General features: G+C 43.2%; 3 protein-coding genes across 6 annotated transcripts; 2 read left to right on the top strand and 1 right to left on the bottom strand.

Moving 5' to 3' along the window:
• The first annotated feature begins 13,540 nt into the window (after nucleotides 1-13,540).
• LOC124275835 (quinone oxidoreductase-like) lies at nucleotides 13,541-24,647 on the top strand. Of its 3 annotated transcripts, none has more exons than XM_046711516.1 (9): nucleotides 13,541-13,599; nucleotides 14,967-15,092; nucleotides 15,881-16,033; nucleotides 16,949-17,112; nucleotides 19,354-19,405; nucleotides 20,068-20,217; nucleotides 21,578-21,679; nucleotides 23,428-23,523; nucleotides 23,949-24,647. In XM_046711516.1, the coding sequence occupies exons 2-9, from the start codon at nucleotides 14,973-14,975 to the stop codon at nucleotides 24,108-24,110; spliced, it is 999 nt and encodes a 332-aa protein (XP_046567472.1). In that variant the 5' UTR covers nucleotides 13,541-13,599; nucleotides 14,967-14,972; the 3' UTR covers nucleotides 24,111-24,647. The 3 variants fall into 3 exon arrangements, with proteins under 3 accessions (XP_046567472.1, XP_046567471.1, XP_046567474.1); XM_046711515.1 differs by lacking the exon at nucleotides 13,541-13,599 and adding an exon at nucleotides 13,606-13,808; XM_046711518.1 differs by lacking the exon at nucleotides 13,541-13,599 and adding an exon at nucleotides 14,520-14,574.
• Nucleotides 24,648-33,691: 9,044 nt separating this feature from the next.
• Nucleotides 33,692-36,655, top strand: LOC124275834. Its single transcript, XM_046711514.1, has 2 exons — nucleotides 33,692-34,102; nucleotides 35,585-36,655. Exon 2 carries the CDS (start codon nucleotides 35,654-35,656, stop codon nucleotides 36,104-36,106), a length of 453 nt encoding a protein of 150 aa, XP_046567470.1. The 5' UTR covers nucleotides 33,692-34,102; nucleotides 35,585-35,653; the 3' UTR covers nucleotides 36,107-36,655.
• Nucleotides 36,656-49,875: 13,220 nt separating this feature from the next.
• Nucleotides 49,876-69,270, bottom strand: LOC124275832 (N(G),N(G)-dimethylarginine dimethylaminohydrolase 1-like). Of its 2 annotated transcripts, XM_046711513.1 has the most exons (6): nucleotides 68,709-69,270; nucleotides 65,203-65,305; nucleotides 61,705-61,904; nucleotides 60,985-61,116; nucleotides 56,881-57,062; nucleotides 54,155-54,213 (listed from the first exon to the last, which is right to left on the bottom strand). In XM_046711513.1, exons 1-5 carry the CDS (start codon nucleotides 68,982-68,984, stop codon nucleotides 56,928-56,930), a joined length of 846 nt encoding a protein of 281 aa, XP_046567469.1. In that variant the 5' UTR covers nucleotides 68,985-69,270; the 3' UTR covers nucleotides 54,155-54,213; nucleotides 56,881-56,927. The 2 variants fall into 2 exon arrangements, with proteins under 2 accessions (XP_046567468.1, XP_046567469.1); XM_046711512.1 differs by lacking the exon at nucleotides 56,881-57,062 and having other exon boundaries at nucleotides 49,876-54,213; nucleotides 68,709-69,262.
• Between the last annotated feature and the right edge of the window lie 358 nt (nucleotides 69,271-69,628).

Below are 69,628 nucleotides of genomic sequence, written 5' to 3'. Positions count from 1 at the left end.
CCACCTTTAGTCACATAATCAAGGCGTAATATGCATTACACTTGTCTCCATCTTTAGTCACATGATCAAGGCGTAATATGACCTTCACTTGTCGCCACCTTTAGTCACATGATCAAGGCGTAATATGCCCTACACTTGTCGCCACCTTTAGTCACATAATCAAGGCGTAATATGACCTTCACTTGTCGCCATCTTTAGTCACATGATCAAGGTGTAATGTGCCCTACACTTGTCACCACCTTTAGTCACATAATCAAGGCGTAATGTGCCCTACACTTGTCGCCACCTTTAGTCACATAATCAAGGCGTAATATGCCCTACACTTGTCTCCACCTTTAGTCACATAATGAAGGCGTAATATGCCCTACACTTGTCTGCATCTTTAGTCACATAATCAAGGCGTAATATGCCCTACACTTGTCTCCACCTTTAGTCACATAATCAAGGCATAATGTGCCCTACACTTGTCTCCACCTTTAGACACATAATCAAGGCGTAATATGCCCTACACTTGTCTCCATCTTTAGTCACATAATCAAGGCGTAATATGCCCTACACTTGTCTCCACCTTTAGTCACATAATCAAGGCGTAATATGCCCTACACTTGTCTCCACCTTTAGTCACATAATCAAGGCGTAATATGCCCTACACTTGTCGCCACCTTTAGTCACATAATCAAGGCGTAATATGCCCTACACTTGTCCCCACCTTTAGTCACATAATCAAGGCGTAATATGTCCTACACTTCTCGCCACCTTTAGTCACATAATGAAGGCGTAATATGCCCTACACTTGTCTGCATCTTTAGTCACATAATCAAGGCGTAATATGCCCTACACTTGTCTCCAACTTTAGTCACATAATCAAGGCGTAATATGTCCTACACTTGTCTGCATCTTTAGTCACATAATCAAGGCGTAATATGCACTACACGTGTCTCCACCTTTAGTCACATAATCAAGGTGTAATATGCCTTACACATGTCTCCACCTTTAGTCACATAATCAAGGCGTAATATGCCTTACACTTGTCTGCATCTTCAGTCACATAATCAAGGGGTAATATGCCTTACACATGTCTCCACCTTTAGTCACATAATCAAGGGGTAATATGCCCTACACTTCTCGCCACCTTTAGTCACATAATCAAGGCGTAATATGCCCTACACTTGTCGCCACCTTTAGTCACATAATCAAGGCGTAATATGCCTTACACTTGTCTGCATCTTCAGTCACATAATCAAGGCGTAATATGCCCTACACTTGTCTCCACCTTTAGTCACATAATCAAGGCGTAATATGCCCTACACTTGTCGCCACCTTTAGTCACATAATCAAGGCGTAATATGCCCTACACTTGTCGCCATCTATAGTCACATGATCAAGGTGTAATATGCCTTACACATGTCTCCACCTTTAGTCACATAATCAAGGTATAATATGCCTTACACTTGTCGCCACCTTTAGTCACATAATCAAGGCGTAATATGCCCTACACTTGTCGCCACCTTTAGTCACATAATCAAGGCGTAATATGCCCTACACTTGTCTGCATCTTCAGTCACATAATCAAGGCGTAATATGCCCTACACTTGTCTCCACCTTTAGTCACATGATTAAGGCGTAATATGACCTTCACTTGTCGCCACCTTTAGTCACATGATCAAGGCGTAATATGTCCTACTCTTGTCGCCATCTTTAGTCACATGATCAAGGCGTGATATGCCCTACACTTGTCACCACCTTTAGTCACATGATCAAGGCGTAATATGCCCTACACTTGTCTCCACCTTTAGTCACATGATCAAGGCGTAATATGCCCTACACTTGTCGCCATCTTTAGTCACATGATCAAGGCGTAATATGCCCTACACTTGTCGCCACCTTTAGTCACATGATCAAGGCGTACTATGCCCTACACTTGTCGCCATCTTTAGTCACATGATCAAGGCGCAATATGCCTTACACTTGTCGCCATCTTTAGTCACATGATCAAGGCGTAATGTGCCCTACACTTGTCGCCACCTTTAGTCACATGATCAAGGCGTAATATGCCCTACACTTGTCTCCATCTTTAGTCACGTAATCGAGGCGTAATATGCCCTGCACTTGTCGCCACCTTTAGTCACATAATCAAGGCGTAATATGCCCTACACTTGTCGCCATCTTTAGTCACATGATCAAGGCGTAATATGCCCTACACTTGTCGCCACTTTTAGTCACATGATCAAGGCGTACTATGCCCTACACTTGTCTCCATCTTTAGTCACATGATCAGGGCGTAATATGCCCTACACTTGTCGCCATCTTTAGTCACGTAATCGAGGCGTAATATGCCCTACACTAGTCGCCACCTTTAGTCACATAATCAAGGCGTAATATGCCCTACACTTGTCTTCATCTTTAGTCACATGATCAAGGCGTAATATGCCCTACACATGTCGCCACCTTTAGTCACATGATCAAGGCGTACTATGCCCTACACTTGTCTCCATCTTTAGTCACATAATCAAGGCGTAATATGCCCTACACTTGTCGCCATCTTTAGTCACGTAATCGAGGCGTAATATGCCCTACACTTGTCTCCACCTTTAGTCACATGATCAAGGCGTACTATGCCCTACACTTGTCACCATCTTTAGTCACATAATCAAGGCGTAATGTGCCCTACACTTGTCGCCACCTTTAGTCACATGATCAAGGCGTACTATGCCCTACACTTGTCACCATCTTTAGTCACATAATCAAGGCGTAATGTGCCCTACACTTGTCGCCACCTTTAGTCACATAATCAAGGCGTATTATGCCCTACACTTGTCTCGATCTTTAGTCACATAATCAAGGCATAATGTCCTACACTTGTCGCCACCTTTAGTCACATGATCAAGGCGTAATATGCCCTACACTTTTGTCGTCATCTTTAGTCACATAATCAAGGCGTAATATGCCTTACACTTGTCGCCACCTTTAGTCACATGATCAAGGCGTAATATGCCCTACACATGTCGCCACCTTTAGTCACATAATCAAGGCGTATTATGCCCTACACTTGTCTCCATCTTTAGTCACATAATCAAGGCGTAATATGCCCTACACTTGTCGCCACCTTTAGTCACATGATCAAGGCGTATTATGCCCTACACTTTTGTCGTCATCTTTAGTCACATAATCAAGGCGTACTATGCCCTACACTTGTCACCATCTTTAGTCACATAATCAAGGCGTAATGTGCCCTACACTTGTCACCATCTTTAGTCACATGATCAAGGCGTAATGTGCCCTACACTTGTCACCATCTTTAGTCACATAATCAAGGAGTAATGTGCCCTACACTTGTCGCCACCTTTAGTCACATGATCAAGGCGTACTATGCCCTACACTTGTCACCATCTTTAGTCACATAATCAAGGCGTAATGTGCCCTACACTTGTCGCCACCTTTAGTCACATAATCAAGGCGTATTATGCCCTACACTTGTCTCCATCTTTAGTCACATAATCAAGGCATAATGTCCTACACTTGTCGCCACCTTTAGTCACATAATCAAGGCGTAATATGCCCTACACTTGTCGCCATCTTTAGTCACGTAATCGAGGCGTAATATGCCCTACACTTGTCTCCACCTTTAGTCACGTAATCGAGGCGTACTATGCCCTACACTTGTCACCATCTTTAGTCACATAATCAAGGCGTAATGTGCCCTACACTTGTCGCCACCTTTAGTCACATGATCAAGGCGTACTATGCCCTACACTTTTGTCGTCATCTTTAGTCACGTAATCGAGGCGTAATATGCCCTACACTTGTCTCCACCTTTAGTCACATGATCAAGGCGTACTATGCCCTACACTTGTCACCATCTTTAGTCACATAATCAAGGCGTAATGTCCCCTACACTTGTCGCCACCTTTAGTCGCATGATCAAGACGTACTATGCCCTACACTTTTGTCGTCATCTTTAGTCACGTAATCGAGGCGTAATATGCCCTACACTTGTCTCCGCACCTTTAGTCACATGATCAAGGCGTACTATGCCCTACACTTGTCACCATCTTTAGTCACATAATCAAGGCGTAATGTGCCCTACACTTGTCGCCACCTTTAGTCACATGATCAAGGCGTACTATGCCCTACACTTTTGTCGTCATCTTTAGTCACGTAATCGAGGCGTAATATGCCCTACACTTGTCTCCACCTTTAGTCACATGATCAAGGCGTACTATGCCCTACACTTGTCACCATCTTTAGTCACATAATCAAGGCGTAATATGCCCTACACTTGTCGCCATCTTTAGTCACGTAATCGAGGCGTAACCTTTAGTCACATGATCAAGGCGTAATATGCCCTACACTTGTCTCCACCTTTAGTCACATGATCAAGGCGTAATATGCCTACACTTTGTCGCCACCTTTAGTCACATGATCAAGGCGTAATATTGCCTACACACTTGTCGCCATCTTTAGTCACATGATCAAGGCGTAATATGCCCTACACTTGTCGCCACCTTTAGTCACATGATCAAGGCGTAATATGCTCCTACGCTTGTCCTACACTTGTCGCCACCTTTAGTCACATGATCAAGGCGTAATATGTCCTACACTTGTCGCCACCTTTAGTCACATGATCAAGGCGTAATATGCCCTACACTTGTCGCCATCTTTAGTCACATGATCAAGGCGTAATATGCCCTACACTTGTCGCCACCTTTAGTCACATGATCAAGGCGTAATATGCCCTACACTTGTCGCCATCTTTAGTCACATGATCAAGGCGTATTATGCCCTAGACTTGTCGCCACCTTTAGTCACATGATCAAGGCGTAATATGCCCTACACTTGTCTCCACCTTTAGTCACATGATCAAGGCGTAATATGCCCTACACTTGTCGCCATCTTTAGTCACATAATCAAGGCGTAATATGCCCTACACTTGTCTCCACCTTTAGTCACATAATCAAGGCGTAATATGCCCTACACTTGTCTCCATCTTTAGTCACATAATCAAGGCGTAATATGCCCTACACTTGTCGCCATCTTTAGTCACATAATCAAGGCGTAATATGCCCTACACTTGTCTCCACCTTTAGTCACATAATCAAGGCGTAATATGCCCTACACATGTCGCCACCTTTAGTCACATGATCAAGGCGTAATATGCCCTACACTTGTCGCCATCTTTAGTCACATGATCAAGGCGTAATATGCCTTACACTTGTCTCCACCTTTAGTCACATAATCAAGGCGTAATATGCCCTACACTTGTCGCCACCTTTAGTCACATAATCAAGGCGTAATATGTCCTACACTTGTCGCCACCTTTAGTCCGCATAATCAAGGCGTAATATGCCCTACACTTGTCGCCACCTTTAGTCACATAATCAAGGCGTAATATGCCCTACACTTGTCGCCACCTTTAGTCACATAATCAAGGCGTAATATGCCCTACACTTGTCGCCACCTTTAGTCACATAATCAAGGCGTAATATGCCCTACTCTTGTCGCCATCTTTAGTCACATAATCAAGGCGTAATATGCCCTACACTTGTCGCCATCTTTAGTCACATAATCAAGGCGTAATATGCCCTACACTTGTCGCCATCTTTTTAGTCACATAATCAAGGTGTAATATGCCTTACACTTGTCGCCACCTTTAGTCACATAATCAAGGTGTAATATGCCCTACACTTGTCTCCACCTTTAGTCACATAATCAAGGTGTAATATGCCCTACACTTGTCTCCACCTTTAGTCACATAATCAAGGCGTAATATGCCTTACACTTGTCTCCATCTTTAGTCACATGATCAAGGCGTAATATGCCCTACACTTGTCGCCACCTTTAGTCACATGATCAAGGCGTAATATGCCCTACACTTGTCGCCACCTTTAGTCACATAATCAAGGCGTAATATGCCTTACACTTGTCTCCATCTTTAGTCACATGATCAAGGCGTAATATGACCTTCACTTGTCGCCACCTTTAGTCACATGATCAAGGCGTAATATGCCCTACACTTGTCGCCATCTTTAGTCACATGATCAAGGCGTAATATGCCCTACACTTGTCGCCACCTTTAGTCACATGATCAAGGCGTAATATGCCCTACACTTGTCGCCACCTTTAGTCACATGATCAAGGCGTAATATGCCCTACACTTGTCTCCATCTTTAGTCACATGATCAAGGCGTAATATGACCTACACTTGTCGCCACCTTTAGTCACATGATCAAGGCGTAATATGCCCTACACTTGTCGCCACCTTTAGTCACATGATCAAGGCGTAATATGCCCTACACTTGTCGCCATCTTTAGTCACATGATCAAGGCGTAATATGCCCTACACTTGTCGCCACCTTTAGTCACATGATCAAGGCGTACTATGCCCTACACTTGTCGCCATCTTTAGTCACATGATCAAGGCGTAATATGCCCTACACTTGTCGCCATCTTTAGTCACATGATCAAGGCGTAATATGCCCTACACTTGTCGCCATCTTTAGTCACATAATCGAGGGCGTAATATGCCCTACACTTGTCGCCCATCTTTAGTCACATAATCAAGGCGTAATATGCCCTACACTTTGTCGCCACCTTTAGTCACATAATCAAGGCGTAATATGCCCTACACTTGTCTCCACCTTTAGTCACATAATCAAGGCGTAATATGCCCTACACTTGTCGCCACCTTTAGTCACATAATCAAGGCGTAATATGCCCTACACTTGTCGCCATCTTTAGTCACATAATCAAGGCGTACTTATGCCCTACACTTGTCGCCCTACCATCTTTAGTCACATAATCAAGGCGTAATATGCCCTACACTTGTCTCCATCTTTAGTCACATGATCAAGGCGTAATATGCCCTACACTTGTCTCCATCTTTAGTCACATGATCAAGGCGTACTATGCCCTACACTTGTCGCCACCTTTAGTCACATGATCAAGGGCGTAATATGCCCTACACTTGTCGCCACCTTTAGTCACATAATCAAGGCGTAATATGCCCTACACTTGTCTCCATCTTTTAGTCACATGATCAAGGCGTAATATGTGTCCCTACACTTGTCGCCACCTTTAGTCACATGATCAAGGCGTAATATGCCCTACACTTGTCTCCATCTTTAGTCACATGATCAAGGCGTAATATGCCCTACACTTGTCGCCATCTTTAGTCACATGATCAAGGCGTAATATGCCCTACACTTGTCGCCATCTTTAGTCACATAATCAAGGCGTAATATGCCCTACACTTGTCGCCACCTTTAGTCACATGATCAAGGCGTACTATGCCCTACACTTGTCGCCATCTTTAGTCACATAATCAAGGCGTATACATATGCCCTACGCTTGTCGCCACCTTTAGTCACATGATCAAGGCGTAATATGCCCTCCTACACTTGTCATCGCCACATTTAGTCACATGATCAAGGCGTAATATGCCCTACACTTGTCGCCATCTTTAGTCACATGATCAAGGCGTAATATGCCCTACACTTGTCGCCATCTTTAGTCACATGATCAAGGCGTAATATGCCCTACACTTGTCGCCATCTTTAGTCACATGATCAAGGCGTAATATGCCCTACACTTGTCGCCATCTTTAGTCACATAATCAAGGCGTAATGTGCCCTACACTTGTCGCCATCTTTAGTCACATAATCAAGGCGTATTATGCCCTACACTTTTGTCGTCATCTTTAGTCACATGATCAAGGCGTAATATGCCCTACACTTGTCGCCACCTTTAGTCACATGATCAAGGCGTAATATGCCCTACACTTGTCGCCATCTTTAGTCACATAATCAAGGCGTAATGTGCCCTACACTTGTCGCCACCTTTAGTCACATAATCAAGGCGTAATATGCCCTACACTTGTCTCCATCTTTAGTCACATAATCAAGGCGTAATGTGCCCTACACTTGTCGCCACCTTTAGTCACATAATCAAGGCGTAATATGACCTTCACTTGTCGCCACCTTTAGTCACATGATCAAGGCGTAATGTCCTACACTTGTCTCCACCTTTAGTCACATGATCAAGGCATAATATGCCCTACACTTGTCGCCACCTTTAGTCACATAATCAAGGCGTATTATGCCCTACACTTGTCTCCATCTTTAGTCACATAATCAAGGCGTAATGTGCCCTACACTTGTCGCCACCTTTAGTCACATAATCAAGGCGTATTATGCCCTACACTTGTCTCCATCTTTAGTCACATAATCAAGGCATAATGTCCTACACTTGTCGCCACCTTTAGTCACATGATCAAGGCGTAATATGCCCTACACTGTTGTCGACATCTTTAGTCACATAATCAAGGCGTACTATGCCCTACACTTGTCTCCATCTTTAGTCACATAATCAAGGCGTAATATGCCCTACACTTGTCGCCATCTTTAGTCACGTAATCGAGGCGTAATATGCCCTACACTTGTCTCCACCTTTAGTCACATGATCAAGGCGTAATATGCCCTACACTTGTCACCATCTTTAGTCACATAATCAAGGCGTAATGTGCCCTACACTTGTCGCCACCTTTAGTCACATGATCAAGGCGTAATATGCCCTACACTTGTCGCCATCTTTAGTCACATAATCAAGGCGTAATGTGCCCTACACTTGTCTCCACCTTTAGTCACATGATCAAGGCGTACTATGCCCTACACTTGTCTCCATCTTTAGTCACATAATCAAGGCATAATGTCCTACACTTGTCGCCACCTTTAGTCACATGATCAAGGCGTAATATGCCCTACACTTGTCACCATCTTTAGTCACATAATCAAGGCGTAATGTGCCCTACACTTGTCTCCACCTTTAGTCCCATGATCAAGGCGTACTATGCCCTACACTTGTCACCATCTTTAGTCACATAATCAAGGCGTAATGTGCCCTACACTTGTCTCCACCTTTAGTCACATGATCAAGGCGAACTATGCCCTACACTTGTCTCCATCTTTAGTCACATAATCAAGGCATAATGTCCTACACTTGTCGCCACCTTTAGTCACATGATCAAGGCGTAATATGCCCTACACTTTTGTCGTCATCTTTAGTCACATAATCAAGGCGTAATATGCCCTACACTTGTCGCCACCTTTAGTCACATGTTCAAAGCGTAATATGTCCTACACTTGTCGCCATCTTGAGTCACATGATCAAGGCGTAATATGTCCTACACACGTCGTCATCTTAAGTCATGTATAGTCACGTCGTAAGACATCTGATACCCTTCTTACGTCGACATCTAGGATATGAGGACGCTTTGACCACTGCATGACTAAAGCGGGCGACGGATGGATGATATAGGACGCCTTTTCCGCGTGACTAACATGGTCAACGGTCACCCTGATATTCCGCCACACGTCGCCAGCTTTAGTCACGAGACCAACGGCCAAGTGTCCTATTTATCCACTTGAAAATGGAAATGTGAGTTAGCAAGCCCACATGGAAGAAGGGAAGTTGGGGGTAATAAGTTACGCAACTACAACAGATTTAAACTTTCTTATGAGGCAGAAGCATACATTTTATCCAAATATGCCTAGTCATTTTGGAAGTACACTTGCTAACTTCAGGCGCGGAGTGGCGCCACTGAAGATAGAAACCGGTCGATACACAAATATACTATTAGAGGAGAGAACTTGTTTTAATTGACAAGATCAAATAGAGGATGAAACCCACGTTTTACTGAAGTGTCCACTGTATACAGCTGACTGACTGACTGACTGGCTGAGTTTGTTTTTACGTCGCTTTTAGCAATATTCCAGCAACATCACGGCGGGGACACCAGAAATGGGCTTCACACATTGTACCCATGTGGGGATTCGAACCCGGGTCTTCGGCGTGACGAGCCAACGCTTTAACCATTAGGCTACCCCACCGCCCCTCACTGTATACAGATGAGCGATCACAGCTTCTATCGATGTGTGAGTGAGTTTAGTTTTACGCCGCTTTTAGCAATATTCCAGCAATATCACGGCGGGGGACACCATATCTGGCCTTCACTCAATGTACCCATGTGGGGAATCGAACCCAGGTCTTCGGCGTGACGAGCGGACGCTTTAACCACTGGGCTACCCCACTGCCCCCTATAGATGTGTGAAGATGCCGAATCCGATATTATTAGCTTCTGTAATACAAGCAAACTAGATTTTATCTTGTCCATCCCTTTTTTAAGGTTTGTAGCTGCCAAAACCTGCCATTTTATTCTCGTTGCGAGAAGGAATTGTTTATATGTGCATTAATTTATTTAAATGCATTTTTATGTGTATGTAAATTGATTTTCATTTTTATGTTTATTGTCACTATTATTTATTGTATAACATTTTATAATATTTGTATATTATTCATGTACATACATCTATAATATAATCATTTTATGTCTCTCGTGACTCTGTTAAGGGTGGCTCATTACGTATTTTATTTGAACATAACGACTTTTCTTAATTTTTCATCTTCTTTTATTATCCAGGAAAGTCTTTATGTTCATCAAATATCATCTTCTAAAATGCCAATCAAGCATCTAACGTATTTTATTGCCATTGTTTTGTGTGTAGCCTATATACTTTTAATTATGTGGTAATGAGGTGAGACTTTAATAAACTACTAGTATGTCTGTCCAAATATCGCAGGCATCAGCCACGTAGTCAAGACATCCTGTACACGTTGGCCTGTGCCCTCAGTTCAGTTCGTCTCCGGGTTTAGTCACTTGGTTTGGCAGCTGATATGCACTGCACCTCGCCAGTTTTGTCACGTAATCAAGGCGACCGACTTGACAACCTTTGTCATGTAATCAAGACGTCCACCTCCCAACATTCAGCGTATACAGCCACCTTAATCCATTGGGGCGGTCACTCCGAAGACCCGGATTCGAATCCCCACATGGGTACTATGTGTGAAGCCCATTTCTGGTGTCCCCCTTCGTGATATTGCTGCAATATTGCTAAAAGCGGCGTAAAACTATACTCACTCACTCCCTCATCCCCCTTCCCAGGATCAGTGTGCTTGTTTTGTTGTTGTTTACGCCGCACTCAGCAACATGCCAACTCTATGGCGGCGGCTGTAAATAATCGAGTCTGGACCAGACAATCAAGTGATCAACAGCATGAGCATCCGTCTAAACAAATGGGATACGATGACATGTGTCAACCAAGTCAGCGAGCCTGACCACGATCCCGTCAGTCTCCTCTTACGACAAGCATGGGATGCTGAGGACCAATTGTAACCTGGATCTTCACGGGTATACACAGGATCAGGGATTCCTGTCTAAGTTGTAGGGGTGACCGTATATATTCCTGCAATTTTTTAGTTTCACCCAGCTGCTTCGTGTACAAGTATCATTGACTTTCAAACCTCCCTTACTCGAGGTCAGTATCTCCATTTTGTGATAACTGAACTCCAAGTCCAGCTCGTGTCTTATATTAGCTGCTAGAAGGAAGCCATTTGAGTAAAAGAATTAACTGATAATCCCATGAGTTCATTAATCGGTGTGATATCGTCAAGCTCAAAGCAATTTAAAGAAACAGTCATATGACTAGTGACTTTTAATCCCATAATCCTTTAAGAACTCAATAACTAATAGCATGTTCATTTCTCCTGTTTTGATAAGATCCAGTTGCTTACAGCACCACACTGAAAGGAATAATTAAATTGAAAATGTTGCAAATAACTGGAGAACAGAATGTTTTTATTACTGACGATGAACGTGAATTTTAGAAAATACAGTATAAACAAAGTAAATAACTGGAGAACAGGATGTTTTTTATCAGTGATTTTTCCTATGATCTTTTTCCATAACTTTCTTCCATGACTTTTTCCGATCACCTTTTGCCGTACCTGTTTTATATACCCCGTTATGTCTGCCTGTTCTATCTACCCTTCTCTGTACACCTTTCTACCTGCTTTTGTCTACCTGAGTGGCGGTGGGTAGCCTAGTGGTTAAAGCGTTCGTCCGTCTCGCCGAAGACATGGGTTCGATTCCACACATGGGTACAGTGTGCGAAGCCCATTTCAGGTGGCCCGGCCATGATATTACTGGAATGTTGCAAAAAGCGGCGTAAAACGTTACTCACCCACTCTGTCCACCTGTCCTGTCCACCCTAATCTGCCTTCTTATTCACTATGATAGCTACCCTATTCTCTCTTCCCTTGGGGGAAAAGAGGGGCGGGGGGCGTTGGGGTAGCCTAATGGTTAAAGCGTTCGCTCGTCACGCCGAAGACCCGGGTTCGAATCTCCACATGGGTACAATGTGTGAAGCCCATGTCCGGTGTCCCCCGTCGTGATATTGCTGGAATATTGCTAAAAGCGGCGTAAAACTAAACTCACTATCTTCCCTGGGAGTTCTCGTTCACATTTTAACCGAATACATGACGTGAGGCATACAAATTCACTTACAGAAACAAAACCTAGACGAGCGCTTAATCTCCGAATGTATATAATTTTGACAGAAAAACAAATAATTAATTTTAAACTGACAAGCAGCCACAGTGGGTTTATATTCTGAACCTGGGGAAATCGTGACTTGCTTCTGTCAGGGCTTTAGCATTGCAGAAAGGGGTGGGTGGAAGGGAAAATAATGTGGTTTAGTGACTGTGAGACAGGCTAACACAAGCCGAACACTCCTGAAGTACGTAGTCAGGTCACTACTTTCCAGATTTGTCGATCCTTTCATCCTACTCATATTTGGGAGCCTATAAATAGACTCACTATCGGTACACTGCTTACTTGTGCAAACATTATTCTGAGACTGTTTTAAGTTGAGTTAAAAACAGGTATTTCTTGTTGGTTGATACATACACACGCACGCACGCACGCACGCACACACACACACACACACACACACACACACAGACATACATACTCACCATGTACCATGCACGCAGAGATTATCACTTTGTATATTCTGAGACATTTACTGTTTGCATACAATCGCATACATTTGAGAATAAGTTTGTATCTATTATTTATCTATTCATTCATTCATTCATTCATTCATTCATTCATTCATTTATTTATTTATTTATTTTACCATGCAAGGGTTTACATGGCCATAAATCAATATGTGACAACAAAAATAGCAGTGGTGGTTGTGATCTAGACAAAAGCTTATAATATATATACATATAAATATATATAATTTTGATAGAAACAAACAATTCCTTTAAAATTGAAAAGGAGCCCTAGTGAACCTGGGAAAATCTAGACTTGCTTCATTTATGGCTTTAGCATTGAAGAAAGGGTTATACAAGCAGAAAGGAAAATAATGCGGTTCACTACTCAAATGAGGGACTCTTAATACGGGCCTATGCTCAAATATAATCAGTTACTACAGTCCGCATTTGATTAAACGTAAACATAATCTTTCTTGCATTTAAATCAATGGATGATTTAATAGTGATGATTGATGACTGAAGTCATGGTTCAAGTACATTGTATGGGCAGTATTGTACATGAGCTTATGAGTTGGCGATATTATGACCCAGAGCCAGCATCAGCGTCATCAACAAGAGGTCGATTCGTCAACAAGGAGACAGGAGTTGTGTCCCCTTAAAATCACCCGGAAGTGCCTGACCGACGGACGTTTGCACGTGTAAAAGGTAGGGTTGATAGCGACGTAGACAGTTCCCGACACTTACCGATACATAAATGCTGCTAGGACATGACCTTATACTTGTCGTGCGCCAGTTGTCATGGTATCATTGTCAGTCTTCTAATACTGTTGGCGTGTTTGGTTCCGCGCACCTCCCAACTTGCACAAGAGGCTGCAGGTAGTGTCGGGGATGATCACTGTCACGCGTCCGACCAGGTACACGATTTATCATGTTTAGCCTGTCTGGGAAAAGTTTACTTGCCAGTGTTAGAAACAGGTTCATAATCTTAACAAACTCGTTAACAACCTAAAAAACTGACCATGTATGTTAGATTTTATGGGAGAAGGGAGTTGAAAAACTTAACCCGTATAACTAAATGTTAGAACATTACTATATAATCATAATGACTCAGCACAGCGTGTCCTTCTACATCACCAGCATTAAGTCCCAGTTAAATGAATATTTGTATTTTGCATTCTCAATTATTTGACAACTGAATTCCTGCAATGATAATATTGATATGTACTCCGGTCGAGGTTTTACGCACAGACTCTAGACAGACTAAACTACGTACACCAGTGCCGGGTCACCAGACAAGGCATGTGGACATTTGAATTTATAATTTTCGCATAGTCATGTTAGCTGTGGAGGTATCAGATATTCAGCTATGTGACTTCATTTAGTACAGATCAGGTGAGGGATGTAGGCGTACTTGTCTCTCTCTGTGTCTAGTGTCAGTATTCATGTTCATATTGTTTGCGACCCTTACCCTGTGTCATCTTAATACCCTGATCATCGCCAGGCTTTTTGAGCTTAAGGCCTAGATTTTCGAAATGATCATAGCCCTAAAATAATCATATTAATTGTAACAACATCGTTGACTGTCATCATAGCATATTTTCCCTTTCGTAGCCCAAAGATAGCGTAAGATTGTCGGAAATCTGAGATCGTAAGGAGGAAAACAAGGGCATCAAGCAAGAAGTAAATAATTCATTTTATTATCTTGTATTATCAATAACGAAATAGTTATGAACTGTATCATATTGTTGCATGAAAACACACGATGCACCAGGGTATCATTTCCACTTATCTATTGTTTGCCATAATATTCTGAACTGTTATATACCCACATGACGTGTTGTTAATTGACTATGTTGACTTGTCTATTGGGGGCTGTGGGGTAGCCTAGTGGTTAAAGCGTCCGCTCATCACGCTGAAGACCCGGGTTTGATTCCCCACATGGGTACAATGTGTGAAGCCCATTTGTGGTGTCCCCCACCGTGATATTGTTGGAATATTGCTAAAACTAAATGCGGCGTAAAACGATACTCACTCACTCACTCACTCTCTTGTCTATTGTTGCTCTCTACCAGGGTTGTATGTCCAGTAGAAGCTTTGCACGTGCAGTAATGAGGGCGATCAGAGTCACAGAGTTCGGGGGGCCGGAAGTGTTGAAAGTACACAATGATGTCCCAATACCTCAACCCAAGTCATCCGAGGTAAGTCCCAACTGACGTGGCCATAACTCACTATACTACACCACTTCCATTCCCTTGTATTCCACTTGTGCTCTTCTTCAAGTTCTTGTACAATATTTAATTACAGTCCGTTTGAGACAAGATGATACCGATGAATTGCAATCTAACACAAGATTTTCGCTGCTGTTCCTTTAGGTGCCAATGTGCCCTTGTGACAAACTGGGAAAATGCACAAATAAATGATGACAGTTTCTTAAACAACTTTTTCTTTTGTGACGCAAATTATGCAAAAAAAGTTCTGGAGTTGGTCTGTTGTTTTTATTGCTGTCCGCGTTGGTTTGATTCTTTTATGTTTATTTGTTTTTGTGTTAGATTGCAATTCATCGGTATCATTTTGTCTCAAACGGACTGTACACTTGTCTTCCACTTGTATCTAAATATTGTACATGTAATTAAAATTACACACCACTTGTATTCTGCTTGTTCTTCAGATCTGTTCTTGTATTCCTCTTGTATTACACTTGTCCTCTACTTGAATCAAAATATTGTACCTATCCTCAACTTAGCTTCTTTGATTGGCATTCTAGAAGTTGGGTAGATGAAGAACAAGGACTATTTTTATGGATATATAGAATCTATATCCATGGCAAATATAGAATAAAGAAGTATAACCATAAAAATAGTCCTCATTCTTCTATCTTCAACTTACACACCACTTGTATTCTACTCTAGTGCTGCTCTGTTCCTCTTGTACTCCACTTGTACATCTAATTCTACTCCTCTTGTATTCCTACTCGGCGTACCTGTAGGTGCTGATCAAAGTGAGTGCTGCAGGTGTCAACCCAGTAGACACGTATATCCGTAGCGGTGTGTATCCAGCCAAACCTGCCCTGCCGTACACCCCTGGGATGGATATCGCGGGGGTCGTCCATGACGTTGGGGCAGATGTGAAGAAATTCAAGGTAAACATTGATCATTAGATATCCTGAAACATCATCATCAGTCATGTGTGTCAGGAATGTGACACCACCTGGTCTCTGTTTTAATTGCTGGAAGACGTTCAAGGTTCACGAGTAGATTATTTGTGTTTCATTATGATTATGTTTAGTGCTGGAACAGTTGAACGAATAATCGTCAATTGATTGATCTCGCTTGCATCAGTGATTATTGATTGGCTTGGGAGACCGATTGATGTTCATGAAAACATTAAGATCAAATTCAACTTTAGAAAGTATGTGTCCTATTGTCATGTTTGTTAATGAAGACATAAACAACTGATGCAGGTTCCTGACTCGTGAAGGTCCGGGTTAGAATATTGATCTTCAGTAACCCATGCTTGTCGTAAGAGGCGACTAACGGGATCGGGTGGTCAGCCTCGCTGACTTGGTTGACACATGTCATGGTATCCCAACTGTGCAGATCGATGCTCAAGCTGTTGATCACTGGATTGTGTGGTCTGGACTCGATTATTTACAGACCGCCGCCATATAGCTGGAATATTGCGGAGTGCAGCGTAAAACTAAACTCACTCACTCCTGACTCATAAAACTGCCATGTGATTTGTTGTGTTTTTGCTTTATAAATCAAGCATTAACTCGACTCTAAGTAGTTTTTTGTTAAAAAATAACTTCTTGCAATATATTGCAATTCATATCGCAATACATGCTTTGGTATCGCAATATATCGCAATATGGAAATTCCCTGCAATACCCACCCCTAGCAATAACCAGCACTAGATATTTTTATGAGTTTTGAGTGATTCGCAACAATTCCAAGAGAGCAATGATTCAGCATGTGGAAAGCATTGGGGCACAATGGCTGCATGCCAGTTGTATGTTCAGTTTTACTGAAGAATTTACTTGTTACTATGGTTACAGAAGGGTGATCGCGTGTACTCCATGCGGACATCTTCAGGAGGTTATGCTGAGTTCACCACAGTCGAGGAGAAGTATATCGGTCGTCTTAGTGATGGCATCACATTCCAACAGGGTGCTGGAATTGGAGTTCCCTACTACACAGCTTACAGAGCACTCCTGCTGAGGTAAGCAGTTTACAGAGCACTCCTACTGAGGTAAGCAGCTTACAGACCACTCCTACTGAGGTAAGCAGTTTACAGAGCACTCCTACTGAGGTAAGCAGCTTACAGAGCACTCCTACCGAGGTAAGCAGCTTACAGAGCACTCCTACCGAGGTAAGCAAGCAGCTCCTACCAAGCAGCACAGAACACTCCTACCGAGGTAAGCAGCTTACAGAGCACTCCTACCGAGGTAAGCAGCTTACAGAGCACTCCTACCGAGGTAAGCAGCTTACACAGCACTCCTACTGAGGTAAGCAGCTTACACAGCACTCTTACTGAGGTAAGCAGCTTACACAGCACTCTTACTGAGGTAAGCAGCTTACACAGCACTCCTACTGAGGTAAGCAGCTTACACAGCACTACCGAGGTAAGCAGCTTACACAGCACTCCTACCGAGGTAAGCAGCTTACACAGCACTCCTACCGAGGTAAGCAGCTTACACAGCACTCCTACTGAGGTAAGCAGCTTACACAGCACTCCTGAGGTAAGCAGCTTACACAGCACTCCTACTGAGGTAAGCAGCTATCTTGTGGGCACACAGCACTCCTACTGAGGTAAGCAGCTTACAGAGCACTCCCTACTGAGGTAAGCAGCTTACACAGCACTATACTGAGGTAAGCAGCTTACACAGCACTCCTACTGAGGTAAGCAGCTTACACTGGAGGTAAGCAGCTTACACAGCACTCCTACTGAGGTAAGCAGCTTACACAGCACTCCTCAGAGGTAAGCAGCTTACACAGCACTCTTACTGAGGTAAGCAGCTTACACAGCACTCTTACTGAGGTAAGCAGCTTACACAGCACTCCTACTGAGGTAAGCAGCTTACAGGTAAGCAGCTTACACAGCACTCTGAGGTAAGCAGCTTACACAGCACTCCTACTGAGGTAAGCAGCTTACAGCACTCTTACTGAGGTAAGCAGCTTACACAGCACTCTTACTGAGGTAAGCAGCTTACACAGCACTCCTACCGAGGTAAGCAGCTTACACAGCACTCTTACTGAGGTAAGCAGCTTACAGAGCACTCCTACTGAGGTAAGCAGCTTACACAGCACTCCTACTGAGGTAAGCAGCTTACACAGCACTCTCTACTGGGAGGTAAGCAGCTTACACAGCACTCCTACTGAGGTAAGCAGCTTACAGAGCACTCCTACTGAGGTAAGCAGCTTACACAGCACTCCTACTGAGGTAAGCAGCTTACACAGCACTCCTTTACTGAGGTAAGCAGCCACACAGCACTCCCTACTGAGGTAAGCAGCTTACAGTGTAAGCACTCCTACTGAGGTAAAGCAGCTTACAAAGCAGCACACAGCACTCTTACTGAGGTAAGCAGCTTACACAGCACTCCTACTGAGGTAAGCAGCTTACACAGCACTCCTACTGAGGTAAGCAGCTTACACAGCACTCCTACTGAGGTAAGCAGCTTACACAGCACTCCTACTGAGGTAAGCAGCTTACACAGCACTCCTGAGGTAAGCAGCTCACACAGCACCTCCTGAGGTAAGCAGCTTAGACAGCACTCCTACTGAGGTAAGCAGCTTACACAGCACTCCTACTGAGGTAAGCAGCTTACACAGCACTCCCTGAGGTAAGCAGCTTACACAGCACTCCTACTGAGGTAAGCAGCTTACACAGCACTCTTACTGAGGTAAGCAGCTTACACAGCACTCTTACTGAGGTAAGCAGCTTACACAGCACTCCTACTGAGGTAAGCAGCTTACAGAGCACTACTGAGGTAAGCAGCTTACACAGCACTTACTGGAGGTAAGCAGCTTACACAGCACTCCTACTGAGGTAAGCAGCTTACACAGCACTCCTACTGAGGGTAAGCAGCTTACACAGCACTCCTACTGAGGTAAGCAGCTTACACACAGCACTCCTACTGAGGGTAAGCAGCTTACACAGCACTCCTACTGAGGTAAGCAGCTTACACAGCACTCCTACTGAGGTAAGCAGCTTACACAGCACTCTACTGAGGTAAGCAGCTTACACAGCACTCCTACTGAGGTAAGCAGCTTACACAGCACTCCTACTGAGGTAAGCAGCTTACACAGCACTCCTACTGAGGTAAGCAGCTTACAAAGCACTCCTACTGAGGTAAGCAGCTTACAAAATAGAGCATCAATCTCTTACTATGTGATCAGAATTCGTTGAGCTAACAAAACAAATGAGGCCTGTATGTGCTTATGGTTATATTTTCTCCTTCAGAGGTGAGGCCCGTCCTGGCCAGACCGTCCTTGTCCATGGTGCCAGTGGTGGGGTGCGTATGTGAACAGTTTCAATCTTTGTCAGCAACAACATCTGATTTCTCAATAGTGGTAAACATGTACAACCATTGTCACTTTGGACTCTCTTGTTATATGTCGGGATATATCAGGAAAATTGTTCAAAATCTTACTCCGCCAACACTCACTCTCACACTCACCCCAAGTCCAACCACTCACTTAGCCCCCCTATCCTACCTCCCACTAACTCATTCAGTTACCCAAACCCAATGCCCTCACAACCCACTCACCCCAAACAACAGCAAATCCCTGTCTGTTCACTTACTCACCCATAACTCGCTTACAATCACTCCCCATCATCCGTCTTTCACTAAGTTATTCAGACACTCAAAATTAAGTGACAACATACCCACCAAAAATTTAATCCCTTCTCACTCACTCACTCATTCGAAACTCACTCACCTGAAGTCACTCTCACTCACACCCACCCACCCCTAATCCATTTCTAACTATTCAGTCCCTCAAAATTCACTCACTCACTCACAACGTACCCACCCAAAATTCAACCCCTCCTTACTTATTCGCTCTCACTCAATCACGTAAACTCACTTTCACACTCCCCCTAAATTCACCCAAAATTCACTAAGAATCCTCTAAAGCCCGCCACTCACTCACTCACTCACTCATGTGATGTCAGGTGGGCTCTGCAGCTGTCCAGGTCGCCAAGTCTCTTGGTATCCGAGTGCTCGGAACGGCAGGGACTCCAGAAGGTGTGGAGGCTGTCAAGAAGAATGGAGCAGATGTGGTGTTCAACCACCGTGAGGAGGGTTACATTCAGAAGATCATGGTAAGGTGGACTTTACAGTTGACTTTGCAAGGCTACTACAAAACCCTACTCACTCCATTGACTGGCAACAATCAACCGTTTTAACCACTATTGATTGGCGCAAGAGTAAACTATTCCTTAGTCCTTAACGATACGACAATTACAACCACAGCTGAACAGGGAACAAGGAGTGTACCTCCCCGGTGCCTGGGAAGTCTGTTAGGTCATTACTGGCTTCTACCCATATCTGCTAATCACTTGTATAAACTCTTCCCGTGTATAAATAATGCCCATTATCTGTACATCTCACTCTTTCATCTCCCGTTTCTTATCCAATGTATTGTATATACATGCAACACTGGCTTCTTGTACATTTAGTATGTATACAGGGGTGGAAATAACTTTAAAATTGCTAGTGTACTCTGGAACAGTGGCACATGTAAAATCACTTGCCCTCATAATTTTTCCACTATACCGGCCGTTTTCTTTTTGATTTTTTAAAATAAACAACATAATGAACATTGGAAAGTCAACTGGACACTGGTACCGTGTGATATACAAATTTGCTTGCCTGACAGAAAAAAACACTGGACTCGGAGGTCGGGCAATGGGTTATTTCCACCCCTTTTATACTCATTGATGTATCTTGCTTGTTACAATTCACCTAGCGAAGGGGCAAGGAATAGCCCAGAAACGTTGTGACATACAATAAAGAAGGGGCAAGGAATAGCCCAGAAACGTTGTGACATACAATAAAGAAGGGGCAAGGAATAGCCCAGAAACGTTGTGACATACAATAAAGAAGGGGCAAGGAATAGCCCAGAAACGTTGTGACATACAATAAACAAGGGGCAAGGAATAGCCCAGAAGCGTTGTGACATAAACAAGGGGCAAAGGAATAGAACGAAGGGGCAAGGAATAGCCCAGAAACGTTGTGACATACAATAAAGAAGGGGCAAGGAATAGCCCAGAAACGTTGTGACATACAATAAAGAAGGGGCAAGGAATAGCCCAGAAACGTTGTGACATACAATAAAGAAGGGGCAAGGAATAGCCCAGAAACGTTGTGACATACAATAAAGAAGGGGCAAGGAATAGCCCAGTGACATACAATAAAAGAGGGGGGGAAAGGATTAGCCCAGAAACGTTGTGACATACAATAAACAAGGGGCAAGGAATAGCCCAGAAACGTTGTGACATACAATAAAGAAGAAGTTGTCATCCATAATATTTGCCCTTAACTTCAACACCAACTTCTAAGAACCTTTACAAGACTAACGTTGTACTTTATAAGGCTCTGCCTTCGTACTGTGTAGGACATACAATGCACTGTACCAGTGTTCAAGTAATTCATGTTGGTTGATGTTGTTGTGTTACCCAGGATGCAACAGGAGGTGAGGGGCCAGATGTCATCCTTGAGATGTTGGCCAACGTTAACCTGGAGAAGGACCTTGGCATGATCAAGTTACGTGGGCGGATTGTGGTAAGACTGTTATCATGGCTTGTGTCAGTCATGCTGTCTCCACCACTCCCTCTGTACATCTCCTCGAGACACCTGTTCTTAACACCTTGGGGCAGTGGGGTAGCCTTGTGGTTAAAGCGTTCACTCATCACACCAAAGACCCGGGTTCGATTCCCCATATTGGTACAATGTGTGAAACCCATTTCTGGTGTCCATTGCCGTGATATTGCTGGAATATTGCTGAAAGTGGCATAAAACTAAACTCACTAACTCTTAACACTGTTTTGGTGACACCTTACCTCCACACACATGTAGGTCTAGCTGGGGCAGCTGAGTGGTTCAAATGTGCGCAAGTCAAGGTCTAGTAGGTTAGGTTCCACACATAGGTGGTGAGGTGAGGTGAAACTGGGTTTAACGTCATGCTTGAGAATATTAAGCTCATAGGACGACGTGCATGCGTGTGTATGTGTATGTGCGGCTGCTTGTACTAGCCAAGACTGAAGCTAGTTTTATAGTGCTAGCCCACTAAGATACCATGCCGCAGTGAAGCATGAATACCCCACTCAGACACATTATACTGACTCTGAGCCGACCGGTCCTTGTTGTACCCATTAATGCCGAGCGCCAGGTAGGGACAAGTACCAACAAGTACCATATTTTGACGTCTTCTTGTATGACGCGGCTGGGGATCGAACCCGCGGCATTCCTCTCTCCGGGCGGACGCTCTAACCACTACACCATGGAGGCGGTCACCTTGTGATACTGATAGCCACACCTGGCAGAGTGAGTGAGTGAGCCTTCCATTCTGGAACATTCCCGATGCATGAGCGTGTCCTGTACCTTGTTGTACCCATTAATCCCGAGCGCCAGACAGGGACCAACAAGTACCATGTTTTAACGTCTTTTGGTATGACGCAGTCGGGAATCAGAACCCGCGACCTTCCACTCTCCGGGCGGACGCTCTAACCACTACACCACGGAGGCGGTTCCACACATGGGTACAATGTGTGAAGCCCATTTCTGTTGTCCCTTGCTGAGATATTAGAATATTGCAAATAACCCCCCACACACGTGTGGGTGGATGAGGTAACCAAGTGGAGTGGTCTCCAGTCATGCCAAATGCTTGATTCACCACATGCATCCCCTGCTGTTATACTGGAATATTGCTAAAAGTGGCGTAAAACCCAATTCACTCACTCACTCCAGCCATGTGTATAGTCTGTTTGCGGTGAAAACGTACCGATGAATTGCACTTTAAACAAAAATGTAAATCTAATAAAGTGAAATTAAGATTGCGAATCCTCATAATTCTACCTTGCCATTTGCACATTCTATTCTTAGATTTTTATTCCACTCAGGAAAGAAGTTGTTTAACAAACGATCATAGTTTCAAATCCCTTATATTGGTTTGTATTACAAGGGGGTACGCGCAGTAGTTTGAACAGTGAAACAAATGCGGTACGTGATGAGCGTCAACTTAGACCAACCGTCCTTGTTCTCGGTGTTTCATTTAATGTGCATACCCCCTTGTAATACAAAGCAATAATACCGATTTGAACCTTGATCGTTTGTTAAACAACTTTTATCCTAAGTTGAATAAAATTCTGAGATTTAAATTTTCAAATGGCAAGGTAAAATTATGAGGATTCGCAATCTTAATTTCACTTTATTTGATTTACTTTTTTGTTTAAAGTGAAATTCATTGGTACGTTTTCACCGCAATCAGACTATAACCGATACCTCTAACGTGTATTGCCTTGTGCCCACAGAACATTGGTTCCCGTGGACCTACAGAGATCAACCCACGTGCCACAATGGGGAAAGAGTGCACCATCACGGGCGTCATGCTCATGATATCATCAGATGTAAGTATCATGGTCACCATAGGTACATAAAGATATCAACCCGTGAAGATTTGAGGTAGAACTGGCCTTCAGCAGCCATGCTTATCGTAAGAGGCGACTAACGCTAATGGGTGGTCTAATGGGTGGTCAGTCTCGCTGACTTGGTTGACACATGTCATCGTGATCCCAATTGCATATACCGATGCTCTGGTCCAGACTCGATTATTTACAAACCGCCGCCATATAGCTGGAATATTGCTGAGTGGTGTTAAACGATAAGTTAACCAAATTGAGCAAAGGCTAAGCGCTAATTGGACAGTGATGTGGTTGCTGATCATTGTCGTGTTAAATTAACATGAAAATTATACTCACTCATGCAATCTCTCATGTCATCACTCACTCGTGCACTCACTCACTCACTTATATACTCACTCACTCACTTTCAGGCTGACTGGAAGGAGATGCATGCAGCAATGGAGGCGGGGATGTCCCAGGGCTGGCTGAGACCCATCGTGGGGAAGGAGTTTCCTCTGGAGAAGGCAGCCGAGACTCACGACCTTATCATCAACACCAAAAGTGCCCAGGGAAACATTGTGCTGAAACTCTAGAAACTCCAACAGCTACAACAGCCATGTAACAGCTCTCATAGTCACAGCAATACAGTCACTGGCTGCTCAGGCAGAGTTTCACAGTAACCATAGCAACCTATGAGCTGTCATATCAGCCAAATGTTTTCCATAGACGATTGTTTATGCTGCCTTATGGAATGTGTATCCTAGTCTGCTCAATGTGTATTCTTTAAGAGTGCTTGTCTTGTAATCTCATGCAAATATTCAAGATTTGTGAGTTTTTAAGGGACCTTGGGGTAGCCAAGTGGTTAAAGCGTTCGCTTGTCACACCGAATCCGCAGCTTCAATTCCCCACATGGGTACAATGTGTTAAACCCATGGTGTATCCTCCCATTATATTGCTGGAATATTGCTTAAAGTGGAGTAAAACCCAACTCCTCATGACTATTGTGCTTGTCTTGTAGTCAGATGCACATATTCAGGGTGAAGGCTCTGTAGGATGAAACACAGTCTGCATTCAGACAGATAATTGTTTTCTCAGAATGTTTACATGGATATAAAGAGTTTTACTCAGAACTTGTGATACATTGATAAGGTACATTTACCCAGATGGTTCCAAGGAAAATGTATTGTCTGGAGTAAAAACTTTACTGTACACCTGTCACCACCAAAGAAGGATCATATGAAGCCCATTTCTGGTGTCACCTGCATGATATTGCTGGAATATTGCGAAAAGCAGCATTAAACCATAGTCACTCACTCACCCAAAGAAGGATCATATGAAGCCCATTTCTGGTGTCTTCTGCATGATATTGCTGGAATATTGCAAAAGCAGCATTAAACCATAGTCACTCACTCACCCAAAGAAGGATCATATGAAGCCCATTTCTGGTGTCTTCTGCATGATATTGCTGGAATATTGCGAAAAGCAGCATTAAACCATAGTCACTCACTCACCCAAAGAAGGATCATATGAAGCCCATTTCTGGTGTCACCTGCATGATATTGCTGGAATATTGCAAAAAGCAGCATTAAACCATAGTCACTCACTCACCCAAAGAAGGATCATATGAAGCCCATTTCTGGTGACCTGCATGATATTGCTGGAATATTGCAAAAGCAGCATTAAACCATAGTCACTCACTCACCCAAAGAAGGATCATATGAAGCCCATTTCTGGTGTCACCTGCATGATATTGCTGGAATATTGCAAAAGCAGCATTAAACCATAGTCACTCACTCACCCAAAGAAGGATCATATGAAGCCCATTTCTGGTGTCACCTGCATGATATTGCTGGAATATTGCGAAAAGCAGCATTAAACCATAGTCACTCACTCACCCAAAGAAGGATCATATGAAGCCCATTTCTGGTGTCACCTGCATGATATTGCTGGAATATTGCAGCATTAAAAAGCAGCATATGAAAACCCATATTTCTGGTGTCACCTGCATGATATTGCTGGAATATTGCAAAAGCAGCATTAAACCATAGTCACTCACCCAAAGAAGGATCATATGAAGCCCATTTCTGGTGTCACCTGCATGATATTGCTGGAATATTGCGAAAAGCAGCATTAAACCATAGTCACTCACTCACCCAAAGAAGGATCATATGAAGCCCATTTCTGGTGTCACCTGCATGATATTGCTGGAATATTGCGAAAAGCAGCATTAAACCATAGTCACTCACTCACCCAAAGAAGGATCATATGAAGCCCATTTCTGGTGTCTTCTGCATGATATTGCTGGAATATTGCGAAAAGCAGCATTAAACCATAGTCACTCACTCACCCAAAGAAGGATCATATGAAGCCCATTTCTGGTGTCTTCTGCATGATATTGCTGGAATATTGCGAAAAGCAGCATTAAACCATAGTCACTCACTCACCCAAAGAAGGATCATATGAAGCCCATATCTGGTGTCTTCTGCATGATATTGCTGGAATATTGCAAAAAGCAGCATTAAACCATAGTCACTCACTCCAAAGAAGGATCATATGAAGCCCATTTCTGGTGTCACTGCATGATATTGTTGGAATATTGCAAAAGCAGCATTAAACCATAGTCACCACTCAACCAAGAAGGATCATATGAAGCCCAGCAGCATTAAACCATACCATACTCACTCACCCGAAGAAGGATCATATGAAGCCCATTTCTGGTGTCTTCTGCATGATATTGCTGGAATATTGCAAAAGCAGCATTAAACCATAGTCACTCACTCACCCAAAGAAGGATCATATGAAGCCCATTTCTGGTGTCTTCTGCATGATATTGCTGGAATATTGCAAAAAGCAGCATTAAACCATAGTCACTCACTCACCCAAAGAAGGATCATATGAAGCCCATTTCTGGTGTCACCTGCATGATATTGCTGGAATATTGCGAAAAGCAGCATTAAACCATAGTCACTCACTCACCCAAAGAAGGATCATATGAAGCCCATTTCTGGTGTCACCTGCATGATATGATATTGCTGGAATATTCACCCAAAGAAGCGAAAAGCAGCATTAAACCATAGTCACTCCACTCACCCAAAGAAGGATTCAGTCAACATTCAGTACTGGTTTAAGAATTGTCTGTACTCGTTTGTTTAGTCATGTCCATTCAGTACTGTTTGTTTAGTCATGTCCATTCAGTACTGTTTGTGTAGTCATGTCCATTCAGTACTGTTTGTTTAGTCATGTCCATTCAGTACTGTTTGTTTAGTCATGTCCATTCAGTACTGTGTGTTTGTTGGTTTCTGCTCAGTAACTATGAATATCAGGGTTAGAATTGATCTTCAGTAACCCATGCTTGTCTGTAAGAGGCGTCAGACTTACAACTAGGTTGACACATGTCATCTTTTCCCAAATTGTGCTGCATTAAACAGCAAACAAACAAAAACCTAAAATGGAGGCCGGCTATGAAGTACGGTCCTCAGTTGTGCCTGTTCAGTACGACAGCAGTGTCTTCCCTTTTGTTGTGCCTGTTCGTGACTGTCTCTTTATTACCTTCATCAGTTTATCAGTGATGTCCATTCAGTTCAGTATTGCATGTTCAGTGATGACAGTTCAGTATTGCATGTTCAGTGATGACAGTTCAGTATTGCATGTTCAGTGATGACAGTTCAGTATTGCATGTTCAGTGATGACAGTTCAGTATTGCATGTTCAGTGATGACAGTTCAATTGCTATTTCAGTGAACTAAACGTCACTGTTCTATTGCATTAAACTGATGAAATAATTCAAACATTGCAAATGGGGAGTGAAACGTGAATCTCTTATAACAATCTCTTGGCGTAACAAATGCTAATGAGGCAAGAAACTTAATGTGATACCTTAAATTCTATTATCTACACTATCTAGCTCTATAGCAGCTCAGTATTGCTCTAGTGGAACTTCTATTTCGATGCACTAATACATTCTTTATATCAGTCTATCTAAATCCTCAGTATTTGTTCAGTGATGTCACAGTATTGCAACTCAAGAAACAACCGAACTCAAGGGAAACCTGAACTCATCTAACGTCTAAACTCAAGTTAGACCTTAACTCTGGCATAACCTCGACAAAACTGACCGATTCGACCGTTTCCCACGTGGTCAAGAGCATGTGGTCCGACCGCACGTGAAAAGTCATGTTCCTCGGTTTGTCGCGAAGCATGGTGCGTTTACGCGATCTGTTCCACTGTTTTGTTTTGTTTCAGACTATTGCATGTTCAGTGATGACAGTTCAGTATTGCTTTTCTTTTCAGTACATGCAGTTCAGTTCCGTATGTTCAATGGTGACAGTTCAATGGTGTCTAATCAGTACTGTTCAGTGGGGACATTTGAGTTCTATCTGTTCAGCATGATCTGTTCAGTGAGTGGTAAAAGTTCAGTGCTGTCTGTTCCATGCCGTTTCAGATAAAGAGTATCATCCCTATGCTGGTAGTACAATGTTCTGCTGATACCTGTTACTATGGTTACGTGTACAGTAATCAAACTACATCTGTTGAATGTTATACTGGTGCTTTTAATTATTTTGTTGATGTAATTTGTGCAAATGTATACAAATAAGATATTGATGCTTATAGTTAATTTGTTGAGTTTTGCTGGAATCTATTACAAAACACAGGGTGAGGGAGTTCAAACATCTTTTGGCAGATCCAGGAAATACTGCTACGTTTTGTTGAATGTTATTTTTAACAAGTAACATGTATGTGTTGACATAATTTGTTAGACATCAACAGTTTGTACAAAATTGGGTTGAAATTGGCAACACAAACGTCACTAACGTCACTAGCATCACAAACGATATTGGCTACACAAACGTCACAGGCAACACAGACGTCACAGGCAACATCAACGTCACTGGCATCACAAACGTCACTGGCAACACCAACGTCACAGGCAACATCAACGTCACTGGCAATACAAACGTCACAGGCAACATCAACGTCACTGGCAACACCAACGTCACTGGCAACACCAACGTCACTGGCAACACCAACGTCACTGGCAACACCAACGTCACAGGCAACACAAACGTCACTGGCAACACAAACGTCACAGGCAACACCAACGTCACTGGCAATACCAACGTCACAGGCAACACAAACGTCACTGGCTACACAAACGTCACAGGCAACACAGGCATCACAAACGTCACTGGCCACACAAACGTCACTGGCAAACAAACGTCACTGGGGACCGCCTCCGTGGTGTAGTGGTTAGAGCGTCCGCCCGGAGAGCGGAAGGTCGCGGGTTCGATCCCCGACCGCGTCATACCAAAAGACATTAAAATATGGTACTTGTTGGTATTCATGCTTCACTGCGGCATGGTATCTCAGTGGGCTAGCACTATAAAACCAGCTTCAGTCTGGGCTAGTACAAGCAGCCGCACATACACATACACACGCATTCACGTCGTCATATGAGCGAAATATTCTCAAGTACGACGTTAAACCCAATTTCACCTCACCTCAAACGTCACTGGCAACACCAACGTCACTGGCAACACAAACGTCACTGGCTACACCAACGTCACTGGCAACACAAACGTCACTGGCATCACCAACGTCACTGCCAACAAGCCGCACGGACATCACAAACGTCACCTGCAACACAATTAGCACAAAAGCAGAACCCGTGAAGATCCAGGTTAGAATTGGTCTTCCGCAACCCATGCTTGTAAGAGGCGACTAACGGGATCGGGTTATCAGGCTAGCTGACTTGCTTGACTCATGTCATGGTATCCTATTGCGTAGATTGATGCTCATGCTGTTGATCACTGGATTGTCTGGTCCAGACTCGATATTTACAGACCGCCGCCATATAGCTGGGATATGCTGAATGTGGCGTTAAACAACGACCAAACAAAAACAAAAGTAGAACTCATGAAGCGTATGGGTAATTGGTTTAGGCGTAAATCCTGCATTATATCCAACTCAGGTAGTTCATAATTACGTGGGAAGACTGAAGTCAATGTCTGGATGAGTAACTTCAATATAGTGGACTGGTGCATAATATGAACTAAAATTTCCATTTATACGTTACAAGTAATTATACATTGGTATACTTATTGGTTAAAAATTGTCACGTATTTACCTTTACAATACTTTACTCTCAGCAATTAGTTTACCCGTAAACCACGTGTATTCCCATAGGTCATACGGACGTGTTTTGATTTACGTGTGTTCTGCGTACTCAGTCATTGTATTTACTAGCTCTACATGCCAAAGACCGCCTCCGTGGTGTAGTGGTTAGAGCGTCCGCCCGGAGAGCGGAAGGTCGCGGGTTCGATCCCCGACCGCATCATGGTACTTGTTGGTCCCTGCCTGGCGCTCGGCATTAATTGGTACAACAAGGACTGGTCGGCTCGGAGTCAGTATAATGTGTCTGAGTGGGGTATTCATGCTTCACTGCGGCATGGTATCTCAGTGGGCTAGCACTATAAAACCAGCTTCAGTCTGGGCTAGTACAAGCAGCCGCACATACACATACACACACATGCACGTCGTCATATGAGCGAAATATTCTCAAGCACGACGTAAAACCCAATTTCACCTCACCTCATCTCATGCCAAAGACACTTTTATACGTCCAATACTTTAACATGGACTTACGACAACCGTAGCTCTACGACCTCTTAATGGCACGAAGCACATAGCCCCATTACACAAAGGCGATAATAACTCCTATTCTTTAACGTGGGTGTACAGGATTGTCGTAGCTCAAACTACGATATCGTACAAGCTGGTAGCTATCCTGTCCGCAATTATTTTTCCTGACCCGGTTTCCGTAGTTAGACCGCTTCACTCCTGCATACAACATTCTTTCAGTCGGGGCAGGGTGTTGTAGTGGGTCGGTTGAGGCAAGAATTTGTCAAAATTGTGCACTTTGTGCTAAAAACATCAAACTTGGCCCACTTACACATCGAACCTTTCCAAACATTACCTAATATGGATCCAGCCTAGCAGCTTGATCACAGTCCGTCAAATGGAGATACCCCTGAACGCGAAAAGTGACAGTCTCTTTTGTAGCGCGTACAGCCACCTTGAGCTTGCACACAGCCCCTGCAACGTCGCCTCATTGAGTTCACTAGAGTCTGAAAGGATGCCTGAGGCAAGTGGTTCCGCTCAAACACCAAGCTCTGTTCCAACTGTGCAAGTGTGAGTGGCTGTCTACCTGCAGCAATCCTACGTCCAATTTCGTCCCAGAATGTTTCAATGGGAGCCATATCCGGGGAAAGAGACGGCCATGGAAGAACGTTCATATTGTTCTGAGCCAGATAATCCATTGACACACTTGCTGTGTGAGGGCTGTAAACTTCGCTGTCGTTGTTGACGTGTCAAAATTGGTCCCACATATGTGGCCGTCGGTGGTGGATTCCAGCAGCCCGAAGACGACGCCTAATCGTATCGTAAAGCTTCGTCTGATAGACACAAGATAAATTGAGCCCCAGGGAGACCATGGACCACTGGAAATCTAGATAAGCTTTATTTAGGGCTTTGCACTGCAGAGAGGGCTAGGCTGTAGGGACAATAATGTTGTTCAGGGACTGTGAGACAGACTACGCTGGACACTGCTCCCCTTGACCCATGAACCAAGGCTGCTGTTACTGTTGCTGCTTGGTGGTTAGATGACAGCCCAACTGTCTAGCTACAGCGGTTGCAGAGCTACCTCCGTGCAACTTTCCAATGGCCATTCCCCGCTGCTCAGTCGTTAATCTAGGCATCGTTTGTGTGGCGTGTACATCTCCTAGTTCAATACTGAACTGTTTTGATTTTGCTGCACTGTGTCTGTGTTTGTGCGAATGTTTCGTATGGACGTCAAATTGCATGACATCATCTCATCTGGGATCATTACGTCACTTTACCATGAACGTTTCATAAACATGAACGCTTACTTTCATGAGATTTCATTTTTTCGAAACTTGCGTTTCTTTTGCTGTTCAGTATATATGGCGGCGGTCTGTAAACAATCGAGTCCGGACAAGACAACCCATTTATTAACGGCATGAGCATCGATCTACGCAACTGGGATACGATGACATGTGTCAACCAAGTCAGCGAGCCTGACCATCCGATCCGGTTAGTCGCCTCTTACAAGCATGGGTTACTGAAAATCAATTCTAACCCGGATCTTCACGGGTTCAACCAACTACAGTGGTGACAGGGCAAGGGGAAAAAACAGATACCCAAAGCGTATTGTCTTCTGTCAGACGCCGTGTCGGGCCGATGAAACTAAATATTCTCTGAAAACAGAACGCTGGTTATCAGTTAGTATTTACAATAGTCTCGAGTAAACAAAGCCGAATATCCCCAAGATCTCAGTAATTAGCGGGTATCTACATATCCACCCGTACCAGTGACGTCATTCTTTCGTTGGGGCGGTGGGTTAGCCTTTTGGTTACAGCGTAAGCTCGTCACGCCGAAGACCTAGGTTCGATTAACCACATGGGTACCATATGTGAAGCTCAATTTTGGTTTTCGCTGCCTTGATATTGCTGCGATATTGCTAGAAGCGGCGTAAAACCCAATTCACTCACTCATTCTTTCGTAGCCCTCTTGACACGTGACATTTTTCCAGTTTCCTCCAGTTGGGTCTCAAGTGGCATGCCTTAGCAACGAAATGGGGATTAGGTGGCAACTGTGAATGCTGAATATGGATATAATTCAGTGGTCAGAGCTCGATCTGTTTCCGGGACATTGGCCGCCAGATTCGATGCTAATGCTGTGGACCGTTGGTTTGTTGGTGACAGTGCTGATAATGATTTGAAGGTTGTATGTGCTGGGGATGAGATCATTGTTGTAATATATCTGTGATGCAGGTGTGATATGGATATGCCACACCCATCCGCGTTGAAGAAACCCTCTGCAGCCCTCACCCAAGGACACCATCCCAACAACCTCTACTGCCTGCATCTGCAACGTCCGTACACCCCGGCTCCTTCCTGCCACATCCGTACATCGCCTGTACACACATACACCCCATCTTCAGCCCACCCCGATACATACCCTCTTCAGCCCATCCCGAAACACACCCTCTTCAGCCCATCCCGGCCCCTCTTCCCCGGCACATACGTGCACCCCCTCCTTCAGCCCACCCCGACACACACCCCTCTTCAGCCCACCCCGTCACACACCCCTCTTCAGCCCACTCCGACAAATTCGTACATCCCCACGCATTTTGGCCTGAAACCGTGAAAATCCGGGTTAGAATTGGTCTTCAGCAACCATTCTTGTCGTAAGAGGCGAATGATGTGGTCAGGCTCACTCACTTGGTTGACACATGTCGTCGTATCCTAATTATGTAGATTGATGCTCATGCTGTTGATCACAGGATTGTCTAGTCCAGGCTCGAATATTTACAGACCGCTGCCATATAGCTGGAATATTGCTGAGTGCGGCGTTATACAACAAGGAACAAGAAGAACTGCACACTGCCAACGACACGTCCGTACACCAACTCTCAACAGCCCGAAGGCGGTGGGGTGGCATGATGATTAAAGCTGAAGCCCGGGTTCGATTCCCCACATGGGTACAATCTGTGAAGCCCGTCTCTGGTGTCCCCGCCGTGATATTGCTGGAATATTGCTAAAAGTGGCGTAAAACTTAACTCACTCACTCACTTTACAGCTTGCGTCTGCTTCACGAGGCAGTGAACCGAAATATATACTGGACAAAATAAGTTAGGGATATTGGTATTTTTATGAATAAATAGATCATTATTCATAATTTCAAAATGTACATATATCCCTAACTATTTTTGTCCAGTATATATATATACTAACCTGTTTAGAGAACCGAAAGTGATGTGATGCGACTTAAACCCCATTGTGTAGATAATCCCCACTGATTGCCGCCGCAATGATAATCCCCCAAATCTCCCCGGGTAGGTCTGTGAGGGGGTCAGTGAAGTGTAGATGATATCAGGATTACCAAACCTGTATCCAACGTGCGCCGACAATACAAGGAGCACTTGCGGCCTGGTGACTAGTGATCCACACAGGGGAGGAGGTGTTCACGGGCCATCGGTCCAGCAACCAAGACACTGTTACCAATATCAGCTCTTGAGAAACTCAGAACTTACAAAATACTGACTTTCGTTTCACGCGTATAAGACGTAAATGACCAGTTTAGGATACAACACTTACGTCATCTCTGGTGTCTGCAGTTAAACCCGCGTTAATCCGCGTTAATCCCAAAGCTCCGGGGATCAGATTACCGAGACCAACGGACGCAGACGCCATATCCGGGGACTATGTGTTTGGAAACCTGAGTCGTCTGCCACTTTGTCGTCTGCTTGTTCCTGTTGAAGAGGGCAAGATCCAGAGATCCAGTACGAGATCCAGCACGCAAGGGTTCAGGTGACAACGCTACATTGTTCAAAAGGCGTGTGAAACAAACCCACACTGACGCCAGGACTGTACTTTACTGTAGAAGGGTGGTGTGTTTCCTTGGTAACCGCTTCCACCGATGATCCAGAAATAATTTGAAAACGTCCAGTATACGCACCGAAGTCTCCTGTCTGTCAAGAACAAACAATCTAATCACGTATTAAACAGGTATGTGTTGAATATTGAACTGTTCACTGTTCACTTTTGTTGTGACAACAGACCTTCTGCACAAAATCGTTTATAATTTTCTTACAAATAATCCATATATGTCGCCACGGGTGATCACACGAACAGTTTGGGCTATACTATACTGAGGGAAACAAATAAGGGAACACCACTTCACAGCAGTGTTCCTTTATTTATTCTTTTGTTTTTACCCACAGTACAACACAAAACCTGGAAAAATATTAATGAACGGAAAGAGTTCCTTCCGTTCCCCCAACTCTAAACCAAACTCTAAACCTAACCCTAAACCTAACCCTAAACCTAGCCCTAACTTAAATTTGGGACTTTTAATCATTTTGTGAGTTCTCGAGTAATTGTTGTGTTAAGTTTTGTTTATAATTCTAGAATATTTATACATATTATTTGGGATGGGGGAACGGGAGGAACTCTTACCTAATGAACACTTGTACTTTCACGTGTTCCCTTATTTGTGACCCTCAGTATATATACCATGTGAGGTATCGATATTGTGCGTCCAAAATTTAAAGGTATGTGTTCACAACTTTCTTTGCTTCAATATGTGCTTGTTTGTTTCTTAATTAACGCCGCAATCAGCAACAGCAACTATATGGCGGTGGTCTGTAAATAGTCGAATATGGGCCAGACAATCCAATGATCAACATTATGAGCATCGATCTACGCAATTAAGATACGATGACATGTGTCAACAAAGTCAGCGAGCCTGACCACCCGATCCCGCTAGACGTTTGCTTCAAGAAGAACGTGAGAAAGATGTGTGTGTCACTGTGTGTGTCACTATAGTGTGAGTGTTGTGTCGAATTCACTTTGTGTGACGCCATTATGTGCGTATGGTAGTGTCGTCACTGTATGTCGCCGTAGCGTGAGAATGATGGCGCCGACACATTGTGTGTCTCCGAAGAGTGTGCGTGATGACGCCGTCATTTGGCGTTACGCCGTAATGTGTTGGTTGGTTGGTAGTTTAACGCCGCACTCAACAGTATTCCAGCTATATGGCGGTGGTCTGAAAATTATTCAGTCTGGATCAGACAATCCAGTGATCAACCGCATGAGCATCGATCTACGCAATTGCATCTTCCCGGGTGCCGTAATGTGACTGTAGTGACGCTGTTACTTTGTGTGACGTCGTAGCTTATGTGATGCGGGAACAGAGGCGTGGAGAGAGCGTCGTGTAGTGGGGATGTAGGCACTTTAGTATGTCGTCGTAATGATGATGTTATAACGCTGACACTCTGTACCTCGTTATAAAGATATCATTGACAAATGTCTTTGTTTTTGTCGCCGTTGTGTAGGTATGGTGCGCCGTCAGTTTGTATGTCTTCGTAACGTAGATGTGACGTCGTCACGTTGTCGTAGTCAGGTATGTCACTTCACGTGACAGTCGCGTTAAAGCTCCTTCCGACACGGACCCGACTCACTGAAATCAGTCTATTGTTGCTGTTCCAGATTGTCACGTGACTAGGCCCGGGAACATCGGCTACATCGACTTCATTCACTCCCCGGTCTCCTACAGCAATGGCGTTCAGCTTGACCTTCCAAAGCATTCTGGACAACAATATCCGCCACATCTACAGTGGCACACCGAGTAACATGGCGTACCGTCACTCCAAGGAGTACCCGAACATGGACCAACTCCGGCAACAAAAGGACAACCAGTACCTCAAGGACTACGTTCTCAGGGTGTCCGAGTACAGAGCGGACTACCGCTGTCTCGTGCCACGTGCACCGGCCTTCCGTATCCTTTCCCGCCACGAAGTCGACGACATCGTGGAGCGTCTTAATACGCCAAGGTCAAGAAACGCGGACAAGGACGAACAGAAACCACGTCAAGGTGAACGTCAGGTGAGTAAAGAAGAGGCTGAAGCTATCACGGAGCGTCTCTATGGCAACGTTACCAAGGCAACGACTGTGAGGGTCAACCAGACCCGCGATGCCGGACATCCACCCCTGACAAAGATCGAGGTATAGACCCGAATCCTGATCTCAACCATCTGACGTCAAGTTCATGCGATATCGGGGTGTACAGGATAAATCTAACGTCAGTGTCAAAGCATCATCTGTGATACATTTTACCCTGGTGTGTGACACTACGTATGTGCAAGCTGTTTGTGTTTTTGTTTTGTTTTTGTTACGCTTAAACTGTCAAATAAAGGACATTTTGTTTAAATATATGAACTGATCGGGTACACGGAATGAGATACGGAGGCCGCACTTATAACCTCGTTTTGTGAAGCGTGGTCCTGATCATCAATTTATCATTCACCAATATGTTCGAGCGATCTCTATCGCTCTATCGCTTAACACTCAGTTGACTTCCTCTGCCCACGGCATAATAGCCACATCCGGGATGACTCGTCCTCGAGGCGGTGAAACCCGCCAACAGCGCTGTACAGCCAGCCCTCTGTAGTCGCTGTAGGTCGACTGACAAACCTTTGGACGCGATTACCTCCGTGGGACATTGATTGAATCGATTTTGTAGTCTAAACTATTGATTAAATTGTGTGTCATTATATTGAACCATCTGAAATGTATTCGCATGGATTTAAACGGTGTGGTTAATGACCCTCCTTATCGCTACTGTAGTAGTCATCATCACAATCATCACCATCAACTCATCGTTAAGTCTTGCCTCAGTATATTGGCGTGTCACTTTTCGCCCTCAAAACAATGTAAAAAGCTCACCTGGACAATCGATTGTTTCCAGAATCTAAGGTAGCCGTGCTACGGAAAACATATTATTGATATGTATGGAATCCTAGAAGGAACATTATAACGCATTATAACATTGTCGCGTTGTCGCGCTTTTAATTTTGACACTTTTTGCTTGTTTTTCTGAGGGCGACAACGCGACAATGCGACAACGCGACAATGTCCCTTCCAGGATTCCATAGATATATATGTTATTAATAGAAACACCAAACATCACAAGTTTAGGGCCTGGCCAACACGAGATAATGTGTCAGGCCGAACATCTACCACGTGTATACATTGTGTGGTATTCGTGTTGACATTGGGGCTCATGACCAACATCCATGTTGTCATGTGTACATTGTGACGTCCATGTTGTCATGTGTACATTGTGACGTCTTTGTTCCCACGGGGGTGTATTGTGTGTCGTCCACGTGAGTACATTGTTTGACGTCATTCTGGCCATGTAGGTACATTGTGTGACGTCCATGTTGATCCGTGGGTACATTGTGTGACGTCTATGTTGATCCGTGGGTACATTGTGTGACGTCCATGTTGGCCGGTGTGTACCTTGTTTGACGTTCATGTTGACCGGAGCGGTGGGGTAGCCTAATGGTTAAAGCGTTGGCTCGTCACGCCGAAGACCCGGGTTCGAATCCCCACATGGGCACAATGTGTGAAGCCCATTTCTGGTGTCCCCCGCCGTGATGTTGCTGGAATATTGCTAAAAGCGGCGTAAAACCAAACTCAGTCAGTCAGTCAGTCATGTTGACCATTGTGTACATTGTTTGACGTCCATGTTGACCCGTGTGTACATTGTGTGACGTTCATGTTGACCATTGTGTACATTGTGTGACGTTCATGTTGATCCGTGGGTACATTGTGTGACTTCCACGTTGACACCTTGGGTACATTGTATAACATCATAATTGAAAAGTGGGTACATTGTGTGACGTTCATGTTGACCATTGTGTACATTGTGTGACGTTCATGTTGATCCGTGGGTACATTGTGTGACTTCCACGTTGACACCTTGGGTACATTGTATAACATCATAATTGAAAAGTGGGTACATTGTGTGACGTTCATGTTGACCATTGTGTACATTGTGTGACGTTCATGTTGATCCGTGGGTACATTGTGTGATTTCCACGTTGACACCTTGGGTACATTGTATAACATCATAATTGAAAAGTGGGTACATTGTATGACATCATAATTGAAATGTGGGTACAGTGTATGGCATCATAACTGAAAAGTGGAGTACATTGTATGACATCATGATTGCCAAGTAGGTACATTGTATGACGTCCATATTGGCTCGTACGTACATTGCTTGACACTCGCTGTCAAAAATGTCGCTACAATCATTGTTCACAGTGCACTGCGAAGCCTGGTAGGTGAGCTACAGTCCCCTTGTACCGTCTAGCCTGGTTATGAAGACTACCACACCGCCGCGACACGTCAGTGATTACAGTTATTTAACGTACAACTACAGGTGACTTGTCCCGACCTCAGCCAGTTATACACCTCGTTGCCCAGTGCACAGCTCGTTGAGACTCCCGTCCTTATCGTAGCCCCAGCGCATTGTGCTTTCGCGATCTCCCCATGAACCTTCCAACTGCAGCATTTACGCAGGTTTAGATTACGAATTTGATAAAAATCTAGCCCTTTCCCAAAAGTAAACTGACTGACTGAGTTTGGTTTTACGCCGCTTTCAGCAATATTCCAGCAACATCACGGCGGGGGACACCAGAAATGGGCTTCACACATTGTACCTATGTGGGGATTCGAACCCGGGTCTTCGGCGTGAAAAAGGGAGCTGTTATTTTGTTCTACTGAAGAAACCGCTACACGAATATGTCGTTTTGGGTGTGCACGCATGTACCCCCAACAATGTCTCTGAGGTGCACCCGTGAAGATCCGTGTTAGAACTGGTCTTCAGCAACCCATGCTTGTCGCGATTAACGGGTGGTCAGGCTCGTTGACTTGGCCGTCACATTCTATCATAACTCAGTTGTATAGACCGTGCTCATGATGTCAATCACTGGATTGTCTGATCCAGACTTGAATATTTACAGACCGCCGTCATAGCTCGAATATTGCTGAGCGCGGCGTTAAACATACAATCAAAAAAACTCTGATATGCATTAAACGCGATTAGAGGGACAAAACAAATATGACTGACACGAGATAAGGCAAGGCGCGCGGTGAGCCGGGTCCCGGGCACCTGCCCACAGCCGCTCCTGACACCAGTGAAAGTCACCTCCGAGTCATTCCCCACATGGGTACAATGTGTGAAGCCCATTTCTGGTGTCCCCTGCCCTGATATTGCTGGAATATTGCTAAAAGCGGCGTAAAACCAAACTCTCTCACTCACTCACCTCCGAGTCTCACATCTGTCTCACAGTCCCTGAACCACATTATTTTCCCTTCCGCTCAGCCCTCTCTGCAATGCTAAAGCCCTAAATCAAGCAAGTCTAGATTTCACCATGTTCAGGGTTAGATTCCGAATCTCCAATGTCACTGGGACACCTTTCCAATTCATAGGGAATTGTTTGTTTCTATCAAAGTTATGTGTATTTAGAGACTAACCGTTAGACTACCAAGTCTCCATTTCACATCGACCGGGGGTGGCCTAATCGCTATTTTTATAGCGACCGCTCGTCACACAAAAGACCCAGGTTCGATTCCCCACATGGGAACACTGTGTGAAGGCCGTTTTTGGTGTCCCCCGCCGTAATATTGCTGGAAAATTGCTAAAAGCGGCGTAACACCTCTCACTCACTCACTCACTCCGACCGCCCAACTGGTGGTCAGGCTCGTTGACTTGGTTGACACATGTCATCGTATCCCAAGTGAGTAGATCGATGCTCACGCTGTTGATCACGGGATTGTCTGGTTCAGCAAATACAGATATAGCTGGAATACTGCTGAATGCGTCGTTAAACAACAAACAAACAAATCACACCTCGTCTCGGTTGTTACTCCACATTTCAAAAACAGTACATATTTTCTATACATACGAAAACGTTTAATTATTACCACCCAAGACGTTTCGCGCAAGGCTACGAAGCAAACGTTCCTGCTACCTCATGTCCTCTGGGGACAACTTGCATCGGTATACTGCATCCCCATCAACTTTCATCCATGATATTCAAGCTGAATGTCCTCCAGCCGAAAGTACATTGAAGCTCCGAAAGTCAGACTCCGCGTGGGTCAGGTACAACGGCTTTCGGTGAAAACTACACACAATGGAAGGGAGATAATCCGGACAAGGCAAGGTTTTGGCTCTTATAGACCCTACTTCTGGTCCAAGTAGACTTGCACAAGTGCCTAAAGTAATAATTAATCGTTTAAATGAATTTTTCTAAAAAAATATATTAATAACAGGTGTCCGCTTATCTAGACTTGCCTCTTTTAAGGATAGAATTACTATGCATCCATGGGCTTAGCATTCAGTACAGCCTTGCAGCAAGGCTAGGTCCAAGTCGCCTTAAACCTACACCATCGTCACCCACAAGCCAAGGGTCGGTGACATATATGTTCCAATAAAATAATTCATTAAAACTTGAAAGAAAAAGCGTCGTACTTTTTTCTTGGAAAACCTGCATTTTCTAGACCCTTGTCACTACACTAATTTGTATATGCTAATAACCTGAATGTAGGGGCTGTTGTTACACTTTTTCTGACACTCACCATGAGTAGTCTTCGACCCAAAACCATTTTCCCTGACAAATTACGAGAAATGATAAAAATATCTTCTTTGGTGATAGACTTGGAAGGTAAACGCTATGTTGACGAGTGTATACGTGGCCGGTGACCATAGTTTTCACGCAGTCGCTTCCGGAAGTTGAGGTCAGACATCACATGGGCCTCTCGACACACAATATTAAATGGGATCTCTCTCAAACAAACGACCCATGAATATCCCAAATATATTAATTAGCACAAGGTCTCTTAAACACATCACTAACCAATACGTCTGCTTGCGACGGCATCCGCGTCAGACCCTCCCTTCTTTGGAGAGTTAACACACATGGATCTTCCAAACAGTAAAACAGGCATGAAGTAATCCCCACAATACATCGCGATACTTCCGGTACCGAAAGAACATTACAAAAGATTCTTGGAAACTATAAGTCATCTTCACCGTAATCCGCCTACAATCACATCCTCTTGGCCGAGGGCGCCATCACATCTGGAATTGACCCGAACGTCAGCGTAGTACATCCTGAGATATACTGAATAAAACAAGTTATGGAACATGAATAGTTTAAGTGACGTTTTTCATGAAATCGTGAGCATAGTATTCGCTACAAAACACATCACCCAAAATACTCATGATTCATAACTTAATTTGTTCAGTATATGTCTCCTGTATTGACAATGAAGATCATGTTTTTGTGAAAATCCCAATTCTAAGTCAGTGTCTGATTTCTTCTCTTATTCAAGCTGCATAATCATTTCCGATATACGAGGGCGATTGGTTTGACGAATGATTCTACACGGCACACAACAATCTTCTCTCCCACGCGGGTTTGTCAAGCGGTCATGCGCACTACACGATCTTACTGTATACTGACTCTCCGCATTCGGCCTTCTCATCATGATGCGGACCATGGACGATTTAGTCGGCCTCATTAACCTTGTTATGATTGTCTCCATCTCCTCCGGTGACACCTTCTTCGCCGACACAGTCCTACTCGACATATCGTAGCGGTTCTCGCGTCTGTTTGGCCTGCTCAGTCTGTTGACCATGAGATCTACTTCCGGTCCCTTCAGAGTCCTGAAGGCGGGAGCCGGGGCAAAGAGATGTCGTAATCCGGCAAGTACTCCTCGAACTTGTGGCGGAACCTGTCGGGCGGTCGTCGCTGCTGTTCGTCAATACGACGCGGCAGTTCGATGATGGGGTCCAGTTTGGAGTCCTCTTCCGAGTCCTCTTTGGAGTCCTTTTTGGAGTCCTTTTTGGAGTCCTTTTTGGAGTCCTCTTTGGGCTCCTCGCGCGGAGGGGGGTGCTTTCTGAAGCTCATATGTGACGGTCGCCCACTGTAGACGTGGCGAATGTTCTTCTGTAAGATGTCCGTGAACGCCAGTGAATGCTCAGCCATTGCTTAACACTGGATAGACGCCGGGCCTCTACAAAAACGCTGCTTCTTACTTCTAACAATCAAAACTCGCCATGCACAAAGTTCACTTTCACGGAATTCTCTCTTCGGAACATACGCTAGGAGCAACAGGGCCGATCTGAGAAAACGATTGAAACACAACAACGTGTTATGCACTTTGAGAGGATCTATCAATGCCTCCTGTTTCCGGGTAATATCCACGTAGTTCTGCTGTCACTGTAGACTTTAAGCGCGTCGTCACGTGAGCTGACCGTTGTTATGACAACACGCGCAAACTTCCCCCGCAAAGCGACGTCATGACCCCATGCAGATGAATAAATAACTTACTATACCACACCTTGTGGTCAAAGTGACGGCGCGGAGTAGTTGCAGTAGTTTAATCAACGCTCCAACATGATAAATATTGCACCACCGACTCAAACCCCAACCGTGTATTCATGCTTATCATATCATGCCAGAATGCATCATTGGTTCTCGCTATATCTCGCGATATCTTAGCGGTACTATCAAACCCACGTGGCAGTTTCTTTCACATGTTTTTGACAAATAGAAGTTATATAGACCGACACACGTCATCTTTAATTAATGTTTCTCCTACCAGATATGTATCTCTGATCGACCACGTGATGGGAGACCTGCGCCAGTAATTGATTACCTGTCCCGACAGGTGTCAAACCTTGACTCTATTAATTATTTCAGCAATGAAAGTAAGACAAGCATGGCAACGCACTACTCGGAGAGGAAAGAACGCGGTTTGTTTGTTTGGGGGTGGGGGTGTGTGTGTTCTTAGTTAGGTTTCTTCTGTTTTAGTTTTTATTGGGTGGGTGGGGTTGGGGAGGGAGGTTGGGGACGCCCTGACACATATGTTGTAGATATGTTGAGGGTGTAATTCGTATCTTGTTACGTCAAATCGTCGTTTCATGGCAATCGTCACATAGTTATGAACTGATGGCCCGATGTAGACAAACTTGTATTGTCTTTAATGTGGATCGGGTGCTTGCAACCAGGCTGAGATTGTGCCATCTCAATACATTAATGGATCAAATGCCCTTCTTTAATACCAGCGGGTTGTCTGCTGTGAGTGTGTAGTCCAGTGATCTCTCAGGGGAGGTTGGGCCAGTGATCTTTCAGGGGAAGGTGGGCCAGTGATTTTTCAGGGGAGGGTGGGCCAGTGATATCTAAGGGGGTGGGTGGTCAAGTGACTTCTCATGGCCGTGTGAGCCACTGATCTCTCAAGGGTGAATGGCCTAGTGATCTATTGTGTCTGGCCCAATCATCTCTTATGAGGTGGTGTGCCGTGGCCTCTCACGGGTGTGTGACCCAAAGATTTCCAGGGCTGGGTGTCCCAGTGATCTCTACTGGATGGATGGCCTAATAATCGCTCAGGAGTGGACGAACCAGCTCTCTCTTACGGTTGGTTAGCCCAGTGATCTTACTTGAATTCTTCGGGTTTCACCCAATGGCAAATGTCCAGGTCGCGCATTTGATATGACGGGTCATGAGTTGTGAAGAAACCTGAGAAAATAGAGGAACACTTGTGCTTTCATGTGATCCCTTATTTTTTTCGACCGCCTCCGTGGTGTAGTGGTTAGAGCGTCCGCCCAGAGAGCGGAAGGTCGCGGGTTCGATCCCTGACCGCATCATACCAAAAGACGTTAAAATATGGCACTTGTTGGTCCCTGCCTGGCGCTCGGCATTAATGGGTACAACAAGGACTGGTCGGCTCGGAGTCAGTATAATGTGTCTGAGTGGGGTATTCATGCTTCACTGCGGCATGGTATCTCAGTGTGCTAGCACTATAAAACCAGCTTCAGTCTGGGCTAGTACAAGCAACCGCACATACACACGCATGCACGTCGTCATATGAGCGAAATATTCTCAAGCACGACGTTAAACCCAATTTCATCTCACCTCACCTTATGTTTTTCACTCAGTATATGACTGAAACAGCTGTTAAAGTCGTCACTCTATACCAACCCATTCACTCAGTACCTCGACCTCTCATGCATATTTCTCTTTCTCCCTAAGACGTATATCTCTCCCTTACACATATCACACATCTTCTTAAACACATAATTATGTATCACCATACATAGAGGATACTAAACGACCTTCCCTGCAATACCAATTTTATTTAAACGAGTTAATGATTCGCTCGTTTGATACAAAATCTTTCACGAGTTTGATACAAATGGTATTTCATGGAAGCGAGTTAAGTATTCTGTTGATTACTCTAGAAACATAAATTGATAGAAACTACAGTGTGATGACTTTCGTAGCAATTTTCCGCGGGTCAACCAAGGTCTAATACCATTGCGACAGAGTCATTTGCATTGTGACGTCACAACTGTAACCGCTATGACGTCATATATCTAGCGGTATTACACTAGTGTAATATTGCCGTAAAAATATTACACTGCAGTATATCTTCCATGGGCGAGTAATAGGAATATAGAGAATACTACACTCGGTCTCATTACATACGAATTATACGAAACGAAGGTCACGAGTTTCGTATAATTCGTATGTAATGAGACCGAGTGTGGTATTTTATTTATTACCCACGTCTTACATGCATTAAATTGACCAAATAGCGTATTTTTGTTATTTTTATGGTTTCAAACCGAAACCGGTTTCATAAAGAGGTTGCGGAAGAGTTTTGTACTGTAGTACAATATTTGCATGACGTCACACTGTAATGACGTCACTGCCTTAGTAACCGACGTCACGATGCATGTCAGTGGTCATCGCCTCGTACAGCCTCTACAGTAAACTACTCCGTAGCATCCCGTTCCTTTGTTTGCAGTTGCTTCACTCGGCTAACATCACTGTTGGAAACATTGCGTTTATGTTTTTCGACGGATATAATGTCTCAGTTCGACTCACAATTAAACAGCGACACGGCAAACGTTCGCAATGTTTACATTCCCACAATGCATTTAAGACAGAATGAATGAATTCACGTGTTTGTTATGAATGAAAAAATAGTTACGTAAGAATGTGACCTAATTGAGAGGTCATCGGTTATCCAATCAAATCGTTAGAATCTCATGTCAAGTCGTTACGACACAGGTCAACGCGATACGACACTCGTGTGACGTACGAGATTAGTACGCAACTACCCATACGTTGACCACGTGGGTAATAAGTTAGCAAAATATTCATTACTCCGGGATTTCATCTCAAACCAAGCTCATAGGTCCTCGTCTTTGAAGTACTGTCAAACTCACTCACTAATACTCCATACACATACCTCCCTCTAACACATATCTCACCTTTAACATACATCTCACATTTAACATATATCCTTTCCCTCTGGTATTTACTCTCGCTCAGCGCTACGTGTCCGGCTCCTGGCAACCCACGATAAGCTCTCCGACAGACTGTCTTACTGGGCCAACGAGGGTACAACTTGGTAAAAGACGTTTGGATTGTTGACTTTTAAACTGCCAAGTGCAAATAAGTCGATACAAGTCGACAAGAGTGTCTGCTCCGGTTGTGCTGTGACACATTTGTTACAAAATGGCAGCGTTTAGCACCTCGTTCCAGGACGCGTTGGAAAACAACATTCGTTACATGTATTCCTACACCGGAAAAAGGCCTGTTCACCACCACCGCTACGTGCACGTGCCCCGGGTGCACCTCCCTACCCCCAATTGGAAACGCTACCCTCGTCGCTTCTACGACTTCTACCCCGAGATGAACATCGGCATCCCAAAAGCGCCAGCATTCAGAGAGGTGGAACAGAGTTCCGTCGACGACATCGTCACGAGACTTCAGAAAAGTATCACGTGCCAGTCTAACTCCGGACGCAGACGTTGCAGAGAGAAGCTCGACTCAAACCAGACGACGACAGTAACGAAGAAGAAGTCAGCAGAGGAGATAGACGTCATCACGAAACGTCTCCTACGGGGAACAAAGTGTTCAAAACGGCACCGACAACAGGCTGACTTGAAACTCCCGCCGATTAATCTACGTAACACTGTTGGACAACGTGGGTGGATGATGTGACGTTCATGGTCATTATGTAACACAGTGTCCAACCACGCTCCTTGACCACGCCTTTTGACCATGTTATGACAGATAACCGACATGGCAGGTAGGCGATAATCGAAGATCGGGAAATACAACGTCCATCGGGGTACAACTTCCCATATTTCCCTTTGTGAACGTATTTCCCATTGTGAACGTATTTCCCATTGTGAAAGTATAACACATTCCAGTCAGAGTGTTTACATCATAATCTGTGAAACCCGATCGGACGTATAATAGTTCACAGACAGCAGATTTATTGGGACTTATAACAGCGCATATCGCTGACTTAGATCATGGTATTCCCATGTACGGATGCCCAGCTTGTAGTATTCAACCTTGAACACTGTAAGTCGTTCTCTCAAATCCGAGGATATTGTTATACTTAGCCTGTGTTACAGACCCTGAGACAAATATATCCACGAAAGCCCATTCAAGTCTTGAATATGTGGCAAATCTCGAAACAACAGTTTCTGAAATTGAAGGTCTCTGGGCTACTTTTCATTATATTTCATGATTTTAATTTAGGAACCATTTTTCTGTAAAATATGTTCAATAGATGATAGTCTATGATTACCTATGGCGATTTGGGCGTGTGTGTGCGTGTGTTGTTTTTTTGCTTTGTGTGTGCGTGCGTGCGTGCGTGTGTGTGCCGAGATCGTCCGGTTTTTACAATTACCGAAGTCCGTTTTGCTATTACCAAAGTATAACGTCAGAAAATACTTTCTGTTAACACATCGAAAGGCTTTGCAATAGTGTCTCTTCAAATGTGACCGTAATTAAAGTCATTTTGAAAACTGAGTCAGCATCTGATGTATTAAAAGGGCGGTGGGGTAGTCTAGTGGTTAAAGCGTTGGCTCGTCACGCCGAAGACCCGGGTTCGAATCCCCACATGGGTACAATGAGTGAAGCCCATTTCTGGTGTCCCCCGCCGTGATATTGCTGGAATATTGCTAAAAGCGGCGTAAAACCAAACTCAGTCAGTCAGTCAGTCTGATGTATTAAACCAATGGATGCTCAATGACTTGCTCATACACTCCGCTAGCGCAAGATTGTCATGACCGGGATCCCACTTGTTGGCCTGTTGCCTGGATACCGCTGTCTGGTTACCTGTATACTGTTTTCGGAGTCGCTAGTGCATATATCTGCACATTTTGCTTGGATGTGACCCGTGAAGACACGGGTTAGAATTGATCTTCAGTAATCATACTTGTCGTAAGAGGCGACTAACGGGTTTGGGTGGTCAGGCTCGCTGACTTGGTTGACACATGTCATCGGTTCCCAATTGCGCAGATCGATGCTCATGCTGTTGATCACTGGATTGACTCGATTATTTACAGACAGGTGAGTGCGGCGTAAAACTAAACTCACTCACTAATCTGGATGTTTTAATGAAATCGTGGTCTTCTGTCTACAAAATGTCCGGGGATGATAAACCGCATGCCCACCCCCACCCACACCCCCTTTTTTATACTTTCGTTTTCCTGTGTCGTCTCTAGAGGAACAACTTCCATCACAATGTGTATTCATTAGAATTTGTATATACTTTCATTTTCATGTGCCGTCTTCAGATGACCAACTTCATATAAAGTGTTTAGTCATTGGACTTTTTTATACTTTCATTTTCCTGAGCGGTGTTTATGTTTAAGGAGCGTACCGGGTCACTTTACTGACCAAGTTGATAAACATGACAGTGAATGCTGTACACGGAAGGTTGTTCCAGGAGACCTAGTTACAAATCACAGACGACATTGGCACCGGGCAGAAACAGATGTCCATGGCCACATACTTGACACATGTTATATTTGGGATTACACTTTCTCAGCAAATGGCATTGTGTATATCCGTGTCCATATACCGTATATCCTCTTATAAGCGCTGGCGCTTATTTTTTTTCAACAGATTTAATACAGGCCCGGCGTTCATTGGGCTCACTGGGAGTACCGTAATTTACTGTTAGTGAGCGCTATGTCAAAGTTAGGGACCATTCCTTAATAAATCTATTTTTGGATCAAAGGATAATAAATCTATTTTTGGATCAAGGGAGAATACATTTATGAAAAACGTACCTGGCCCTTATTTCTTAAACCGCCGCTTTACCCCCGGCACTTATTAGAATCCGGCGCTTATTTGAGGAAATACGGTATTTGTCTGCTAATAATTCAAAAGATGCAAACATTCTCAATTCTCTCTGTGAGGTGAGGATTGGTAACATACAAACATTCTCATCCACCGTTTCTGTACTTGTCAGTTGTAGGTCTACAATATACATATTCCGAATTTGGGACTTGAACCCATTAGTAAATACCTAAAAACATAATGGTTGATAGTGTAAGCATTCTTCTTATCATGTTACTATTGTTTGTATGTAGTCAAATGTCAACCGAAAACTGGATGAAATGAATGCAGTCTCCCACACTAACCTTGTGACACTGATCAGGTACCCAGAGGTACAGATAAGCTGCGTATCTGCGTAAATTACGCAAATATTTATGTGAAAACTCAATTCCTTTTAAGTCTATTGCGTACAAGTACGCTTCAATTTTAGTAAATACTCTATAAATGTGATCTTACATGCATACACGCAAAAATGTCAAATCTTAGCTTGCGTACCTGGGGGTAGATAAAATAACTGAGGTATACTGAGGGTTTTATTTCAGGAAATGAACTTGACAACTTGCAGTTTCTCATAATACAGATAAAATATAAATATCAAACACTAACATTTAAACTTTATAATATTTTTAAAATTAATTGAAAATGGCAAAATACCCAATTGAGTTTTAGTGAGGTGAGTACAATTTATTTGGTTACTCAAAGGAAAATTAGGATACCCAATTGAGATGAACACAAGCGAGTACATAACTCAATGACCCCAAAAGTTATCTGTAGCTCTGCGGTACGTCATATGAATATTTCGCTCATATGGCGTCGCGCATGCGTGTGTGTGGCTGCTTGTACTAGCCCAGACTTAAGCTAGTTTTATAGTGCTAGCTCACTGAGATACCATGCCGCAGTGAAGCATGAATACCCCACTCAGACACATTATACTGACTCCGAGCCGACCAGTCCTTGTTGTACCCATAAATGCCGAGCGCCAGGCAGGGACAAGTACCAACAAGTACCATATTTTGACGTCTTCTGGTATGACGCGGCCGGGGATCGAACCCGCGGCATTCCGCTCTCCGGGCGGACACTCTAACCACTACACCAAGGAGGCGGTCACCTTGTGATACTGATAGCCACACCTGGCAGAGTGAGTGAGTGAGCCTTACATTCTGGAACATTCCAGATGCATGAGCGTGTCCTGTAAATAATAGTTCTTGTGCGAGACAATCCAGTGCTTGACAACCATCCATCTAGGAGACAAGCAATCATCCATGTCTCCGCCTGTGATCGACTACCTGAACATTTAATTGTATCTTAGCACAAGCGTATAGGTTGTTGGTGGCCATTTCTGTATGAGTCAAGAGTGAGTAGTGTGCTGTTACATAGTTACATAGATGTTTTATCTCAATCTGAAAAACTCCGGGTTGGAATTGGTCTTCAACAATCCATGTTTGTCGTAAGAGGCGACGGGATCGGGTGGTCAGACTCGCTTCTTTGTTGACACGTCTTTGAATCCCAAATGCGTAGATCGATGCTCATGATGTTGATCACTGAATTGTCTGGTCCAGACTCAATAATTTACAGACCATACAGATAGAATATTGCGGAGTGTGGCATTAAACAACAAACCAATCAGGTAGGAAAGACGAACCTGACACAAAACGTTAAACCTACGTTGACGTCAAGCCTAGGACCAGCTCAGTCAGTTCACCGTCCTGAAACCCCAAACCCACCGGCAGAGCTTCCAACATCAATACGGAAACAACAAACGCAATTACCAACTGTTCAACTATGTTTTATTAAAGACTAAATATCTTTAAAATGACAAGCAATACAAAGAATGAATTTAGAGTGAAAGAAAATAGTGGCAAGCAAGATTGCGTGACCTTTCTAAAACAAAAACCAAAAAATACAGTGGGCAGTGTGCAAAAGACAGTGTCCAGATGTTTGGACCAAATATCTCCCACACTGCCCCGCATCATGTGTATCATAGCAACAGCTGTACACCCATATATAGCGAACAAGGAACAATCCTGTCTGTTACAGCAACGATTAAGATTGGGCATGGTATAACATGTATAACTGGCATGTCAAAGTACAAGGTTGATACAAGTGTATATCCCGGTATGTCAACTAATTCTACATATAAAATCATACAGGATTACGTGTTAAGTCATTGAACAGAGTAAGAAGCTTGCATATATCCAACACTGAAGTTCCCATCCCCTTCCTCAAAGCGATCGTAGCGTAAGAGGATTAGTAAGTCTGTGTTATAGTATGGGAGTTACGACCACAGCGTACGATAGGTTTGTTGAAGGGATCCATGTCATCCACCTCTTTCAACTCTCTCCTCATTGGATGAACCCTGAAGAAAAGTGCAAGATCTCACCCTGAAGAACAGGAAGCACGTGACTGGACAATGGCCCGCACGTACAGAACGCCATATTTAACTGTCGTCAGTCACCATAGTGACAAGAATCTCTTTTCAGGAGCTGTGTAAATGCCAGCATAAATCTTCTTGAATAATCTGCATAGAAGCCAGTCGTCAAATTCTGTTGGGGGAAAACAAGCCTTTCCCATCCTAATAATCCCTACCAACACATACAGGTGACAGCATCATTACGACTGTGTCCTCCAGGTGCTGTGTCAGGTGATTTTGAGATGTCCAGAACACAGTCACAAGATGAGATGACCTGTGTCCCGAAAACAGCCTCAAGATGAGATGACCTGTCACTCAGGGAATGGACTTGTGCCCTGAACACAGCCACAATATGTGCTGACCTGTGTCCTGAACACAGCCACAAGATGAGATGACCTGAGTTCTGAACACAGCCACAAGATGAGATGACCTGTGTTCTGAACACAGCCACAATATGTGAAGACCTGTGTCCTGAACACAGCCACAGTGAGAATACACACATCCTATCTGATACATACAATATCTTTTGCTGATGTCCAGGGCTGATACCAAAGAAAGAAAACATGTCTTTTGTTCATTTCTCATGCATCAAAGACAATGCAATTATACAAGACGTAACATACACAGTTATTGCTGATGTTCGATGATCAAGGCGCTGAAGGAGAGAAAACCTGCCTCACACCTTACAATGGGGTTGCAGACGGTCACATAAACATTCAAAGATGAGCTAAAATCCTACAAAACAGCAAAGCAAAACGATATAGGCTAATGATATGCAAGCAAAACACTGACCTCCGATGTCACCCAGGACAGAATGGGAACAAGCTAATGATAAATAAAGGACGAATATAGACACCTTGATTGGATCAATGCTGGGGACCTGTCAGAGTTTGGTATCTCTGCTACAGGATCTCTTCTACATGGTCCAGAGTACAGGATCTCAACAGTAGGATCTCTACTGAAGGATCTCAACTGTAGGATCTCAAATGTATTATCTCTACTGAAGGTTCTCAACTGTAGGATCTCAACTCAACTGTAGGATCTCAACTGTAGGATCTCTTCTTAAGGACCTCTAGGGCCACACTTTACAACACCAGTTTACAGAGACACAGACATTCACAGTGTATCAATAATCTTTTACATCCCAACAATAAAGACGAATAACAAATCAGAAATGACCTCAAGAACCCAAAAGTTTTAATCAAGAGAGTTTTATGACAGAGTTTCTTTACAAATGCCTCGGGAGCTCTCATACACAAGAAACAATTCTATTGACATGATGGAGGAGATCCTGAACTATCTGGTTTATTTGCCACAAAGAATCAAAGATAAACAATGGTTGTCTCATGGCTGTCACCCCAATGACCACCTTGTCGTTGACGATGTTCCGCACAGCATGAAACGTGTCAACATTTACTGCGAAGTTGTTTACAAAACTATAAAAAATATGTCTTCTATCTGCGAGTAACAATTAACAATGTAAACATAGAGCTGAAAGCTCCGTAGCTCACCTGACCTAATCACACGAAATGTTAGCATGTTTCAGCAACTGGAGAATCCAAACACTCAATTAGTCAATGGACAAGACAGTATCTTCAGCACTGTTATATGGTCATAGTTAGTGAGTGAGTATGGTTTTATGCCGCTTATTCTTGCAATATTCCAGCAGCATCATGATGAGGGTCACCAGAAAGTGGCTTCATAAAAGTGGACCTGCATCAACAATTTAACACAGGCAGCTGGGTTGGTTAATAATAATAATAATGCTGAGTATTTATAACACGGGTTCCAGGCTTCATATCCTGCTCAAAGCGTACAATCAGATTATTATTACCCCGGATAACCCAAGATGCCTGTGAGGCGCTAGAAAGTTAATAGTCACATGTCACATCCCGCCGGGTACCCACTTCTGCTGGGTGAACAGAGGCAAGGTTAACAATTAAATAAAAGACAACAGATCATGGAACAAGTCAGGTGAGCTAACAATATAACAATATAATGAAACAATCTATAGATGCTCTGTAAACTCCACATTGATACAGAATCACCATGGTAACACATCACCATGACAGCACTCTATTGGTGAGTTCCTGCAAGAGAAACGGCAGCGGCGCCAGATGAATAATGGTATGGCCAAGTAATGCCATAACAACAGCAAGTAATGACATACCGTGGGGGTACAACAGATGGAAAATTGCATGTAATGTTTCATTGTACAATTGACATTGACACAAGCTGGTATGTCCTCTATACCCATTCTACGATCTTGCAGGACTGACATAATTCTTGTCACATGACCTTGCTCTTTTAATATATGCATTAATGAATGGTCCAAGGTGGAGCATGGCCTTCCACCTTCCTGTATGGTTGAATCTATTACTATCTGTTTGTGTTACCACTAAATTCATGTAAGAATCAACTGGTAACCATACATTCATCCTCATCTCCCCTGATAGCTACAACAAACAGTGAGTGAGTGAGTGAGTTTATTTTTAGGCCACTTTTAGCAATATTCCAGCAATATGGTGGCAGGGGGCACCAGAAATGGCTTCACACATTGTACCCATGTGGGGAATCGAACCCGGGTCTTCATCGTGACGAGCGAATGCTTTAACCACAAGGCTTCCCGACCGCCCACAACAAACACGAACCATGTGCAGACAAGTACAAAACTCTACATATTTCAATTGTTTCATCTCATATGTACACTGACTTCCTGTAACAATTCATATTTCAAACTAGTTTATCAAAATGAAAAGAATTTCAGCAAAAATATTTCAAAAGATAAAAAATTGCTTGATTTGTTCATCTAAAGTAAATAGGTTTGGCACATCCAGATAGGCCACAGGAGATAGGAGACAACTGCTCCGACCAGGGCTTGTACAGGCAGCTGGTACATAAAGGAACATATTACATGGGATTAATCCTGTATACAGCTTCTCGTATATGTGAATACATCTGTTTTCCTGGTCATCTGGCCAATAACATCACTGTGTTCTACACAGCAGAACATGGCACAACCTATATATCCTACAGAAAATATTACCCAAAACATTATTTTCCTCAAAGTAATTTATCCTATTTAGCATGCCACTGGGAGATCAGTACGTCATTTCAGATTTACTTCACTGTCCAGATCGTGAAATGTCTGCCCCACAAACAATAGCACCAGCCTCATCATGGTAAAATATTTTTTGTAGCAGAGACCAGACTTTGTAACCATGGCAACAACATTGGCTTCCAAGTAACAGCTTCCGTTTCATAGTTGCAGAATAGCGAAGGTCCTACTCAACCCTCCGTCCTAAGTTCATAATGTACAAACATCCCATATTTACATTGGAATTGGATTGAATCTAATTTTGCATCCTTATTGGTACAAATCACTGATGATAATAGTTAACGTAGAACTTCCTGATGTTAATACTAATCATATATCCGACCTAAGAAGGAGAGACAGCATTATCAGCAAGATAGAGAATATTGGAGAGGGTAGGCGTAGTGTGGTTGTCAATTCAGGACTTCTGCTGGCCAATGCTGAGGAACTGTGTGAGGTCAGGATCTGTGACGTTGGACAGAACCTTCTGCTGGCGCCGGTTGATACGGAGTAGTATACACAAGCTGCTGATGGTTCCGTACGCCTTGGTCAGTTCCCCCAGGTGCAGTTGGTGGCGTGTGCACTGCAGCTTCTCATCCAGCAGCTGTGGACAAAACAGACAACATGTCAGACCAACAACTTTACAAGCGAAACATATTTTTCCCCACTAGCACTACTGGTATCATGGCTATTCGTATCTTAAGCAACATTTTGGTTATTATAACATGAGCTACATTCAAAACGAAGAATAGTGAGTGAAAAGGGATTAAAGTGCCAGAATGTTCACTGTGCCTAAGCACTCACTGCAGGCAATCCCCTGATCTCACTATAGTCTGTTTGCGGTGAAAACGTAACGATGAGTTTCATTTTAAACAAAAAAGTAAATCAAATAAAGTGAAATTAAGATTGCGAATCCTCATAATTTTACCTTGCCATTTGAAAATTTCAATCTCAGAATTTTATTCAACTTGGGATGAAAGTTGTTTAACAAACAATTATAGTTTCAAATCGGTATTATTGGTTTGTATTACAAGGGGTATGCACATAAAATGAAACACCGAGATCAAGTAGGGTTGGTCTAAGTTAACGTTCATCACGAACCGCACATGCATTTGTTTCACTGTTCCAACTACCCCTTTATTTGTACATCTCTGGCTTCCACGCCCTACCCTTTGTGTACTCAATGGCTTCATCAGCTTACTGCTAAACCAATTTTTGCAATTATGTTGTTTTCTTTGTCAATCATGTTGTCTCATTGTTACATTCAGTATATATATACATCTCCTCCACTTCATGTATCACTCCTGCTTGACAACGGTACAAGAATCTGTATCAAAAAGTCGCACTCACGAAATAAAGAAGTTGTTATCCATAAAAAAACTTGTCCTTATATTGGACCATTTCCGGGCTAGGAAACACTTCATTCCTGAGAATACTCATTCCTTTTATCAACAACATGACTGGCTTTATGTGACAGTGGCATTAACATGGCCACCTAACCACTGGCTTCTAATCTTTTCAAGCTGACAATAAGTATTTCGTAACTTGTCCTTGAGAAATTGTACAGGCCTTCTATACAATTTGCCTTGAATATAAACACGGCCAAAGGCAGTGTACTCTGTGCTGTGTTTGGGTTGCTGGCTTTTGAATTGTGCATGAACTAAAGTTGTGACACCATACTCAAAATTTGCATCATGTATGATTCCAAAACACCATAAACCATTCATGTCACACACTCACAGCCTCATAATAGTTAAATTCAACTAAACCAGGGGTGAAGCTACCATTATGAAAAAAAAAAAAATGTTAAATAGGTTGGACAAGCCCTCAACACTATCTAAATATAAAGCTTTGCAACCTACCAGGCTTACACTACACGAAAAGAATTGGCTTGCTACACGCCTGTAAACAGTGTTCCAGTCGTATTGTGGTGTCAGTTTTAGTGCCAGATAAGATATTCATATTTGTTACCAGGGCACGATTTAGTGCTTTGCTAGTTTCACTGGTGCAACCCAATTTACAAAGTGCCACCTAGTTATTACCGGTAGTCTAACTTACACCATGTGCAAGTCAATTTTTGAGAAATAAATCAACAATAAATCTACCATTATAAGCATAAATATATTATCTCATATTTTTTCTAAACTTTGAATAGCTATGGCACCAAAACATTGCTATTTATACACGTCTTGGCTTGACAGCTCTTGTAAGCAGGGATCAGCTGTGTCTCTGTGTTGCTATGGTTTCATGGGTACCACATCACGGAAATATGTTTATGTGCACCAAAACCTCTGATGTTTCAACACACTACGTTGCAACTGGAATTTGGCTGGTGTGTATCTTAGGTTGCACCTGGTGCAAGTAGGTTAACATCTCTTAAATCGAGCCCTGGTTACCTTTTGTTTTGTTTGTTTGTTGTTTCACGCTGCACTCAGCAATATTCCAGCTATATGGCAGTATTCTTTACCTAATAGTCATTACATTAGTCCCATTTGCCTCATAGCGGATACATTTCAGATAGGGCTGCGCAATATAACCGGTTTACCGGTTCAGACATGAAAACGATACGTATTGCGATACTCTGATCGAAAACCGGTATTTTGACTTGCATTCGAAAACTTTCGTAACACTCGGAAATCTTCAGATATTTCCTTGTTTCATTTGTGCCAAATATTATTCACATTTCTATTTTATCATGATTAAAAGTCGTTATTAAAGCTTAATCAAGCATAGTGATTTTGTTGTGTTTTTGCTCTATAAATCAAGCATTAACTCTATCATAAGTAGTTTTTTGTTTAAAAATACTTCATGCAATATATTGCAATACATATCGCAATACATGCTTTCGCATCGCAATATATCGCAATATGAAAATTCTCTGCAATACCCACCCCTAATAACTTCACGATAGTCGAAATTGAAAATCCACATTTCAAAGAACCCACCATGACAGATAACATCCTTTATGTTTCCCACTAAAATATCACACAAAGTGTATCAGTAATGCCAGAGTACAAGAGTACATCCCTAATCTCTCCCACTAAAACATTACACAAGGTAGCATATTTATAACACAAAACAGAAAATGGATCCGGACACGAGCATGGCCAACCTGATCAAAACGGTATCCTGGTTGAACTCACAGGGAGGCCATTGTAACCTTTATCTAACCATCATCGAACACAAGAACATTTCACTGTCAAAATACACCAAGAACAGTGGTGGGAGTCAACATATACAGTGTAGGGGTCCTCGTGCACAGAGTACCAACCAAGTCTGTCCGTGTGTCTGTGTTGTCATGGTGATGCTGTCATCCTATCAAGGCAGAGTGGAGATGATGTGTTTCTGGTACTTCAGCTTCAGGATCAGCAGTGGCATCCGGCGTAAACTGCATCCCTTCAGCTGGGTCAATGCGACCTCATGCTTTTCAACTCCTTGCACCTTCTGCAGCTCCTGGCGACAAGAGTTCACAGTTACCTCCCTTGGTTGTTAGGCTGCCAAGGTCCAACAATCCATGCAACAAGGAGGCAACAGGGTCCTAGAAGCAGTTGACCTTTCAAAGGTCAAGGACACCATATTCTCAAAGGTCAAGGCAACAGGTCATCACAGGTCAAGGCCGGTTATGGTTTCCATCATGCAAACATTCTGCACATCTCCACATTCCTTACTGCAGGACACTCATCAGTTCATCATGTATATGAATATTGATATTAGTCTTGAACAACTTGAACAAGTCTGTTATTCACATCCTATGGCTGGCTACATCAGTCTTGGGCACACAGCAATACAGAACTTCGGTAAAGCCGACTCTACCATCATGCCTCACGTCAGAACATTCAATGCATGGCAGTTATGTACTATCATGCATATTTGAACTTCATGCATAACACAGCATCATGCATGGCTGTCCATGTCTGTCAGAGTGAAATAACACCATGCAATGTCTGTGTACATAAATCCTGGTCTCCATTGCGCAACAACCATAGCCTCCATGGGGGTGAGTGAGTATGGTTTTATGCTGCTTTTAGCAATATTCCAGCAATATCACAGCAGGGGACACCAGAATGGACTTCACACAGTGTACCCATGTGGGGAATGGAACGTGGGTCTTAAGTTTGATGGCTGAACGCCTTAACCACTAGGCTACCCCACCACCCCTGGCCACCATCAGCTCATCCCCTTCTCAGCTCCAGAAGCTTATCCTATATACTTGTGGGTTCTCTAGTAGAAAGATCTTTAATTAACATAATACAGTGGAAACCTGGTAAGTAAAATTTCAAGGGACTCGCCAAACTTGTTTACTTATCAGGTATTTTACTTATCCAAACTTATAAAAACCTGCAAATGACAACCTTATCCATGTATATGTATACATATGTAACAATGAACAACTTATCAGGGCTGGCCTCCAGTTGTCAGTGTATTGTCAACTGCATAACGCCAGCGAGCTGTACGTAGGATGTTTGTTTAGCCGAAGACTGACACGTGCCCCTCATGTCGGATTATGTGGTAATCACTAATTTAGTTATCCGGTCTCCTTTGGTAAGTAATTTACTTCAAAGTAACGTGAGAAGATGTTTAGTTAAGCTGTATTGTTAACTTGTCCAAGTTTAGTTAACCGAAATCTAATAGTGATAATTAATTAAGAAATTTGCCGAGACCAAAGAATAGTGTTTACTTATCCGGTCAGTTTAGTTAAGCGGTCTTTACTTAGGCAGTTTCCACTGTACATCATTTCAAGGTATGTGTTACAAACAGGCAACAATCCATATTCTTTGAGCATCATCTGGCAATGAAGCATTGTCTTTGTCATCATGATCTCTGTGTAACATCATGAATGATCTCTGCGTAACATCATGAATGATCTCTGTGTAATATCATGAATGATCTGTGTAACATCATAAATTATCTTTGTGTAACATCACGAATGATCTTTGTGTAACATCACGAATGATCTCTGTAACATCATGAATGATCTTTGTGTAACATCACGAATGATCTTCTGTAACATCATGAGCACTCTGTAATATCTTGAATGATCTTTGTGTAACATCTCGAATGATCTCTGTGTGTTGGCATTCAGTGAGGTAGAATATAGCATAGCCTCTCTATAACATCAGGATCACATGCTGGAGACAACCATGTTGTAAGTACGACCTTTTATCACACCAGGATCAGATGCTGGACACAGGGTTGGGATAAGTATGACTTCTCTATAACATCAGGATGACGTTCTGGAGACAACCATGTTGTAAGTACGACTTTTGATAACATCAGAATCACATGCTGAACACAGGGTTGGTATAAGTATGACTTCTCTATAACATCAGGATGACGTGCTGGAGACAACCATGTTGTAAGTACGACCTTTTATAACATAAGATCACATGCTGAACACAGGGTTGGTATAAGTATGACTTCTCTATAACATCAGGATGACGTGCTGGAGTCAACCATTGTGTAAGTACGACCTTTTATCACACCAGGATCACATGCTGGACACAGGGTTGGAATAAGTATGACTTCTCTATAACATCAGGATGACGTGCTGGAGTCAACCATTGTGTAAGTACGACCTTTTATCACACCAGGATCACATGCTGGACACAGGGTTGGTATAAGTATGACTTCTCTATAACAACAGGATGACGTGCTGGAGACAACCACGTTGTAAGTATGACCATTTATAACACCAGGATCACATGCTGAACTTTTCTATAACATCAGGATGACGTGCTGGAGACAACCACGTTGTAAGTATGACCTTTCAAACATCAGATCACATGCTGAACACAGGGTTGGTATAAGTATGACTACTCTTTACCTATGATTATATGCTGGAAACCCCAATGTTTTAAGCATGACCTCTCTACGACATGAAGAAGCCCTTGGTACACCTTTTGCCTCTGCATTCCACCATAATCACATGCTGGAGATAGCCGTAGTATAACTCTGCACTCTATTATCATCTTATGGCATGAAAACTAGATCCATGCTGGGGCAGTCTAAGTAAACTTAGGCTCAGTATTATTTGTTACACTGCTATACTGAGTCTAACAAAACCTAGTTGAAGGTCGCGTCAGCTAACCTTTGAGCGACCTATGACCGTCCAATCAAACACGAGACGGCCGAACGGATTTAACCAATCAGACAACGACTATTTGTTAGGGTTCGGCGGGACTTACAAAATGGTTTTTGAATTTTCTCTTCCCTGGTCGCTGACACTGATCAACAAACGAAAATCTGCAAAAACACAGATGTTTGACCTGCAGTATATACGCTTATGGGTTTCTAATAACATGGTTACTATTTGCTTTTATTTTCGCAAGATGACATCCTTGAACATTGACAAAAACGCTATTTTCAGCGACTGTTTACTCATTGCGTGTATCACTCGGAACGATCATGCGGAAAATAGCATTCGGAATCGTTCAAGTGTTTTAGGTAAAACGGTATGTGCGAATGTTAACTTTCGCGATTTGGTAAGCTGTCTTCTGATTGGTCAGTCCAAAAGGTTAGCTGACGCGACCTTCTACAAGGTTTTGTTAGACTCAGTATAGCAGTGTAACAAATAATACTGAGCCTAAGTTTACTTAGACTGCATGATGGGAATGATGGTGCAGTCTACAGACAACAGAGTTTAAGTTTGTAACATCAACTGCAACCAATCCCAGACTCAGTCTGTCTGTTAAGTGTAGGGATTTTGTAGGATTGGAGAAGATAGGTCGGTCCACACACCAAAAACAAGGACAGTTCAGTACTTCTCTCCCTCAACTAAACATGCTCGTCAGTGAAATGACATGATTTTACATGGGCAGCAGTTAGTAGTCAGCATCTTTCTACAGGTTAGTCACATGACAGTCACATGATAAGGGCAGGTAACTCTTGCATAAGTGAAAACCAAGGTTATCAGTTACAGAAGTAATATGGACATTTCAAAAACTAGACGAGCACTGTGTACAGTCCATCATTCTCACTCTTCTTCCATTAACACAAGCAACACCTGAGATACAAGTTAGTGACTATGATTTTATGCCACTTATAGTAATCTTCCAACAAAATCATCAGGAAGGATGCATGGGATGGGCTTTATACACTGTAACAGTACCCATGAAGAATTGATTTTAGGTGTGGATTGAACACTTAACCACTAGGTTAACCTATTGAGCCAACTGCTAATATGAAAAAATCATTTCAAGTAATGATTGTCTAGTAAAATTCAGCTTCAACTGGTTTATGGCAACGTCATGGCCAAGAAATTTTCAGAAATGTTGGATAGATATTTCTTAGATAACTACCCAAATAAAATGCCTCAAAAAGATCAAATGGGAAAATAGTTAGCATCATAAAATCAGACTACAAGCATGCCACTTACCCCGTAGCCCTCCTTGGTGAGTTCTTCGTTGGTTCTGTGGATGAGTCGGCCATTCATGTACAGCATGTCTGCCCCGAGTGGGCTCGGCATCTGCAGAATCTTGCAGTTGTACGTCTTCAAGCAATCCATACGCTGCAACACGGGACATGCATATCACAGAATCATACAAGCAGAAGTGTAAACTTTATTTCCTGGTGTTAAATATTTGCCCCCATATCAGTTTATTGGGGAGAAAAATATATACGATCTTATGTGTATCAATCAATGATCAACTATGTTCTAGATTCAGGCAAAAAAGTAACTGGATAGTAAGGGAACGCTCATAATTTATGTGTGTGTGTGTGTGTGTGTGGGGGGGGGGGGTGTTTTGATGATTTTTATGGAGAAGCATGTACAATGTGAATGACCCCCTCACCCCCTAAAATTTGGGGAAGCCTAGTGGTTAAAGCTTTGGACCCGGGTTCGAATCCCCACATGGGTACATTGTGTGAAGCCCATTTCTGGTGTCCCCTGCCGTGATGTTGCTGGAATATTGCTAAAAGCGGCGTAAAACCAAACACAGCCAGTCAGTCAGTCAGTTTAACCACTAGACTACCCTACCGCCCCTCTCCCTCCAGGAGCTGCACTGAAGTGTCAGCTGTCAGTGTCAGGTTGAACCCAACAACAGCTGACCAGGACCTACCTCCTGACTGTGTGTACTTCAGAGTGGGCGAAACATACCTTCATGATAGTTCTTGGACCGTCGCCCCCAGCAACTACCAGCTCGTTACGTCCAATGACGTTGATAGCATCTTTAAGGTGAAGGACATCTGTGTCGCCGATGTTGATGGGGCTGACATCGTAATCTATGAATGCAAGTGCAACTGCACCTGCTCCAGCTTCATTTGTTCTTTTGCCAACGCCGACAAAAATTTCTTTTCCTGGAAAAATTACAAAACACATTAAAAAAATCAGTTTGATGTGCATTCGCAGGGATGAGAATGGGTATGAGTGAAAAAAAGAGGAAACTAAGCCGGGAGTGTTGAGGGCCATAGGTCCCCATGCCAGATCTAATGACCTCAGAGCGATCAATTCCGCGGGAAATTCTCATCCCTGCATTCAGCAGAAACAGTCTCCTAGGCATCTGTGTTAATGTTTTATCATGGTTATGACACCATACAATGTGTGCTGTACGATAGTCTGTCTCCCTACTGCCTAACCCTCTCTTCAAGGCTTACCGGTAAGTCCTAAATGAAGCAAGTCTAGATTTCCTCAGGTTCAGGGTCCCGATCCACAAAGAGTTTGTAGCGCTACGACATTCGTAAGCCTATAGTAAACTATAGAGTTACGACATATTGTAAACCAAAAGTCACTGTGTTCTTTCATCTGATTGGTTGAAAAACGTGATCAAATGGTATTCGATTCTCGGCGTATTAATACATACAAACATCACTCACACCATTGTATTGTTACGTCGTCAGCTGTGATGACATCATTAAAATCATATTGTGACGTAAAGTCCGAATGACGTCACAAATGAGCAGTTCCAAATGCCACCATCGGAGACAGCCGAAACGGCCGGCTGATGACATTTCACTGCTGTACCCGTACTCGATGTTGTCAATGAGTGCAGACAGAAAAACGTGTGTGGACCTTTTGGTTTACTTTTGTGTTTACAATGTCGATAAACATCATGTGTTGGCCAATTTCTGGGTGTTTCCGGAATATTTCATTTGAAACCTCCGGCTGACGCCGTCGGTTCCAAATGAATTCCCGTACTTCAAATACTCAATAACAATTGGCCAACACATGATGTTTATCTCCTAATTGTAACGTTATGAACGCTTTGTGGATCGGGACCCAGGTTCTGAATCTCTGATCTCCCTGGGGCTTCTTTTCAATTCAAATGGGTTTGTTACTATGAAAATTATATATATTAAGAGACTAAGCGTTAGTCTAGATGTACAAGTAAATTAAAGAAAGTGGTAGAGTATTAGACTCTTTCTAGTCCAAGGACATATATTAGTTCTTGAGTTGCTAGCATCAGGACAACAATCAGGACAACATTTCATGCTTTCTTTCAAACATTGCAGTGAATGCTGTTTATTACAGTAGTCAGCAATATTCCAACCATCTCACAGCTTACAGTCAAGTGTACCGATCATTATGGGGTCAGTCAGCATCTGGGTATTCCAGGGTATACACAGTTGCACTCTACATATACTAAGCCCCAAACATCCCGCTATACCAAACCTGGTATTCCCTTGTGTCTCTGCTGAGGCTCATATGCCCCGAAATACAGAGCCCAGTCTTCCCTGTCTCTAACAAGGCCCATTCGTTCAGGTATATGGAGCCTTAGTAAATCCCCCTGTGTCTCTTCTTAGGCCCATATGCCCTAGGTGCTGTTGTAGAAAGCTATCTTAGCACTAAGGTGACCGAAAATCCCATACCTTAACATAGACTTACGACAGACTTAACGCTTAAGCTGTTTTGTACAACAGAACCCAGGTATATGGAGCCTAGATTTCCCCTGTGTCTCTACTGAGGCTCATATGCCCAGGTATACTGACTGACTGAGTTTAGTTTTACGCCGCTTTTAGCAATATTCCAGCAATTTCACGGCGGGGGACACCAGAAATGGGCTTCAAACATTGTGCCCATGTGGGGAATCGAACCCGGGTCTTTGGCGTGAAGAGCCAACACTTTAACCACTACGCTACCCCACCAGGGTATACAGTCAACTGTAACCTTTGTGTCTCTACCGAGGATCATATGCCCAGGTATACAGAGCCTACTGTAACCTTCGTGTCTCTACCGAGTTTCATATGCCCAGGTATACAGAGTCTACTGTAACATTTGTGTCTCCCTTTGGGTCTCTACCGAACCTTGTGTGTCTCTCATATGCCCAGGTATACAGAGTCTACTGTAACCTTTGTGTCTCTACCGAGGCTCATATGCCCAGGTATACAGAGTCTACTGTAACCTTTGTGTCTCTACCGAGGATCATATGCCCAGGTATACAGAGTCTACTGTAACATTTGTGTCTCTACCGAGTTTCATATGCCCAGGTATACAGAGCCTACTGTAACCTTTGTGTCTCTACCGAGTTTCATATGCCCAGGTATACAGAGTCTACTGTAACCTTTGTGTCTCTACCGAGGATCATATGCCCAGGTATACAGAGTCTACTGTAACCTTTGTGTCTCTACCGAGGATCATATGCCCAGGTATACAGAGTCTACTGTAACCTTTGTGTCTCTACCGAGGGTTTCATATGCCCAGGTATACAGAGTCTACTGTAACCTTTGTGTCTCTACCGAGGATCATATGCCCAGGTATACAGAGTCTACTGTAACCTTTGTGTCTCTACCGAGTTTCATATGCCCAGGTATACAGAGTCTACTGTAACCTTTGTGTCTCTACCGAGTTTCATATGCCCAGGTATACAGAGTCAACTGTAACCTTTGAGTCTCTACCGAGTTTCATATGCCCAGGTATACAGAGTCTACTGTAACCTTTGTGTCTCTACCGAGGATCATATGCCCAGGTATACAGAGTCTACTGTAACCATTTGTGTCTCTACCGAGGATCATATGCCCAGGTATACAGAGTCTACTGTAACCTTTGTGTCTCTACCGGATCATCATATGCCCAGGTATACAGAGTCTACTGTAACATTTGTGTCTCTACCGAGGATCATATGCCCAGGTATACAGAGTCTACTGTAACATTTGTGTCTCTACCGAGGATCATATGCCCAGGTATACAGTCTACTGTAACCTTTGTGTCTCTACCGAGGATCATATGCCCAGGTATACAGAGTCTACTGTAACCTTTGTGTCTCTACCGAGGATCATATGCCCAGGTATACAGAGTCAACTGTAACCTTTGTGTCTCTACCGAGGATCATATGCCCAGGTATACAGAGTCTACTGTAACATTTGTGTCTCTACCGAGGATCATATGCCCAGGTATACAGAGTCTACTGTAACATTTGTGTCTCTACCGAGGATCATATGCCCAGGTATACAGAGTCTACTGTAACCTTTGTGTCTCTACCGAGGCTCATATGCCCATGTATAAGGAGTCTACTGTAACCTTTGAGTCTTTACCGAGTTTCATATGCCCGAGGGGTCAAATGCGGAGCCAGTATTTCCTTGTGTCTCTACTGTGGCCAATATTCCCTGGTTTCTATACTCATACTCTGCAATATATTAAGCATGATGTCCTATTGCTCACCTGTAAACAAGACATCTCCTCCATCCAGCTTGGCATCAGCCACTTTCATCTCAATCACATTGAAGTGAAGGTCATTTTTCAGAACTCTGCGGATCTCACCAACCTGAAACAAGGATCGAAAATACAAAACCTCAAAACATGAACTCACAGTGAAAACAACATTTCCCTGAAATACTATCAATAACAACTTCATTATCTACACACATTTCAGAGCCATTTTTGTTCCATTTCAACAGATGAGTTACCACATGCACACATTCTGGCTCTCATCTAAATGTGTGATCGCTATTTACTGTCCACTGGTACAAGGACATCCGTCGATTTCCTCTATGAATCACTCAGCTCTGTAATGATATGGGCTGTGAGTTGTCTAAGAGGGTTGTACTCGCTCATGTATTTTACGGTACGGGAACCAAAGCACTGGAGCATTCCAAAAGAATTATTTGTTGCATTCTCAAACATTTTAGTCTTTCCAAAATTTTATTTGTCTGTCTGACAGCAGGAGAGCATGAGTGAGTGAGGTGGGTTTTACTAAGCTTTTAGCAATATTCCAGCAATATCACAGCAGGGCACATTAGAAAACATGTACCCAAGGGGGAATTAAACCTGATATTAAGTGTGAAAGGTGAACATTAAAACCACAAGGGTGCATTATTTCCAAGAGCATGATGAAGCGGTTTGCCAAGGGTGGAAATAACCCATTGCCCGATGTCCGAGTCCAGTGTTTTTTTCTGTTGGGCAAGCAAATTTGTATATCACACTGTATCGGTGTCCAGTTGACTTTCCAACGTTAATTATGTTGTTTATTTAAAAAATCAACAAGAAAACGGCAGGTATAGTGGAAAAATTATCAGGGCAAGTGATTTTACATGTGCCACTTTACCGGAGTACACTAGCAATTTTAAAGTTATTTCACCCCTGGTTTGCAGTAGAAAATACTAGCTCTAGTAGCTGGAGTAAATAGACATACTACAGACATTTAACCCATGCCAGGTTCACTTGCTACATTTGCTACATCAGATATGATTACACAGCTGACAAGAGTTGTTGCATCAGTATTGCTATCTTGTTCCTTACTAGGATCCATGCTTCCATTACAGTGTTCCTGCCAACATGTCCATCACTTCCCTCATTTGTCACAAAAACACTCGATAAACAATGATGTATTATTCCTCACCCTGCTATTCAGAACATGTGATCCAAAGTTCTGAAGGTGCGGTGGGGTAGCCTAGTGGTTAAAGCGTTGGCTCGTCACACTGAAGACCCGGGTTCAATTACCAACATGGGTACAATGTGTGAAGCCCATTTCTGGTGTCCCCCGCTGTGATATTACTGGATTATTGCTAAAAGCGGCAAAAAACCATACTCACTCACTCACTAACTACTCCAAATTTCTGACACCAGGAACAGTTATTTGTTTGTACCATATGGGCTCACTAATTATCACTTGGGATCTTGTTGATTATAGAATGGGATGAGAGTGGCAAATGGTATTTTGACCATTCATAAGTGTCTGTAGACTGAAATCAGTGTATCATCAAACAGTAACCATGGTAACCTTAGTATGTGCCAGTCCCCTTGCAGTCAGTCCCTGTTCTATTCCCTTGTGAAAGGATATCGTCATTTTTATGTATTCTCATCTCAAACCTTAACCGTAAGAATGTGGATTGTTAATTAAAAAATACATCAAATATTTTTAAAAATTGAAAACATATTTTTAAACATTTTAAAATTTAGATCACTTGGTAATAGTAAATTAACTAAAATGTTTTGAGCAGAATATATTAAGATGCAAAGATGAAGAAAGATCAAGCTAGCATGGTTTGTTATGAGTGTGCAAAGATAAATGTTTTTTGTGGTTTTTTTTATCATGTCAGGGCATATATGTCTACAGCAGTGGTAAAAACTGAGATGAGGAAATGTTTTTACCACTTACCTTCCAACTCAAAGTTCAGGGCAGGTTTGAGATGGGAAACACAGGAAATAATATGGACATTCTAATATTGTGTTAGGCATAACAAGGTCAGTTCACACTCAACTTGACAGCGTGGACGTAGCTCTTTTTGTTAGATTCTTAGAATGTATGATCAACATCCCAAGGTTGTGAGCTTGAGTGTGACATATTTTCACAAATACTGAATACTTGTCTCAGTGACATGCGATTTATGGCTGAGATAGCCTAACATAACAAGAAGTTGCTGAAATGGATTCCAAAGTTCAAATATTTTTTTAGCATATTTACTCCTTCAGTGAGTGACTCAGAGAGTGAGCATGGTTTTACTCTGCTTTTAGCAATATTCTAGCCATATCACGGAAGGGAACACCAGAAATGGGATCCACACTTTTCACCCATGTGGGGAATCGAACCCGGGTCCCAGATAGCATTCGGATGTTGGCCTAACGTTGGCAATGTTGGTAAAACCATTGCCAACGTTGGGACAACGTCTGAATGCTATCTGGGGTCTTCGGTGTGATGAGCCAACGCTTTAAGTTTACTACTAGGCTACCCCACCGTCCCGGTACTTGTTCAGAGGGATCATGAAAGGTGGTATTCAGTTGTCATTACAGTTTATGACCTTTAGTAGCTTTACTCAGAAGTAGCTAGGCAAAACTTTCCCCCTTTTATTGAGCCAGTAGGCCCAGTAAAACTGTCATGAACCCATATCTAAAATGCAAAATCATCAGTCTGTTACAAAACATGGTTCCAGTGGGTTCTGGTAATGTTTCATTACTGTAATTTGTGTTTTTCAAATTACCAAATACTGACTGAATAGTTCTCTTGTTTCATCAAATCTAGCTGTAAATGATGTTTATAATCTTTAACGCTACTATGATAAACAAAGAGTTTTAATTTACAAAATGTACATTCAATACACAATGTGCCGGGTTTGTATGCTGGCAATTAGGTGCCTGATGCAACCTAACAAAAATACTATCTAAAATCTGTAAGTTGTAAGAAAGTTAAACCCAAATATAACGTGTACTGTATGTGTTTAAAATGTACATTTATATGAATTTATTTTATTCATCTTAAACGATAAACATTGGACTAATCTTACATTTGTTTTCCGCTATTTTACCCGAAACTGTATACCCCATATTTGGCATAAGGACCCTCATTCAGTCAGTCATGCTCAGTAGGGGCCAGCAGTGTACGTCCAAATATACCCAGTTGGGGCCAGTGCTTGCGTCTGAGCGCGGTGAACATGACATATTAATATCCATTATATTCATGTATTCAATAAACAAAACGACCTATACAAGTATCAGTGCAATTTAGAAACTCATTGAAACCAGCAGACGGACGTCCTCCAAATGTCAACTGTCCTGTCGTCAGCAGGTAGGCATTTCCTACTTGAGCTAGTTATGGACGCGCCTGACCTACTTTCAAGCGGTGAGTCACAGTTGAACCCTACCCGCTTAAAAGTGAAAACGGCCACCCACTTGTCCTTCAAATGTAGCAACTGAAAATAAAGCTGGGAAGCAATAAAATGTGCAGAACTCACCTCTCCTTGTCTCGATGGATGGCCTGGGCGAGTGATGAGAGCTGTTCCCCCGATCACAACAGCAGTGTCCTCGACAAAACAACAGTCCGGGTACTTCTCATCTTCCTGAAGTTCGATCAGGTTTATATCGCATGACTGCAGCACAGTCAGTAGATTCCTGTACTCCGCTCTCGCCTTCTCTAAGTCGATCTGGCAATGATCTTTTGTTATCGCTTTATCTTTGAAACTGTTGGGGATACGAGACACAATCGCGTAATTGTAGTGAAAAGCCGCCATTTTGAATGTGCTGAGATGACGCGGACGAGTTTTCTCCCTTGTTCAGACCGGAAAAGCAAAGACAAGTGGGCGTGTCCAACTGGTTGATGACAACCGGCTTTACAATACACCATACACACCCACGAATACTAGGAATAGTCACTCACAATCACGCTATCTCCGGTTCTGAAACTATGTGACGGCTACTAAGTTATCGTTCAGATTGGGGAACACTGATGACAGTAAATCCGATACGTCCTGGCGCTACTGACCGACTGCCGTGAAAGACAGTTATGACAAGCAACAAATTCCCCTACGGCGCTGAGGTGGTTGACGAAGGAGTGTTACCACGCCGACACGGAAGGAATGCCGTCACGGTGCGTGCGTCACGACATTCCCGCATCGGTCTCAGTGCAACACCGCGGGTTAACGTTTTCAGGAAATAGAGAATGCTGAAAATAAATGTAACCCGAAACCAACATTGCTAACAAACGATTAAAGCACTGTCTCCTATATTATAGGTCCTTATTCTGTCTCCGGAACAACATTAGATTCTAATAAACCATTCATTACGCAATACATTTCTCTAAAACAATACCTCATGTTTTTGTTTTTGTCCTAATGATGTGGAACATAGTTCGACACTCTCCCCTGTTAATTAGGGG

This window comes from Haliotis rubra, unplaced genomic scaffold (genome assembly GCF_003918875.1).
Source record: "Haliotis rubra isolate DU_JTF1 unplaced genomic scaffold, ASM391887v1 Scf203, whole genome shotgun sequence".
Lineage (NCBI taxonomy): Eukaryota > Metazoa > Mollusca > Gastropoda > Lepetellida > Haliotidae > Haliotis > Haliotis rubra.
This window is presented reverse-complemented; position numbering and strand designations above follow the sequence as displayed.

Bases quoted from the DNA above. Each gene is read 5' to 3' on its own strand.
- LOC124275834 (XM_046711514.1), top strand. From the start codon at position 35,654: ATGGCGTTCAGCTTGACCTTCCAAAGCATTCTGGACAACAATATCCGC.
- LOC124275835 (XM_046711515.1), top strand. From the start codon at position 13,662: ATGACCTTATACTTGTCGTGCGCCAGTTGTCATGGTATCATTGTCAGT. The intron at 15,093-15,880 runs GTAAGTCCCAAC...GCGTACCTGTAG, and splicing joins CTCAACCCAAGTCATCCGAG to GTGCTGATCAAAGTGAGTGC. The intron at 21,680-23,427 runs GTAAGACTGTTA...TTGTGCCCACAG, and splicing joins AGTTACGTGGGCGGATTGTG to AACATTGGTTCCCGTGGACC.
- LOC124275832 (XM_046711512.1), bottom strand. From the start codon at position 68,984: ATGGCGGCTTTTCACTACAATTACGCGATTGTGTCTCGTATCCCCAAC. The intron at 61,905-65,202 runs GTGAGCAATAGG...TAATTTTTCCAG, and splicing joins AGGAGATGTCTTGTTTACAG to GAAAAGAAATTTTTGTCGGC. The intron at 54,214-60,984 runs GTAAGTGGCATG...TTTTGTCCACAG, and splicing joins TCACCAAGGAGGGCTACGGG to CTGCTGGATGAGAAGCTGCA.